This window comes from Zonotrichia leucophrys, chromosome 5, assembly GCF_028769735.1.
Source record: "Zonotrichia leucophrys gambelii isolate GWCS_2022_RI chromosome 5, RI_Zleu_2.0, whole genome shotgun sequence".
Taxonomy (NCBI): Eukaryota; Metazoa; Chordata; class Aves; order Passeriformes; family Passerellidae; genus Zonotrichia; species Zonotrichia leucophrys.
This window is the reverse complement of record NC_088175.1, coordinates 541,700-613,510: the sequence shown is the minus strand read 5'-3', so window position 1 is coordinate 613,510 and position 71,811 is coordinate 541,700. Positions and strand designations below refer to the sequence as shown.

The 71,811-nt window shown below is 43.4% G+C and overlaps 2 protein-coding genes across 2 annotated transcripts; one reads left to right on the top strand and one right to left on the bottom strand.

Annotated features, from left to right (window-relative positions):
• Positions 1–23,038: 23,038 nt before the first annotated feature.
• SIX6 (SIX homeobox 6) lies at positions 23,039–25,641 on the bottom strand. The gene is made up of 2 exons (XM_064714213.1): positions 24,841–25,641; positions 23,039–23,751 (listed from the first exon to the last, which is right to left on the bottom strand). Exons 1-2 carry the CDS (start codon positions 25,410–25,412, stop codon positions 23,583–23,585), a joined length of 741 nt encoding a protein of 246 aa, XP_064570283.1. The 5' UTR covers positions 25,413–25,641; the 3' UTR covers positions 23,039–23,582.
• Positions 25,642–27,146: 1,505 nt separating this feature from the next.
• Positions 27,147–59,191, top strand: C5H14orf39 (chromosome 5 C14orf39 homolog). Its single transcript, XM_064713595.1, has 16 exons — positions 27,147–27,174; positions 39,692–39,818; positions 43,451–43,540; positions 46,926–47,113; positions 47,596–47,638; positions 48,119–48,239; positions 49,175–49,269; positions 51,689–51,819; positions 52,289–52,368; positions 54,438–54,526; positions 54,620–54,684; positions 55,783–55,850; positions 56,155–56,294; positions 56,813–56,948; positions 58,101–58,158; positions 58,803–59,191. Exons 1-16 carry the CDS (start codon positions 27,147–27,149, stop codon positions 59,003–59,005), a joined length of 1,662 nt encoding a protein of 553 aa, XP_064569665.1. The 3' UTR covers positions 59,006–59,191.
• The last annotated feature ends 12,620 nt before the right edge of the window (positions 59,192–71,811 follow it).

Here is a 71,811-nt window from a genome sequence, read left to right as displayed (position 1 = left end):
TTTTGTCTTGGCATTGGTTATGACTCCCTTCCCGGGATTTCACACTTGTTGGTATTCAAACAGAAGTTTTATGGTGCAGGACACAATTCAGCAGATACTTCCTCATTCTCTCAATAACTCCCTTTTTTTTCAGCCATGCAAATGGCAGAGCAGCATCCCTGGGAGCCCCTTCCAAAGCAGTGGTGGAAAACAAGCACTGCTTGTATTTTGCTGCTGCCCTCCTATGTGAGTTTTACTCCTTCAAAGTACCCCAGGTGGAAATACAAGTCTGCAAGAGCACCTTGAAGGTGCCAATATCCTGAAATATGACCTGGATATTAATCCCACTGACTGTATTTGATGTGGGTACCTGATTTAGGGTCATTTCATTTGCATCTTTTACTGTTTCAGAAGTTATTGTGATTTCTAAACTGTAAGCCAGTTTAGAACCAACATAAGGTGAAGATAAATTTAAATACAGAATAACACACCAAGATACATAATCTTTCTATTTATTTTCAGATTTTAAAGTAATTTTAAAAGAAAATTTTAAAGTTTTCATTGTCCACACTTCCCAAATTGAAACAACATAAAGATGCTTGGATTGGATATCAGAAGATGCTGATAGGGGCTGAAATCAGGGTACATAGGCTTAAAGGAAGATATTCAGAAATATTCAAGGCACAAATTGTGCAAATTTTGTATTCTGTGGGATGTCTGATGCTGTGTGACATTGGGGAAGGGCTCTGCCTGTCTTTCAGGGAAGAGTCCCTCAGGCACTGATTTATCTGCCAGATTAGACAAAAGCTTTTCCTGTTGGAGACAGTGAAGCAGGAGCCTGGTGAACCAAGAACAGAGGAAAATTCTTGACTTTGCTGTTTTCCAGATCCAACATGAGGAAGGAGTTCCCTCTGGCATCCTCCAATAAATCCATAAATCCAATAAATCCCCTGCAGCCTGCTGGCAAGGATGTTGTGCTCGGAGGGATGCATTTGGAGTCCTTACAGCAGCAGCGGATGGGGCACGCACAGATCCTCTTTTCTGGGTGTTTTCTATGAGCACAAAACACCTGTAAGTCAATTTAATAAAGACCTTGATTCTGTCCAGGTATTAAAATACCAAGGGCACACCTGGTGATACAAGAATTACCTGGTTACCTCTTGTAGAGGATTTGTCCAGTGCAGGCTTGGCCAGCAGTGCAGTCATGGAGGATTTTCTGTTCCAGACACCATGGGCAGGAACTTTCACCTTTCTGGCTGCTGAGCTGGCATGAATTTGCCCTGCAGTTTTGGGTTTACACACCTAAAGCCTTTCCAAGGCTCACTCCAGTTCTCTGCATCCCTTTAGGGCAGCTGCTTCTCCTGCTGCTCCTCCTGCCATAGGAGGATGGAGCACAAGCCAGGGCAGGCACTCCCATGCCCACAGCTGATCTGCCTTCCCCTGGCTGTGTCACTGGATGTGACACAGGGCTCAGGATGCCCCTGTCACCTCCTGTCACTGCTGTGGTGACAGCATAGGTGACATTGCCTGCCAGAAGAGCCTGGGCTGCCCTGACAGGGGAGGATCCTCATCCCTCCAGGCTTTTCTGGGCATACCTGAGTGGGGCCATGATATTTTATGGAAAATTTTTTCTTTAAGATTTCTTTTCTCCTGAGAAGCTGAGAGGCCTCAGGAACAAAATGTAAACAACGATTATCTGCTGCTGTGGAATGCATCAAGTAGATCTGTGACTGGTCTCATGTGGTTGTTTGTAATTAATGGCCAATCACAGTCAGCTGGCTCGGACTCTCTGACACACAAGCCTTTGTTATCATTCTTTCTTTTGCTATTCTTAGCTAGCCTTCTGAGGAAATCCTTTATTCTACTCTTTTAGTATAGTTTTAAAATAATATGTATAATAAAATAATAAATCAGCCTTCTGAAGCATGGAGTCAGATCCTCATCTCTTCCCTCATCCTCAGACCCCTGTGAGCACTGTCACACCTGAGCCCCAGTGAGATCAGCTGCCCCCAGCCTCACCCCAAAATATTCCCCAGGAACTTGCACCCCGATGGAATCTTCCCTTCTTTTTTGCCAGGGTTGGGATTCAATACTCAAGATGGAATTTCTTGTTGGGACTCAGATGTTTATCAGTTCTTATCTCTGTTACAGCCTCACAACCCCTGAGTTCTGCAGCACTTCACTCTAACAAACTAAAAATAGAGCCCTATCTATCTCTCTACAAGGCCTTTTAAGGATAAACTGTCCAATTAAGAAATGACACCTCAATTACTTTTACTTTTAACCCAATAACCAACCACCCCTGCCCGCAGTGTAGAATTTTCTATCCAATTACACAAACCCACCCAAACCCATGGAGAAGAAGGTGAGGAAGAAGGTGGGGAAGAAGGACCAGCCTCTGCCCTAAAACCTCCATCTTGCTTTATATATATATTACTATATTCTAAGGTTTTAGAATATAGTAATATATATAAAGCAAGATGGAGGTTTTAGGGTGGAGGCTATATATACATATATTGATATATATAGTAATATATAAAAATATATAAATATATATTATAGTAATATATAAAAATATATATAAATATTTATCATACTAATATATATAAAGAAGTGTGTTATGTGATATTACACACTTCTATCCAAACTCCACACCCACAATCCCAGTTCTATCATTCCATTTTGGAATCCTTCTCCATGGCCTCAGGTCAATGCAGTGTTCCCTTGGGGGTCAGTGCCTGTCAGCACAGAAATCTGAAATTCCCAGCAGCCAGGGTTCCATCACTCTATCCCCAACGCCGTCCCTCGGTGACACGGGCAGGGGTGCCAGCAGGACAGCGAGCTTTCCACAAGGTGGCATCAAAAGACCTGAGCTTCCTCTGGCACGGCTCAGATCCCACAGGGGTTGGGGTTTCCTTGGGATGGCTCGGAATGCAGAGCCCTCTATGGGGAGAGGGAAAAGAGCAGGATGTGGGATTTGTCCTTTAGTGTCAGACACACTCTGACACACTGACACACAGTGACACACACTGACACTGATAAACACCTGACACAGTGACACACAGCGACACACTCTGACACACACACTGACACACACTGACACACACCTGACACACACCTGACACACTGACACACACACTGACACACACTGACACACACACTGACACACTGACACACAGACACACAGTGACACACACACTGACACACACTGACACACACACACACCTGACACACTGACACACAGTGACACACAGTGACACACACTGACACACACACCTGACACACACACTGACACACAGTGACACACACCTGACACACACTGACACACCTGACACACACCTGACACACTGACACACAGTGAAACACAGTGACACACACACTCTGACACACACCTGACACACTGACACACACACTGACACACACACTGACACACTGACACACAGACACACAGTGACACACACACTGACACACACTGACACACACACACACCTGACACACTGACACACAGTGACACACAGTGACACACACTGACACACACACCTGACACACACACTGACACACAGTGACACACACCTGACACACACTGATACACACCTGACACACACTGACACACAGACACACACCTGACACACACACTGACACACACTGACACACACCTGACACACTGACACACAGTGACACACAGTGACACACACTGACACACACTCTGACACACCTGACACACACCTGACACACTGACACACAGTGACACACAGTGACACACACTGACACACACTGACACACACACTGACACACACTGACACACACTGACACACACCTGACACACACACTGACACACACTGACACACAGTGAAACACAGTGACACACACACTCTGACACACTGACACACACTGACACACAGTGACACACACTGACACACACACCTGACACACACACACTGACACACACTGACACACACTGACACACACTCTGACACACCTGACACACACCTGACACACTGACACACACTGACACACTTTGACACACACCTGACACACACACTGACACACACTGACACACAGTGACACACATTGACACACTGACACACAGTGAAACACAGTGACACACACACTCTGACACACACCTGACACACTGACACACTGACACACACTGACACACAGTGACACACACTGATACACACCTGACACACACTGACACACAGACACACTTTGACACACACTGACACACACCTGACACACACTGACACACAGTGACACACATTGACACACTGACACACAGTGAAACACAGTGACACACACACTCTGACACACACCTGACACACTGACACACAGTGACACACACTGACACACAGTGAAACACAGTGACACACACACTCACACACACTGACACACACCTGACACACACTGATACACACCTGACACACACTGACACACAGACACACACCTGACACACACACACTGACACACACTGACACACACTGACACACACTCTGACACACTGACACACACTGACACACAGTGACACACACGCTGACACACACACCTGACACACACTGACACACACCTGACACACACACTGACACACACACTGACACACACACACTGACACACACACCTGACACACACTGACACACACACTGACACACACTGACACACACACTGACACACGCACTGACACACACTGACACACCTGACACACACCTGTCACACACCACTGCCCTCCTGGGGCTGCCAGGGAGTGTTTGTCCATCAAACCTCATCAGGGAAGGGCTGGCACGGACAGCAAACACTTGGGGGATCACTGAGGAAATCAGTTTGCTCCCCTCTGTGCAAAACATCTGCAGTAAGAGGGGTGGAGAGGGAAAAGGAGCAGAGAGCAATGGGGAATGGCAACATGGTACCAAAAACCCTAAGAAAAAGCAAACTCCTGGCTTGACCCAGGGCTGGTGTATCCAGATGGGTCAGGTTTGTTTTGTGCGGGGCAGCAAAGACAGAGAGAAGCCCCAGGGAGGGGAGAACAGCAAACACAGCCTGAGAGTGAACCCAGAGATCCTTCTTTCCACAGCCCCATGGTTTTACTGACCAGGCTGGAAGGTGATTTTTGCCAGCCCTCATCCCACAGATACCATCCCTGGGGTGTGCCTGAGCTCCTCTGAGCTTTCTGGAGGTGCCACCCGGTTCTTCACCTCTCTGGGGCGGCCCTGGGGAGCCCTGGCTGGGCTCAGCACTGAGAGGAGCCCCAGCAGGGTGGGTGGGACCCTGAGTCAGGGAATTTGAGCAAGCGCAAAACATAACTCTGTGGTTTGCTGTGCTGGGAGTGTTTGGGCAAGAGGCAGGCTCCAGTGGGACTATTAAACCATTACAGCCCATGGAGAGACCACAAGCCAAACCAAAAAATGCCAAGTGGGCGACCTTGTCCTTGGGGCAGAAGCAGGAAAGGGGAATCAGGGGAAAGCTGTGTCCTACATGATCTATCAGACACGGGGCCAGATGGAATTACTGCAGGCTCCCAGGAGCTGCAGTGCAGCAACACTGCAGGCTGCAATATTTAACAGTGTGTTTAATAACAATGTGTATTCCACTCCTGCCATGATCAGTGTGTCCTCCTGTGGGAACCCAGGAGAAGCTGCCCTGTGGATCTGTGTGCAGGGGTGTTGGTTTGCTTTTTGAAATATTTTTATATTTTATATTAAAATGTTATATTTTATATTTAAATGATTTTTATATTTTATATTAAAATATTTTAATATTTTATATTAAATATGTTATATTTTCATATTAAAATGTTCTATTTAATATATTTTAAATATTTGGCTCTTTGAAGTATTTTTATATTTTATATTACAATTATATATTTTATATTTTAAATATTTTTACACTTGCAAAAAAAAAAAGGAATCTGGCAATGCAAATTAAGCAGTGAATAAAGGCAGAGCTGTGTCCCACAGTGATCTGTCAGACATGGGGTCAGGCCAGCAGCAGGGCCCATGTGGAATTACTGCAGGCTCCCAGGAGCTGCAGTGCAGCAACATTGAGGCTGCAATATTTAACGATGTGTTTAATAACAATGTGTTTTCCACTCCTGCCATAATCAGTGTGTCTTCCTGTGGGAACCCAGGAGAAGCTGCCCTGTGGATCTGTGTGCTGGGGTGGTGGTGCAGGCTGTGTCTGTTTGCCTTTGAAATATTTTGATATTTTATATTAAGATGTTATATTTTATATTAAATATGTTCTATTTTATATTAATTATTTATCTATTTTATATTAAAATAATTCTATTTTATATTACAATGTTATATTTTAAATATTTTGCTCTTTGAAATATTTTAATATTTTATATTAAAATGATATATTTTATATTCAAAATATTTTTACACTTGCAAAAAAGAGTCTGATAATGCAAATTAAGCAGTGAATAAAGGCACAGTGGAACAGTTGGTGCCTGGAGGCTCCCGGCTCTCACACGGTGGAGCTGTTGCTCCAGGAGCTGTGGGTGATGCTGTGTGAAAGCTGACCCAGAACAGAGGCTGGACTGAGTTAAAGAATAAAGTAGGGATTTATTAAAAGGCCTCAATGGATCCACCTTGGGCAGCACAGGAGCTCAGCCAGGGCTGCACCCAAGATGAACCAAAATGGTCACAAAACGGACAACTGGTCACAAGGTTAATAACTTCTGCACCATTTGCATATTTGAGTTAATTGTCCAATTACAGCTTTAGGTTATGAAGCCCCATCCTTGTTTTTCTCTCTTCAGTCCATGTTGTTTATACTCCTGGGCCTGAGATTTGGGTGACTGTCCTTGGTGCCCAGCTAGAGCAGGAATTGTTTTGTCTCCCTACTCTGTGCAGAGAGCTCACCACTCCCTAATATGAAGCTCAGAAATACACACCAAAGCAGCACAGAATCTGAAAAACATAAAACCTAAAACCTGAGGCATCATTTCCTCCCTTTAGACGCTCAAAAGGCCTTTACCTTGTTGTCTCTATTCTAAATATCTACTTACAATAGGTAGCGCACTGAGCCCTGCCCTGACGCCTACCCCGACAGCCAAGAGCTCACTTTTCTCCTAAAAAGTCAGAATTTGTCTGTGGGACACAACAGCAGGCATGAGCACCCAAACCACCACCCAAATTTAGGTTTTTTCTTTAACAAGTGGCTGAGTTAACAGGAGAGTCTTTAGTGAGGCAGAGGGGGTTGAAGCGGGAGCTGGAGGTCAGATCTCACCCAGAACTTTGCCTCAGGTATACATGGGCCTGTTGGAAAGGCCACAAAGATGCTCAGAGGGCTGGAGCTGCTCTCCTGCAGGGACAGGGGAGAGAGCTGGGGATGTTCAGCCTGGAAAGGGAAGGGGAGACCTTATGGGAGCCTTCCAACACCTGGAGTGGGCTTATAATGAAGTGGGAAAATGACTTACACAAGCAGGTAAGAGGGAGTAGTTTTAAATTAAAAGAGAATTAGAACTAAGAGATATTTATATTACATATTAGGAAGAAATTCTTCCCTGTGGGGAGGTGAGGCCCTGGCACAGGGTGCCCAGAGGAGCTGTGGCTGCCCCATCCCTGGCAGTGCTCCAGGCCAGGCTGGATGGGGCTTGGAGCAACCTGGTCTGGTGAAAGGTGTCCCTGACAGGGAGCTTGGGATAAAATAGTCTTCAATATCCCTTTCAATCCAAATGACTACCATTCTATGATAATTCTACTACTAGCTAGTAAAAAAACAATTACTACCGAGAGAAAAATAAAATGAAAATATCCCAACATTTCCAGCTGCTCCTCCAGCCCTCCTGAAGGGCTCCCCTCCCCGAGCACAGCTCCTGCTGCCACCTCAGTGCCCAGGCCTTGAGCAGCCCAGGGTGGGCACAGGGAGAGTTTGTGAGGCTGATCTGAGCAGGGATGGTTGGGGCCAGCCTGGGGAGCCCTGCCTGGACACGGAGGCAGAGCGTGACACTGCACAGGGGCGCAGGCACAGCCCTGCTCATCCTCTGTCAGCACCCAGGACATCCCTCTGGCTGTGCTGAGCAGCCCAGACCCTGCCAGGGGGCTCAGAGACCCTGGCACAGAGCCCAGGATGCCCCTGTGGGTTTGATTATGACACATGGGGCAAGTTACCAACCTTAGATGAAGATCTGCAAGGCACAACATTTTAAGTAGAATAATAGTGAAGTTATCACAGGGTGAAAAAGTAGATTTTGGAGTTTTTGGTATGAGGGTTCAGGGGGGCAAGATGGAGGGATCTGGGCATGTCCAGCCTTTCTCCTTCTTCTTCTTGGCCTCCATCTTCTGCTGTGATGTTGGCACTTTTGGATTGGTTTAGAGTAGAAGCTCACTGTCTAACACAGGTGATAGGTATTGGAAAGTAATTGTAAACATTGTACACGTAGTTTTCAGTATAAAGACACAACACTGCCCTGGGGGCAGGCAGAGTGCCTGGAACTGTCCTGCTGAGAGGACCTCGGCAGGACAGGAGAAAATTTTTTATAGATAAGGAACAATAAACAACCTTGAGACCGAGAAATGAAGAGCTCTGACTCCTCCTTCAAGCACCAGGCTGGGAAAAGAGACTTTCTAACCTTTCTTGGGGTCACTCTGACCAGCGAGAGATCCCGACAATCCTCCATCCCACACACCTTCCATCCTCATCCTCACCTGCAGGCTCTCCTGCAGCAGGGCTGTTCTGGACCACCCTCAGCAGGTCTGAGCTCTCTCTCCTTTCCAGCCTCAGATTCGTGGCTGCAGGGAGCAGGTTGGGGATCAATGGTGCCTTTAAATAGCCTGACCCAAAGCCTCTCTAAGCAGCTGGCTCTGCCAAGCAGCAATAAAACTGCCTGGCTGTGAGCTTTTCTATCCAAACCTTTCATGTTAACATTGCCAGATAAACTCTTCCCTTCCTTTCCAAGCTGTGGAGGCTGACACTACCTGTCCCGTGAGGAAGACTCTGCTGCCATCATCAGCTTTCATGGGAAAGGGTCATTACAGCCCCACATCCTGCACACCATGGGCCAGCACAGCCTGGGAGCACCCTGAAGTATCCCAGGCTTTTTTTCAGAGGGAAAAATCCCATTTTCCCATTGGGAAGCCAATGGGGCAGAAGATTGTGCTTAAGTGCTTCCCTGGCTTGGGGCTTGTAGTTCCTAATAATCACAGTTCATCTCTGCCTCACACAAGTCAGCCTGCACACACATCTCATTTAAGCCTGATAAGATATGCTTTTGTTTACTGCAACCACCTCTGAGCCATCATTTTCTCACAAATGGCCTATGAATCATCAGTTACGTGCTATTAATGTTGTATGGCAACGCTCAGTGACAGAGGAGCAAAGGAAATCTACTGGTCTTCAAAGGAAAGCCTTGAATAACCCTGTGCAAATCCAAGTGTTTCCAGCCTGCTGCCAAGGCTATGAATATTGCAGATATTACATGTCTTTGTATGGTATTTGTTAAATAATTTAGGTGGAGGAAGAGATTTTAGCCTAAATGGCTGCTTGGAGCTGCAGCATTAGAGGCTTGCAAAATTATTGCTGGGGACCCATAAACACAGGTTTGCTTTTGGATCCAGTCTCTTAACATTTTGTATAGCTTAGGCAGCTGTTTCCCAAAGATCAAGTGCAGGTTGCAGCTCATCCCACCTGGAGCTGGGAAGAGACAAAGGAAGGAAGAGATAATGAATGGACAGCAGAGTCCTGTTGGGCCAAGAAAATCCAAATGTTCTTGGGCATCACCTTCAATGAATTTGCACATTGTGCAGAGGGTGGTTATTGACTGGGGTTTTTTGAAATATCCTCAGAATTTCCTGAGCTGGTACAGAGGAAAGTGAATTTTCAAAGAATCATGGAATTGTCAAGGTTGGAAAAGACCCTTAAGACCATCAAGTCCAGCTGATAACCCAGCACTGGCATGTTCATGACTAAATTATGTCCCAAAGTGCCACATCCATAGCGCCTTTGGAACACATCAGGGGTGGTGACTCCACCACTGCCTGTTGTCACAGACATCTTTTATGGAAAATCCTTTCCTTAGGATATTTCCTCCTGAGAAGCTGAGAGGCCTCAGGAACAAAATGTAAACATTGATTATCTGCTGCTGTGGAATGCAACAGGTGCATCTGTGATTGGCCCGTGTTGGTTGTTTCTAATTAATGGCCAATCACAGTCAGCTGGCTTGGACAGAGAACCGAGCCACAAATCTTTGTTATCATTCCTTCCTTTGCTATTCTTAGCTAGGCTTCTGAGGAAATAATTTCTTCTATTCTTTTAGTATAGTTTTAATGTAATATATATCATAAAATAATAAATCAGCCTTCTGAAACATGGAGTCAGATCCTCATCTCTTCCCTCAACCTGAGACCCCTGTGAACACCGTCACAGCCTGTTCCAATGCCTGACCACCCTTTCATGAAGAATTTTATTAATCTTAATAAAAGATTCATATAATTCTTAATAAAAGATTAAGATTAAATTAACATTAAATAATGTTGATTATTTAACATTAAATCTAAACCTACCCTGGTGCAGCTGGAGGCCATTCCCTCTTATCCTGTCACTGTTACCTGAGAGAAGAACCCAACTCCCACCTGGCTGCCCCTTCCTGTCAGGGAGCTGTGCAAAGTGAGAAGGTCCCCCCTGAGCCTCCTTTCCTCCAGGCTGAACAACCCCTGATTTATCCCCTGGATGGAACTCCTTGCCCTCCTGTCCCATGGCTCTTTGTGTCTTTCTGCTCAATGCTGCCCCTTGGTGTCTCCAGTGAAAGCCACCAGGAGCTGCTCAGCTCCACCAGAGCCCTGGAGAAGAGCTGCAGGATGGTGCCAAGCTGAGACCAAGCCTCTGTTTAACAGGTTTTCACAGAATACTTTGGGCTGGAAGTGACATTTAAAGGCCATCCAGCCATCCCTCTGCAGTGACCAGGGACACCTTCAACCACACCAGGCTGCTCAGAGATTTTTCCAACCTGGCCTTAAATATTTCCAGGAATGGGGCATTCACCAATTCTGGACAACCTGTGCTCATCACCCTCATCAAAAACTATTTCTTCCTCATATGTACTCCCCAATAGTTTAAAATCATTACCTTTGGTCTTATTGCCTTTTAAAAAGTCTGTTTCCACCAGCATTTGAGGTGTTAAACTCAACAGCAGCTGAATTCTCCTCCTCTGGTGGGTTGCACAGCCAGGCCTGGCCCATGGGAGCAGCTGCAGCCCTGGCTGGCTGGCAGGGCACCTTCACAGCTTCACATGGGGCTCTCAGGTGTGAGGGCTGCTGCCAGCACCCCGGGGATTTTCACACACGCTCAGGAGCAGGCAGGGAAAATGAAATCTCTCTGGCAACTCCGTATGGTTTTGTCTTTCCCATCAGCATCTCCTGGGAAATGGGCTCCATCCTCCCCCACCTGCAGGCTGTGGCACACAGCATTAAATTATTCACCAGAAAAAGAGCAAAAGCAACTTCCAGCAACCCCAAATGCTGGTGCAGGGCCAAACCCAGCTCCGGTTATTCTGTGATTCTGCTGGTGCTGTAGCCCCTCTAAGCAGGGGAAAAGCCCCCCGAGCACAGCAGCACCCCCAGCCCCCAAGCTTGGCTCCTTTTTCCTGCAGTCACCTTTGGGCCCTGTCAGTAATCTCGAAGCATCTGCTCCAAATCATCCAGGATTACAGGAATTAAAAAAAAAAAACCCAATTAGAGACCCAGGGTCCTGCAAGCACAAATCCGTTTATCCCTAATCCAGGCTGCTGCCCCTTCCCAAAAGGCAAAGGATGGTCCTTGGGGGCTGGTTTTTGTGTGCACCAGCACCTCCTCCACTCCTCAGCCTCAATTTACCCGTTTTTGCCCCAGCAGTAGCACCAGGGCCTGCTCATGTCAGTGGGGAAATGGAATTCTTGGCTTTGGGCTCTGAAATCAGATGTGAGGGCAGCGCCAGCCCCTTACCCTGGGCACACCCAGAGGGGCTCCCAGAGGACTGGGGATGGAAAGAAGGGGTGCAAACACATCTGAATGTGTCACAGAGCATCATTTCCATCCCTCTGTGCCACCAGGGCCACCCTCAAGGCTCTGCCATGCTCTGCACCCAGCATGGACTGGGACACCTGCAGTGCCATGCTCACCTTGCTGGAATTCAGTGTGGGAATGCTCTTCTGAGATAACTCACAGAAATTGGAGTCTTTCAGTAGAGTGAGGGTAGAGACTGAAAACCCACCAGAAAAGCATCTCATTTCCTTTGAAATCCTCTATTTCTTTCAGTGCTGTTGGGGTCTCCTCCAGCTGGTCCAACCTTTCACCTACAACCCTAAACATCTAAGATAAAAATGCATTATCCATGGAGTGTCCCAGTATGCTCATAAACTCTGTGAGTAACACATTTGAGTCAACACTGGGTCCCTCTCATGTGTGGCAGCCTTTACCTCAGTTTGTAAATTTTACACCCAGAAGGAAAACAGTCACTGTTAAATTGTTAACACAGTCAAATTGTTAATAATGGCAAAATCTCTGAATTAATATTCAAGAACTTGGGGTTCACAGGCTTCTAAGAGATAAATGACTTTTACAGCAGGAGACAAACAATGCTTTTTTTTGCTGGATTTTTTTTTCTTACATATGATGCAAGAAAAGGTGCTCCCAGCAGAGGTTCCAGACAGGTGATGCTGTGCCAATTAACACCACGTTTAGGTGTGCTGAGACTTGAGATGGTCTAGGTGGAAAAAGCTTTAAAGTTTTCACAATTCAAAGGGACGTTTGTGGGTGGGAAATCCTTTTCTGTCTCAAAAGTGCCTCCCTGTGGGGATCCTCGATGTTCTGCTCTTTTCTGGCAGCTCCTCCTCTGCCAGGCCACCTTCACCTCTGGGCTTGGTGTGACAAGGACAGCCGGGGGCTGTGGGAAAGGTGGGTCCATGTTGGTGCCAGGAGTTTCTGTGAGCCCCAGTGGGGATCAGATCAGCTCCAGAGAGATGTGGGGAGAGGGTCTGTCCAAGGATGATGGGAGAGGGCTGCAAAAGAGGAGGAGCAGAAAGGAGGGGACCACAGGGGTTGAAAAGATGCTGAAGCAAAGAGCACATGGGCAAGGGAGGGTCTGTGATGAGCAAAGAGACACTGCAGGGCAGAGGAGCCACCATGAGAGCAGCCAAGGGCTTCAGACTCACCCCAAATCCTGTTGGTTTTGGGGTCTGGCCCCTCCAAAGCCTCAGTGCTGCAGGGACCCCTGGGGTGGGTGGCACTCTGGGTCTGAGGGTGTTGACCCATGAGCATGGGCAATGCCAGGATGTCTGTGTGCTTTGTCCTAGTGGGACACCAGGGCCATGACCAACCCACCATGTCAGCAAAGCCCTCAGCTCACAGACTTCTGCATCTGCTGGCTTTTACTGAAAGCTTGGTTAATTAAAGTTACTGAAAGTCTGGTTAATTTGGTGTATCCCTGACTTGAAGGTTCTTCAGCTTCCTTGGAACCTGGAGCTTTCCTCTTGGGTTTCTGGGAGATGCTAGCTGGATGCGACCAGTGCTGACTTGCTGAGAACAGCACCCACTGAAGGACTCTCCTTGAGAATAAAAATTTGCAAGGTAAAAAATACAGGTAGCTCATTTTTCAAAGAGCAGTTTCTGAAACTTCTCTGAGGCAGAAATGAGAGACAGGAATTACACAACACCCAGAGCTATGTACTTCTTCCATCCCTCACCAAGATGAAAATGCTGGCTGTTGAAAATAACCCTGGTCTTCTGCAAGATGGCTAATTTTAATGTTACTGGGGCTGTGGATGCCCCATCCCTGGCAGTGCTCCAGGCCAGGTTGGACAAAGCTTGGAGCAGCCTGGGATAGTGGAAAGTGTCCCTGCCCATGGCAGCAGGTTGGAACTGGATGAGCTTAAAGTCCCTTCCAAACCAAACCATTCTATGATTCTATGATTTTATCCACCTTGTTACCCATCACAAGAGTTTCCCTCTTGCTCCAGGAGGGAACCATCTCCAGTCCATCTGTCCAAGGTCCAAGGCAGTGAGAGCTGCTCTCTGGATGTTTTTAATGCTTGGCAGCTCAGCCTCTTCTAGAGATATGATGCAGAATGCAAGGGTGGGAAAAGACTTTTCTTAGGTTCTGTTGTGCAGCTTGTTAAAAAGTTTTTAATATCCAGGTAATTAAAGCCCTGAGAGCTGTATTCTCAAGCTACTGTAGAAGGATTTGATCTAATGGCCATGGAAGTCAACAAGAACCTGTTTTCTGCTCTTAAGATGTGTTTGGTTCTGGCTTGAATTGATAGCAAGATGTAATGTAGATCTCAGCAATTAATACAGAAGGAGGTATTGCTTATTTAGCTATGCAACAAATAATTAATACCATTCTCCTAAAGAAATGAAAGCAATTTATTAATTATGTCTACTTTGCAATGTAATGAAGGAGACATTCTTCTCCATCACTCTTGGTGATTTCTGATGCTCTGCTTGTGCTGCCAGGCATTTCATATCTTCTCTGAGCCTTGCCCTCATGGCTTAAATAAATATTCTACAAGAGAAAACAACTCACAATGCCAGTGTGAGCATCTGGGCCAAGGCCCTGTGCTCTCACCTGTGTGTACTTGGAAGGTGGAACTCAGAAACCTCCCAATGGCTGGGTTGGTTCTGTAACACAGACAAACCTGAACAGACAAAATGCATCCCCACAACCCCCTGTGTGTAGTGACACACAGAGGTGACACGAGAACAGCCAGCTGTAATGCCTGGAAGGCTGTGAGGGCCTTGGCAAGGTGACTTATTCGTATCAGAGCACAGGAAATTGTTGAAAGCAATGAAGATAAAGCTATCAAATGAAAACTGTGCTGCAGCGCTGCTAAGGACAACCTTTCTTCTGTCACCCTGTCCCACACAGTGTGGGTGTGCTCCTGCAGCCCCTCAATGTTCCCTGGCACCACACACACCCCAGCAGGGCTGCAGGAGCCTGGGGACTCCTGGCCATGATGTGACTGTGCAGGAGCAGGGCAGCACACACTGACAGATCAGTCCTGCCCCTGCAGTGCAGGAGAGCAGCAAAAAGAAGGCATTTTTCTGAAATAGTTGGAGCAGTGGGGATTTACTGAACCCATGTTACACTGCCCATGCATCTTGCTCAGTGTGCTGTTGCTAGCAATTCAGATATTGTCCAAGCTGTCCTGCTCATCAGTGCATGAACTCTGAAAACACTTAGCCACTACCAGCTCTGTGCATTATTTCAGCTGGAAGAACCGTGGTAGGTAAAGCAGCGATGATGGATCTAAACGATAATAAAGTCTCCCTGTTAAAAATTTAAAGTGCTATACAACTATTTTTAGTGACCTCTCCAGCTGAGATAATGCAGAAAGCTAACTAGATGTGAACATCCATCTTAGGAGAATTGATTCCTGCAGTTTGCAGACCAAGGTGAGCTGTGGAAGGTTAATGTTCATGCTCCAATACAAGAGGTACCAGCTATGTGAAAAGCTGTAAACTGTACATGTAAAATAATAACCTATTCAAGGGCTAATGTGGATGCAGTGGTTTTTTCTTCCTCCAGCATGTTTATTTCCATAATGGACATTTAGTTTAGACAGAACACTAAGAGCTCCCTCCATCACAGCCTCCTCCCTCTGTGTGTGTGTGGATGTGTGTGATGAGTGTGGGCATGAGGGAGGGAGGAGAACCTGGTTTTGATTCAGGAAAGTGAACATGCAAGCATTCAACCTAAACTTAAATTCTTGGGTCAGCATTTTTAAATTCAGGCTTTTAAAATGAGGCAACTGCATTTTGTGACTTCCTAAAAAAAAAAAAAAAAGAGTTGAGCATTATGAGCACAAGCAGCTCTCTCTCTGCAAGGAGATGGAGAGCACTGGGTGCCACTGCAAAAACGCAGCACATACTGCAAAATGCAGCACATATCCCAGGGCTGCTACAGCAAATTCTTTGCTTCTCAGAGCTCATTTATCTCAGAAGGGCTCCACATCCAGCAATGCAGCCTGCTGCCCTGCCCCTCCAAACCCTCAGATGGCAATTAGCAGCATCAATAAGTAATAGAACAAATACTTTTGTCTCTAACAAAACAAGCTGCAGGCAGAGCAGCTCATTCGCTTTACTCTGAGGGTGTGCTAAAAACATTTAGTTTTTAATATTTCATCTGCTTAAAGCCCCTGTCCTACAAACACTTAATTTTGAGAAGAGACACTTGAAAGCCAATGTGTGATGAAGGAAAGGGGAAAGGCAAGACCTGATGCTTGTAAACAACCATATCCATCAAGTCTGGTGCACACCAAGGATGCCTCTGTGGGGAAGATTTTTAGCAGAGTTTGTGTGGCTCACCTCTTCAGCAAAGAGACAATGATTTTCCATCAGAACCAAAGCCTAGAGAAAATGGCAGAAAACAGCTAAAATACTGTAATAGGAACATTTATTAGATTAACTAATAATAAATTGTAATATTGCTGGAAAAAATAGCTTAGAAAAAGTTGTAAAATAATGAGATCCACTTAGCTTTGTGCTCTTAAGTAGCAACGTGGCTCTAGTGTTGCCTCAAGAACCATTCCTTGCAGAGGACATCCCACCACTGGAGCCCTGCAGTCCCTCTGACCCACGGGTGACCTGGCACACGAGTCTGCCAGGAAACACTCCAGCAGTTTAAGCTTAACAACCAAATTGGTTTGCATCACTCCTTCAGCACTTGGGGCTCTCAGGGGATCAAAAGGATCATGGCTGAGCAGGAACAATACTCACAGAAATCAGCGCTGCCCTCAGGAGCCTCCTCTCACTCTGCGGTCAATAGGCAGAGCCCAGCCTTGGCAGACAGTGAACTTGATTAGAGAGATGATCTTGGTTAAAACTGCCTGGATCTCCTTGCTGCTGAGGACAGGGCGGGAGGAGGCTGGGGCTGGATCTCCGGGCAACAGAGCCTGATGGACAGGGCTGGATTACCTCAGCAGCGTAACCAGAGCAGGATTAGGTGCCCTGGGGCACCCACCTGAGCCCTGCTCTCTCCCACTGACCACACGGCAGCCTGGGGATCAGCCCCCTCCAGGCAGGGCACTTTAGGGGACATCTGGCCCCAAGGTGACTCCAGGGCTGCCTGCTGACCTGCACTGGTGGAAGGCGTCGTAGAGAAAATGGTTGCAAGCCAAGGGAATTTTGAAGAACAACCCATAAAGTCTTCATGTTGACTTAGTAAATGATCTGGCCTGAAGAGCAGTTTCCAGTAAAATGTCCTGATAGAGGTGTTGATGAGAAGGTTTTTTCCCAGCCTGCAGACAGTGATTTGCTCCCTGAGGAATGGTTGTGTGTTTTTGTGTTTCTTGGAGATGCTTGAAAGACACTGGAGCTGTGTGTCCCTGTGTGTGCCTGTGTGTCCCTGTGTGTGCCTGGTTCACTGTACATTTTACAGGGAATTACCCTCCCATACAGAGCTCCAAAGAAGAGCTCTCCTTCCATCCTCAGCTGCCTTGGTATTACAACCATGTGTTCTGAAAGCATTTCAAGAATAACTTCTGAAGAAGCACATTGCATTTCAGTCAGTGACATTGGGAGGAATGGGATGGCTTTGTCCTGAATGGAACCACTAATGACCAGAAAAAGGCTGGTCTGAATAAAAATATATATAAAAAAAAAAGATAAATAAAAAAAAAAAGATGCAAAAAAAAACCCCTGAGTCCTGCTCTCCTGTTGTAGAACTCTCGTTGAAATCAACAGGTCTGGAAAAAGAGAAGGTAGTGCTGGGTTAAAACTTCCTGCTCATTCTAGAGAAGCCCCAAATAGTGTGCCATTGAGGTTACTATGGAGTTATTGAATAAAGGCTGAGAAGCTTGTTATGCTGATCAATACCTGTGTGTGCAGGCAGATCTCAGCAGTGGCTGTTTGTCTCAGAGGCTCCACTCTGAAATCTTTATCCAGCTTTTGTGGAGTTTTCAAAGGGGTTGAACTTCTCAGACCAGTGCAAATAATATGTGGGTGCTCAGGACAAACAGATGCTTCCATTCTGCTCCTACCTCTAGATTATTACAACCTCTCTTCTCACACCTTTGTTTTATATTAGACAGCTAAAAAAAAAAGGAGAAAAAAAAAGGAGGTATCAAGAGGAACAGCTTTAAATGGAAATAAAGAGATGTGTCTAAATCCTTTAGGCTGTTTGGGATGTCTCAAGTGATTTAGTCTGGCTGTATCTGTACATTAAAGCATATGAGGGCACTGAGGTTCATCACTTATCCTATTAAAACGTTAGAAGAGTCCCTGGCTGGGGTTTGCCTCAGACCAGGCAGGGCTCTCACACCATCCCTAGGGCAGAGCTCAACAGCCAGCAGGGCATGCAGAGTCCTTCCCATGGACACAGCCCCTTTTTGGGGCCAAAAATCACAGAGAGGTGACCCCACCAGCAGGCAGCAGTGTCAGGACAAGCCATTTGATAGCACAGACATGGCAGAGTGCCTTCCTGCTCCATGGCAAGTCTGCACTGTGACAATAAAGAGATAAAACACTGCCAGGTGTTTTCCAGTCAGGAGAGGGTGCTGGGTGAAGGTGTGAAAAGGAAAAAAGAGACCATCCCATAAGTCTGCTCTCCATATGGACACCCTCCTCATGAGGCTGTCCTGATTGCCTGAAAATGAGTTGCAAATCCAGATTTTGGGGACAGTGAGCTGCAAGTCCTGTCTGACACCATTTGTGTCACTGCCTGGTGGGGAGGGAGTGCTGGAGGTCCCACCAAGCCCCTCCTTGGGCATTGCTGGGAAGGAGAGGCTTTTCCCTCAGCAGCCAGTGGGGAGGGTGAGGATCCCATCCCACCCATGCTGGGTGTGAGGGTCACCCTCAGAAGTGGGTTTGGCTCAGCTCTGTCAGACAACCCCAAGATGAAAGACAAGTAAAACGCCTGGGTTTTGCTCCACACCGTGAGAGAAGAGCCTGTACAGGGAGAGCAATGGGTGACTGGCACAACTTTTAGGATTTTTGGGATAGAAATAATGGGAACAGTAGTGAGGGCTGATGCTGTGGGCTGACTCCAGTGGGATGGAATGACACTAGCTCTGCTAAGTGTAAAGAGAAAATTAACAGTGTGGAGGATTATGGGCAACAGTGCCTCTCTCCCACCTCTGGGAAGAGGCAGAGATGACAAATATGTGAACCCAGTTTGCTTTAACATGGTTGGAAGCTGAAAATTTCCTTTCAAACCATATTTCTTGCAGGGGAAAATGTGTGCCAGAGAGGCCTATGTCACAGATCAGAAGGCAGCAGGGTTAAAATGAGCTTTCTGGGGAATTTCTGCAAATTGGGGGAGTTTAAATTTGATGCAGCGAGTGATGAAGGAAAGGGAGCCTTTTCCTGGCCTTTGGCTGGGGGTCTTGCAGCCCGTCCTGACAGAAGGGAACATCCATCCACGGGCTTCTTCTGTCACCCTGGTGCCAGGAATAAACGCTGATAGAGTGCAAAGTGCTGCAAGCCCCGGAGGATCTGAGAGGAAATGCTTCTTCCCTGGATCCCCAGCTCGGTCTCACCCTCCGGGTGGGGGAACAGCAAGGTCAGCCCTGGGTTCAGGCTCCTTTGGGGTGCTGGGGCTGCAGGGCAGCCTTGGGAAAGGGACAAGAGAAAGGACTGGTCAAAGTTTGGCAGCTCCTGCACCCCAAATGCCCTTTCCCTTTGGCCTCTGATGCTTCCATCCTCCTCTCCGGCAAGCACACGTGGATCTTTAATGGAAATAAAAGAAAGAAATGACAGGAACAGGGAAGAGTCGGTGCCGGGCCCTGCTGGGAGGCGGGGCAGGCACGGCTGGGAGTGTTCCGCTCTCTCTCACGGTATTACCCCCGCAGCAGCCAGGGGTAACGGGATCTGCGAGAGTCTGATCCTCCCAAGCCTTTAATTGGATGCGGGAAACGTCCAAAATGCGGCTCACTCTCCTGCTTCCCACAGCTACGGCACACACATCTCTCTCCTCTTGTCACACAGGGGTGTTTCCCCCTGAACCAGCCCCTCCTGCATCTCCCAGCACCCAGGGCAGAGAGCCAAAGCTGGCCCCATGTACAGGAGCCCTCCCAAATGAGAGAAGTGCTGCTGGTGGTGTGATACTCAATAAATTTACAGACACCCATTTTTCTGTTGTGCAAAGAAAACCTCTTGGTTAGACAAGGGGCAAAAGGCAGAACAAATGGGGAGCAGTGCCTTTTGTGGGACTGGGCTGTGGGATGGGGATGGGGATGGGGATGGGGATGGGATGAAGGCTTTGCAAGGATTGTGCAGACTGGGATGTGAGGATGAGTGTGCAGGCAGCACCCACATGGGCCAGGCAGCAGCTGGGGCAGCACCCCTGGCCTGGAGGGGTTGGTGTGGTTTTTGCAAGGCTCTTGCATCCCCCAGCCCTCCCTCCATGACAGTTTCCACTGCAAACAGCAGCAGTCCTCCTCTGCAGTGCAGGACTGGGACAATGCTCCCTGGATAAGTGGGCCTTCTGTCCCCAGCTGCACCAGAGCCAGGCTCTCTCCCCAACCTGCAAGCCTTTTGCTTTTCCTTTTTTTTTTTTTTTTTTTTCTCTTACAAAATCAATTTACAGACAGCTCACTCATTTTTCCCCCTTGCAAACTTATTAGGTATTCAGTCCCGGCTAGCACTCGTAAGCATCCTTTGTCCCAGGGAGGGCTGGAGACCCCTTCATTAGCAGTGATTACCTCTGAGCAGTTTGACAGCCTCCCAGCCCGCTTACAAGACTTTCCCATTCAGCCCTGCCCGGGGCTGCCCCGCTTCTCAAAAGAAACGGAAACATTCAAACATTTCTCCCCCCTTCCCAGCTGAAGAGAGGAAAAGCTGTTTCTCTTTTCCGCCTTCCCCCATTCACTTCACTTTTGATACAATATTTTCCTTCTTTGTTAAGCCGGAGAGAGAGGGGTCAAGGCAGACTTTTTAGTGACCCTTTTCGGAGCGTTTTGTTTAATGTAAATACAAGATCCTTCACTCTTACCCGCTTGTAATTATTATTATTTTAAAAACAACCAGAGGCTTGGGAGGGCGATGGCTTGGGCTGATCTTTAGGGGGAAAAAAATTCCTGAAAAACCTGGGGAAGGACATTCAATAAGGGAAGAGAAAGAACAGTTGGGAAAAAAAATAACAAATGAGGGGACGGGGTGGTGAAACTGCGGGTTTTTATTTTGGGTCTTGTTGGTCGAACTGAAGGCGTGGATGCAGCTCCACGGCTCCGGCTGTGGAGAAGCGGAGCTGGGAGATGCTCGCTTCTCCCGTTCTCCCATAACAAGCAAGGCCGGGCAGCGGGGCTGCTCTTCCCACAGGGGCTCCGTGCTCTTTTTCCCACCCCGGCCACTCTTTCCGAAGGTTGGTTTGTGCTCTTGCCGTCAGCACCCGCGGGAGGGTCCCTCCGCTCACTCCCTGCACTCTCTCGGGAGATGCCGCATCCTTCACGATACCCAAACCCTCTGTCGAAAGAGACAATATCATCCCCGCTGCCCATTGAACAAATTTTTTAGTGGCAAAGAAATCCCGCGTTAGCCGACGCTGAGTGCATGTGCTCTCTGCTCTCTTTATATCTTTAATTCGCCACAACAAGCGCTGCTACTCTGCCCGCAGAAGCCGAGGGAGAAATTGAACACAATTCACCGATTTTCCGCGAAGGAAAAGAAATAAAGAAAGAATAAATAAAGGTGTATTTCAGCAGATTCCGTTTTGAGGGCGAACACTGCTTTTGCTCCCAAAACAACCTCATGGGTGGGAAGTGTTGCCCATCAACGAACCCCAAACCCAAGATAAAACCCCAACCTCGTTTGGCGCTTAAACAGCACAGCCGGGCTCTTCTTGCACGGCTTAAATCCAGTGGGGTTCAGGAGGCAACAAACCTCAGGGTTTGGGGTGCAAAGTGCTCTCCTGACCTCCCGTAGGTGGGTACCCCAAACTCAGGTAGAGATCCCTGCTCTGCCCCTGCTCCCCGCCCTGCGATCCGACCCTCAGCACTCCTAAAATGTAAATTATTTGCCTGTCCACCAGGGAAAGAGCTGCCTGTAAATTGAAAAGAGATGCCCGACTTGAAAAAACAGTTAAAAAATTCCTGCTACCCGCCCCATCCCTGGAATAATCTGTAAGGAAAACCAAGGCACATGCATTGGGGACGGAACGCAGCTTTAGGCATGGAGGGTGTAAACGCCTTGAATCCAGGTGTAAATTCAAACTTAGAGGGGCAGAAGTCACTGCCTGGACGGGAACATCCCTCCCGATAAAAGGCAGCAGGGCTGAATTAAACCATCACGGAGCTGAAATGCCCCTGCCCCTCGCAGGCAGCCGGAGCCGGGGCATCTCTGCTGCCAGCGCTGCCCGGCTTCCCCCGGTGCCAGGCTGCGGCTGCTAAATAAATCGAGCCAAGCAATCAGCTTACCGGGGAGGCATCTCTTTGAGGACAGGCAAGTAAACGCGATGAGACCGAGAAGACAAAAAAAGCACAGCTCAGGCGATTTAAAGATCAATGTCAAATTGTATAATATAAAATCCTTCTGCTGGGGAAAAAAGCTTAGCACGCTCCTTGGACCTGGCGTTTGGTCTCCTCCATCAAAACAAAGCGAGGGAGGCGGATGGTGGGGACAGCCACGGGCACATCGCAGAGGTCTCGATTTGGGGTAATTTAGCCCCCGTTATGGCCTTTCACTGGCACGGAGAACTGTTCATTCTCCATCTTCTCCTCGCCTTTGCCAGGTGAGGGAGGAAGCTCAGTTTCCCCGGCGGGCTGTGCCCCAACAATTCCTCTCCATAATATTTTTTTTTTTTCATTTTCTTCCCCTCGTTCCTCTCAGAAAATTCGCCTCCGATAATCCCCAGCGCTTCAGCCCTTGGAGGAGAAGAAGCCGAGGCGATGCCGCCTCCTTCCCTTCCTCGGGCACCCGCATCCCCCGCCGGCCCCGTTCCCGCTCCTCTCTCCTCATCCCGGCTCCTCCCAGCTCCCTGCCTGGCAAAAACATCATCCCTGGTCCCAAGGACCGGCCAGTTCTGTCCTGCCGAGCTGCTGCTGAAATACCCGTGGCCTCGGAGATCTGCTCTGCGTAAACCGGAGGGCTTGGAACCGACACCGTCATTTCAAAGCAGATGCGAGGGGTCGTTCACCAAATATTTTATTATGGTTTTAGGCTGCTTCATACAGTTTCGTCCTGCACATGCTCTACAAGTCACCTGTGCACATAGAGAACAAGCCAAAAATAATAATAATAATTAATAATAATAGAAAAAAAATCTACCATAGCAATCCCTTAAATAAGTAAATAAACATTATATATATATATATATAAAAAACCCTTTAAAGTAAAGCAAAACCCAACCAAAAGAACAGCGTCTTTTCAACATGAAACAACCCCGCGTGATAAGAGCGGGCGCTCAAACATTTTGCAACTTGGCATTCGGTTTCTTGATGATTTTTTTTTTTTTTTTTACGTTTTCTGGGCTTTCTTTAATTATTTCTTTTTAGGCATCAGTTCTGCAAATCCTTCGAAATAAAGGCGACAACGATTTTAACGACGCTTTTTAATGCAGTCTGCTGCGGGGCTGGGAGGGCGGCGCGGCCGGGGAGCGCCCCGTACCCCGCGTTGGGCACCGCCAGCCCCGCCGCTCCGGCCGCGTCCGAGGCACCGCTGGGCCGGGCCTCCCTCTCCGCCCGCTTTGCCACGGCCGTGGTGTCAGATGTCACATTCACTGTCGCTGGATGTGATGGAGATGGCGGAGGTGGCCGCTTTGCTGGAGAGGCTGGCTGCGGGGCTGGAGGCGGCCCCCAGCGCCTCCCCGCCGCTCTCCTCCTCCGCTGGCAGCGAGCGCACCGAGCCCTGCGTTAGGACCTGCTGCTGTAGCCTGCAAGGAAGCGGCACACACAGCATCACCGCCCGCCCTCCGCACCCCCCGGGTCCCCCCAGGGGCTCCCCGACCCTGCCCCGGCTCTCACCGCATATACCAGCGATGGGAGAGAGGAGGAGCTGGGTGGGCATCCGGTTCCTCAGCTCTGCCTGAAAAACAAGGTGCCCACCCCAGGGTCAGCCCCGCTCCTCGGCTGGCACACCCAGGGAAAGTTGTCCCTGTCCTCCGCAGCCTGTCCCCAAAACAGGCCTTGTCTTAGGGGTCAGTAATGCCCTACAGCAACTCCCGGGCGGTGTCTCCCGACCAGTAGGCCTTACATCTTCCCTTAGCCCGTAAAAAAGGGCTCCGGGTGACAGCGCCCACGTCCCCGATGTGCGACAGCCCGGCTGAGGTGTGACAAAGGGAGTTTTCCCCACCCCGGGGTCCTGGGCAGGAGATAAAGGGAGAACTCTGCTCCCTCCCCTGCTTGTCGGGCCGCCTGCTTGTGTCACTAGCGTTGGGATAACGCTGCTCATTTAGAGCCGTGATTTTGTTCTGTAACATACACTTTTAAAAAATTATATATTTTTTTTTCAGGTTGTATTTCTGTTATATATTTATATATATATAATAGAAACAAGAACAATATCCCAAGGAATGTTCCCGGATGGCTCCGGTGGAAGAGTAGGGCACGGTGGCTGCGGCAGGGCCCACAGAGAGCATGGCTGGCTCTTTTCAGGATGGACATTTCTCAAATCAGTATTTATATGTCCGGGCAAAACTTTGAAGGGGTTTGTCTCCGTTCAGCCCCTGAACATGGCCCTTCTGCTGCCAGCTCCAGCCGGTGGCTGCAGGCGTCCCTTCTCCTGCTTCCCCTGTCCCGCTCCCCACAGGGCAGACAACAGGGCGCCCAGGGCGGGGATCCTCCCCTATTAAATTGAAATAATTAAAAAGCCTTAATATTTTCCCGCTGCTCCGGCTTTATCTCGCTGAAAAATCTCCCCGGATCGTTTCCCCCATCCTCTGCCGGCAGTCTCGCACCGCCTCCCCGCAGGCTCCGGCCCCGGGGGAGCTGTGTCCCGACGGGACGGGCAGCACCTTCCTTACCTGTTCTTAGCGGCTGCTGCCCTGTCCCTTTGCCTGCGGTTTTTGAACCAGTTGCCCACTTGCGTGGGGGTAAGTCCCGTGGCCTGAGCCAGTTCCCGCTTTTTGCTGGGGTTGGGGTAAGGGTCCTGCAGGTACCACTCCCGCAGCAAATGCCTCGTCCGCTCCTTGAAGCAATGTGTCTTCTGCTCGCCGTCCCAGATGGTGCGCGGCAGCGGGAACTTCTTCCTCACCCGGTACTTGTCCACCGGCCCCAGGGGTCGGCCCCGCAGCTTCTCCGCCTCCTGGTAGTGCGCTTCCAGCCAGAGGGCTTGCAGTTTGGCGTGGGACTCCTTGGTGAACTTGTGGTTCTCCAGGATGTGGTAGAGCTCCCGGTAGTTCCCCGTGTGGAAGGCCACGATGGCCCGGGCTCTCAGCACCGACTCGTTCTTGTTGAGCGCCTCGCAGGCCGCGGGGGCCACGGGCAGGGACCAGAGGAAGCGCCCCAGGCGCTCGATGTCCCCGCTCTCCTCCAGGGTCTCGCATACCCCGGCCACCTGCTGCGGGCTGAAATTGAGGATGGGCAGCTGGAACATGGAGGCGGCGCCGGGCTCCGCTCCGCGCTCCGCGCACCCGCGGCGATGCCCGCCGCCACCGCGCACAGCCCCGCGGCGGGGAAGGGGCAGCGGCCCCGGGCCGCCCCTCGCTCCGCTGCTCCGGTGCCGGCCGAGCTGCCGCGGGAGGGACGGCGGAGGGCGGAGAGGCGATGGGGAGCGCTCGGCAGCTCCGGCGACTGGGGGCGGTGGGCAGGGGCGAGGCGGAGGAGGATGGAGCGAGGAGGGAGGGCGGGCGGGGGGGAGGGAGTGAAGGGGAAAAAAAAAAAAAAAAAGGAGGAAAAAAGAAGAAGAAAAAAATGAAACCAGAAAAGGCACAAGCGCAGCTCCCCGCCGCCGCCGCGCTGCTGCGGGAGCGGCTGATTCGCTGCGGGCTCGGCAGATTGGCTCCCGGGTTTCCATGGCGGGGCTGCCACTCACTGTCAGCCGCTGCCAATCACGGCGGAAGGGCCCGCACCGCCCCGCTCCCCGCCCCGCTGCCCGCCCCGCTCCCCGGGCACCGCGACCCCGCCGCCCGCCCCCGCCGACCCGGGCAGGGCAGAGAGCCCCGGGGAACGCAGCGTGAGGGGAGGGAACGCGGCTCCCTCCCAGGTTGGAGGGAGCGGTCCCAGCGATAGCACGGCCGGGATCCCCACATCTCCCCGGCAAAGCTGCGGGCTCCGGCCCGGTGATGCTCGCACAGAGCTCCTCGCAGCCGGGGGCGGAGAGGGGGACAAGGCAGAGCTGAGAAATCAGATAAAAAGATTGCCTGCGTAACAGTGACAGTGATGCTGGGAGTGTCACTGACAATGGTGCGGCGGGAGCAGCCGAGATTTAGGGAAAAACTCTCCCCTTTCCCCCTGTAGGTGACTTCCCATTTCGGTTTAGACGAGGAATTATCTGCAAAGAGTCCAGCGCCCTTTCCCGTTCAACCAAAGCGCTATTTTTAAATTTTTTTTTAAACATTTAAACCCTTATTGTTTTCGGCTGAATGGTCCTGAATAGACGCCGAGAATAGTCGCGAGGAGTGAGAAGTCATTTGTAGGTCAGGAAAGCGACTAAAAGCAGATTTCTGAAATCTTTTGAAATATCGATCACCTTGTAATAATCATTCCCCGTGGGTTTTTTTTCCCCCCTCGGTGCCCCGAGAGAGACAAGTACCCCGGGGCTGGGTGCGAGGTGAGCCCCGACCGCCCGTTCGGAGGAATGGGGCCGGCTCCAGACGTCTCGGGGTGGGATGAAATCTCTTTCTGAGCTACGAGGATACGATTTATTTTCCGTAGAGAACGGGCGGATGATCAAGAAGCCACTCTTTATTCTACAAATAGCTGCTCAGTGGTAATTTCTTCCCGGGAATTAGGGACCATGCTCGGAAAGGCAGCATATATTTTGAATTAAACTCAATATGTTCTCCCCTCTGCTCTTTGCAATGTATTTTTTTTTCTAGTATGCTTGTCAAAAAAATCCCTTCTTAATTTGATATCTTGTTATTGTCTCTTCCCGCCCCCCCTTAATATTTTTTTTCCTATTGTTTTTGTTTTCCTTTCTTCCCTTCTTTAAGAAAGCTCCTTTGCTAGTTGCCTGTAGACCGAAATTAAACAGATTTACATTTTCTCCAATCATTTCTCTGCAGAAATGGAGCTGGACTGAGGCTCGCCGTCTTTTCTTTAGTATCAAGTACAATTTGTCTTTTGCTTGTGAAGATTTGGTAAATCAGAAGGCAGATAGATAGCGCAGATGGTCGGAGGTGTCGGGTCAGATTATGGTACGCCTCAGTACAGTGCTAAGCTCATTCTGACGGAAAACCCTGATATTATTTTCACAGATCTACACAGTTCACTTGAAAAAAACCCTTCGAGCCATTTACATCATTTATGTGAGGCTCACAGCTAGCGGGATGGAAAAGCTTTCAATACTGCTCATTTTCATAAAACCCGACAGAGCTGGGGAGACATAAAAGCGCACACAAAACTCACGAGTTCAGAGACACTCCACAGAAACTTAAAATAATAAAAGGAGTGACTTTTCGGCTTCACCTTCATGCAGGTTTGATTTGCCGATCTGCTTAGGGGGGGAAAAAAAAGGGAGAGGGAAGAAAAATTATAGAAGAGGAGAATATAATCTATAAATATTGCCGAGAGTCCTCTTCCAGCCTTCCATCCCACCACTGTCCTCTCCCTTAGGGAAAAACAATAATTTGACCAAGTCAACGAAAGATCCCAAATAACCTTTTCGGGCAGGAATTTAAAAAGCCTCCAGACCTCCTCGGTGTGAGCATCGGGCTTCCCCAGCGAGCGGGTGAGAGGGCGGCGACCTCGGCAGCTCCGGGCGCGTCCCTGCGGGCAGGAGCGGCCCCGCCGAGCCCCGGCAGCGTCCCGGGACGGGGCTGCTGGAGCAAAACCTCTGCTGGGAGAGAGATGGAAGGGTAGAAAATCTGTGTTAATGGGTAGATAATTCAGAACGGACAGATGATGATGATGGTGATGATGGAGGTGATTGCTAATATTACTGAAAGGGTAATTTTTAAATTTTTTGCTATTTTTTTAAATCATGCACATGATCTGGCGAGGGAGTTGCTGGGCTGCAGCCTAATGACCATGAACAGAGCGAGACAGGCTCGGTAATGAAAGCCAGGACTGTAGGCTAAAGAAATGAATCCTCATTAAGTGCGGCTCGCAGGGGCGAGGGGCTGTCCCCCAGGTCCCCAGCCTTTGTTCCCCAGAAACCGGCCCGGATGGGGCGATCTGGCAGCGCTGCTGGGAGGGGAGAGGGACAGAAAGAAAAGCGACACCGAAATGGACCCAGGAACCTTGTGTTAACCATTGGAAGGGTCACGCAGGGCAGAAAACCAGCCCAGTCCCAGCAGCTTTGCACCCTCTCCAGCTGGGAGCTGTGGGTTCTGGTTTTGGGAAGTGGCACTGCTGTGACTGGATTGTCCCTGTTTGGGAAAGGATCTTGGAACTCTTTGCTTTGTGCCACCAGGGCCGAGAGAGATGAGCTTCAAGGGGGCCCCTCCATCCCTTTTTCCCAGTTCTCAGGGAATTTTATCCATGGTCGGCACCATGACAGGTTCCCCGTTTTCCTGCCGCTCCACAGGAGCTCTACAGTCGGACCGGGCCGGGCCGGGCCGGGCTTTGCCTCCGGAGCGATGGCAGCGACCCCAGGAGCGACCCCAGGAGCGACCCCATCCCCGTGGGATGCACTGCCGGACCTGAAAAGCCGAGATTCCTGCGGTGCCCGAGCTCCTGCCTCAGCCCCCGTGTCTTAATAGAGCCGCGGCCGAGCCTGGGATGCACTTGGCCGTGCCCTCTTCATTTCGGCCCTTTCCCCTTATTTCCTTCTTTCCTATATAATAAACACTACTTGTGACATTGATAGCCGGCAATTATAACTGTTTTTATTTAGATGACAGCTTTGACCCTTGGGATGAGTTAACCCTGCAGAGACAAACCCACTGGAGAACAAGAAATAAAATTGTACATAAAAAAAATATTTATCAAAAGTATGACAGACATCTGTAGCATCTCGGCGGCCTGCATGGACACAGGGGTTCTGGCCTCAGGATAGGACATATTCCCCTCTCCTCGGAACCCTAAAACAAAAATACGCTGAACAATATATTTATACACCTTTGCATCAGCATTTGTCAGCTATGCTGGATCCTAGAATCTCAGTCACTGGGGATTATTTATCTAGACGGAGTTTCCAAACGCAGCAGAGGTGCGAATACATTTTTAAAGCCCCTTATTGGCGTTAAGTAGTGTATTAAAAAATACCCTCGGGAAGGAGAAGCCTCTCTTTAAAGTCTCGGTAGGATTGTCAGAGATGCGGGAGTTCATTAGGGGATGCTGACGGGCAGAACCGGAGCGCAGGCAGTCCCTGGGGCGGATATTTGGGAATCCAGCCGGGATTTCCCGGCCTCGGATGGGTCTGGGCTGGTGCCGCGGAGCGCTGCGGGACGGGCGGGGCTGGAGAGGGCGGGAGGGTCCCTGTCCTCCCCTGGCTGGCTCGGAGCAGGCGGGGGATGCTCAGCCCGAGGACAGTGCCCGCTGCTGAGGATAGAAAAGGTTACTGAAATGTCAGCCCCCCTCGGGGAACGGGGATGGGGTTTTCGGGAGCGTTTCCCACCGAGCCATCCCGGAGCTTTGGTGGAGAAACTCAAGCTCGGGATGCTGGAGTGGGGGATGCTCGGTGGGGAAACGACCTGTGCTTCCACGTTCTTCATTGCCCTGCTATTTTTAAGGGCGCCTTCATTGTGGAAATAACAGCTTCCATTCCTTTCATTTCCTCCTAAAATGAATTTGTATTTAAATCTGTAATCTCCTTAATATTAGAGAAAGTGGGCAGGTTGGATACTCACTTAAGCTCCTGATACCTGTTGAAAGTACCAAAGAGTCCCTAAAATCCTGCTGGACAGAAAGAGATGTTCACACACTTTTACTCTCACACAATATATTCATTAAATCTGTGTTCTACACCATATATTCATTAAATCTTTGTTCTTTGCTGTATTATTCGAGTTACTTGTCAAAAAAGAAGTATCAGGCCATGGCTGGTATATCTGAAGTTAAAATAAAGATGCACTGAAACCACAAAATATCGAAATTATTTTGAGATTGGTAAGGAAAGGCATTCCTTGTACAGGCCTCTGGTCAAGGCCACGGCTGCAGACAGAAAGGATCTACTGCCCAAGATTAATTTTCTTTCGGGTGTATGAAAGGTTTTTTGGGTCTGTGAATCTGGTTTTAAAGTTTTGAATCTCTTGGGGTTTGTTTGGCTGGTGCCTTCACCTGCAGGTAAGTACACACACACTGCCAAATCTCCTTCTACATTGAGATGTTCCTGTACAATCTTCAATCTGCTTCCATCAGGATTTCATTGAAAATTTCAACAAGAGCAACAAAATCACAAAGAATTCAAATAAATAGGTTTTTTTGATTGATCGTGCTTTGGTCCCACATCCTCTCCTCTCCTCTCCTCTCCTCTCCTCTCCTCTCCTCTCCTCTTCTCCTCTCCTCCCCTCTCCTCTCCTCTCCTCTCCTCTCCTCTCCTCTCCTCTCCTCTCCTCTCCTCTCCTCTCCTCTCCTCTCCTCTCCTCTCCTCTCCTCTCCTCTCCTCTCCTCTCCTCTCCTCTCCTCTCCTCTCCTCTCCTCTCCTCTCCTCTCCTCTCCTCTCCTCTCCTCTCCTCTCCTCTCCTCTCCTCTCCTCTCCTCTCCTCTCCTCTCCTCTCCTCTCTCCTCTCCTCTCCTCTCCTCTCCTCTCCTCTCCTCTCCTCTCCTCTCCTCTCCTCTCCCTTTAAATATTACAACTCCTCCCAGGGTAGGGACGAGGGTTGTCACGAAAACACTTATTTTGCAGAAAGCAGGAATGAGGACAATTCGCGGGTTTGGGAAAGATGGAGACCCACGGTCAGATACCCTGGGGTGTCTAAATGTTTCTGGGAGAAATCCCGTGTCCCGGCTGGCACTGAGCTGGATTCCAGCCCCTCCTGGAGATGACTCGCTGTGGTTGAAGGCTGCTCAGGAATTGGGGTCGCTCTTTTCTTGGGAGGGAGCTCCTCTGCAGCTTTGGGAGTCAGGCACCTCCCTGGGCTTGGGCACAGGTTTGGGGCCACGGCTGCACAGGTTTGGGGCCAGGCTGCCTGAGCTCCAGCATTACAGCGTTGCTTCAAGGAGAAAATTTATCCCGGAGCAGCTTCAGGAGGACAGCAATCTTCCACCCCTTATCAGACAGCGACTTCCCTGTTTTCTCCTGGGGGTATTTGGCCGGGTGTCCCCAGAGACCTTCCCGAACTCGATCACTGCTGGGGGCACTGGATGCCCTGTGCGAGGAAGGTCCTGGGTTTCCATCAGCTGGAAGAGGAGCAATAAGGACTGGGAGGAGCAGCCAGAGCACAGGAGGGGGGCACGGAGCTCAATGAGAGGCAGCACCGGGGCCGTCCGCGATCAGGATGATGGATTTGGGGGTCTGCCAGCAGTGGGGAGAATGTTTGGGAGCCTTTTCTGAGCCCTGACTTGACTAGGTTCCTTTTCAGAGCAATACAACCCATTCATCATTGATTAGAGATGATAACTATGAAAGAGCCCTTCCTTCTTGCCATCGGTAATGAAAGTGGTTGTTTACTGCTTTGGGGTTAGCTGGGGACTTTTTAGAGGGATTCTGCTGGGAAACAAGAGAAAAAAGTCAGAACAAGCAGCACACAAAATTCCTCTTCCTGCAGCTTAAGAAGGGTTTTTTTGGTGGGAACAGAGTGCTAACCTCTGTTTGAGAGTCCTTATAATAAACAAATGGGTAAAGGAGCTCCCGGGCCCTGCCAAGCACCGGTGGGAACAGGCTGTAGGGAGAATTAACTGGGAAGTCGCTGCCGGCTTTAACCAAAGCCTGTTGAACTGACTGAGCACCTTCCGGGTGAACTGGGGTCTGTGTGAACCTCAGGCTCCCTTGGCACTGCTTAAATCACCGGGACACGGCGAGGTGTTAAGGAACATCTTATCAGTAGTTACCTGCTACTCTGCTCTGCTGAGCTCCCATTCATTCGAGAAGTTTAGAAGGGTCTTTAAGGAATTGCTTAAGGCAGGTTAAGGTTTGAAGCCATTTCTCCTTGGGGAAACATCGAATGTTTTGGGAAGACGGGATGGCAAATGAAGAGCTCCAGAGGCATCTAGGAATTAGAGTGTCCCTAGGGAACAGGGCAAGGAGGCGGCTCTCGCTCTCCAGGACAGGCTGGGGGATAGATGGGAGATGGTCCTGGGAAGGACAGAGCCTCATCACGGAGCAGAGGCCGCAGACATCTACCTTCCAAAAGAACACGCCTAGTTCCATATCCCTCTTTTTTTATTTCCCTTCCTCGTGGCTGACCAGAAGCCAGGTAGCTCGGCTATTTCTCTTTGAAGCTGCATTTCTTGTTTGAGCTGACTGTTCTGAAAGCAGCATCGCATGTGACTGACAACTGGGCTGCAGCTGGCAGAGAGAGTTTTCTGTGTGTCTCTCTTCAGTCCTGTTTCTATTTCTCTATCCTTTCTTATTTCTGAAGAAAGCTGATGGGTTTTTTCCCCCCTCCAGCACGTACCCTACCCCAAATTTATTTTCCTTTCCTTACTGATAATCTTAAATCCGTCCTCTGCCTCAGTAATCTCAACTGGGAGCAAAAACCAACCAAGTGTAGAGGGAGGCATCGTGTTCTAAATTCTTTCACACTCGGGTTTTTTTTTTTTTGCCTTTTAATGCTGCAGTTCCATAAACAAACACACAAGACAATTTTTTGAGCACAAGCTGTGTTGAAGCAAGGGGCGGCATTCCACAGCATCCTTAGTGTGAAGCACTGCTCCGGGATGAGAAGGGAGATGATTTAATGCCTTTTAAAACTATCTGAGGGCCGGGCCTGTGAGGGATTGAGGGAAGGAGGATTTAGGCTGATTTCCACCAGCTGGGTCAGTAACACGACTAGGACCTGGAGGGTTGGATAAAGCACATTACATTCTGCAGCTCCTTATTTTTGTGCCACATCCTGGAGCGTGTATGTGTGTAAATAACCCCCAGCAGGCTTCCAGACGATGTCCCGTTCCGCTGCCTCCTCTCCCCGCCCGGCCACCGCCCACCTGCGCGCTGCCCCCGGTAGATGGAGCATCCTCATCGCTTTTCGCCCGAAGCCCTCAGAAATGTTGCTCTTTCCCTCCCAAGTCCCGCTGTTCAGGCAAACGGGTGCTTTGGGGGGCACATGCGCCCCGCCGACGTGTCCCTGGGGGAGCGGAGCGCCGCGGCCGCACGCGATAAACCCGCCCGGTTGTTCCGCGGGGTGAACGGGCTCAGCCAATTCTCCTGACAGCCGAAGCTGCTTTGGGTTTGCCCGGCTACCCCGGCTCCCGCCGCCCCTGCCCGGAGCCCGGCGGGCAGGTGGCACCGGCCGCCCCCGGCACCTTCCGGCGGGGCTGGAGTGCCCCGGGCCGCGGGGGCTGCCCCGCGGGGCGCGGCCGGCGCTGAGGGGCCGCGTTCGGCGGTGAGGGGGGAGTTTGGCCGCTTCCTCCTTGGGTGAGTCTCTGGAGGCTCCTCGCCCTTTCCCTTCAGGCAGCGCCCGAGACGTTGCGGAGCCGCCGCGTTCTGGGCGCTTTCCCGGTGCTGATGGCCCCCCAAAGGCAGAGGGTCCCCTGAGCGCCCCGGCCGCGCTCTCCGCCCTGACGGACTCGGGCCCTGGTTCTCACGCCGCCATTTTGTGGCGCTCCTGTCCCACAGGATGGGGAGTTCCCCTATTTTTTTCTCTTTTAGGAAAAATAGTTTTATTTTTTAAACCCCAAGACTTTAGGGAATCATCTGCAGTAAAGGCCTTTTGTTTGGTATGTCCTGACTAAGTAAATTGTGACAATCCAATGGGTTCTTGGTTCAGGTCTCCTCAAGCGGTTCAGGTCTTCTCCAGGGTTTCCTAAAACAGTGTGGTAAAAGAAGGGCAAAGGAACATAAACAACACGAAGAGAGGCTCATTTTAATTTTATTTTATCAGCAGAGATAAAAAGTCACGGAATGTAAGCTCTTCTAAATTTCAAGAAGATTCAAACAACCAGCCCCTTTACAGTAATGAATAGCACAGGAGAAGCACAGGTTTGCTCCCAAAAGAGCCTCCCTACAATGAAAATTATTAATATAGAGTCAACTGGAATTAATACTGTTTCACAGTTTACAACTGGTAGAATCGAGATATGGATTTTAAGGAAGATATTTACCTCACAGGTTATGGGTATTTTCCACCTTTTAATGAAGAACCTGGCTGTTGCCAGATGAGTTTCTGAGAAGTGACATTTTTAATGTTAGTGCTATAATGGCTTGAGACCACATCAGGCAGTTTGTTTGTGGATTCTGCACCCAATACAATCTCTTAATATACCGAACTTTATTGCCGTGATTGAATTCCGTGTAATTCCATTAATGCCGTGCAAAAATGCAAAATGCACAACAACACTTTTCTCCTGGCAGCATTCTGAATAGCCCCATTAAAAAGAACAGATGAAGTCTGAAGCTGCTTTACCTGATCGCGTGTGTTACGTGTTTATCTTTAACAAAAATATCAGTCACATAGGAGAATTATCTCTGAATCAGCCAACATCCTGAGTTGGCTGATGGTTTGATGCTACTTTTCTGCAGTATGTCCAAGAATCAGCCTTTGCTGCAGTCATATCCTGGAAGATATCAGATGTCAAAAGTTTGTTACAGGCTGGTGTTACCTACTGTTTTTAAAGTCTGCAAACACCGTATATATTACCAGTGCCATTGAATTTCTCAGCGTTTTCTACTAGTGACACCTGTATCCTCATAATTCACAGCACAGAATAGCACTTGACATTTGCAGTTACACTCCTTCTTTTTAACAATACCAGAAAAATAAGTATTTTACATATTCATGCTTTCAGAAGCGCTATATTCTACAACTTTACCCTTTTAATAAATTTTATTGTAAAAATACAGTAAAAGAAAATAAACACTTTCGTTCTCTCTACAAAAACATTAGCACTCTTCTACAAAAATATTCAAAAGGTTAAATTATTTGTATTTTTTTGCGATAATACAGTAGTCTGTAGTCTCTATCTCAATAATATACAGCTATACAGTCTGCTCTATTGATGAACTTCGTGTTGCAGTTTATAAAACAACAAATAAAATTTCTTTACCCCAATATCTTACAGTTTTTATGGGAAGTTTCAGAAAACCAGCTAATAAACACTATTAAACTGTTTCTTGAGAACACCTTTTTAATATATGCTTCATTTTTTTTTTTTATTCAAAGGAATTACTTTGGAATTTTTTTTTCACATGGTGAGAAAGCAAAAATATCCTGCCTTGATCTGTGGCTTGAGGTAGTATTTCCTCGTATTTTTCTTATTATTTTCAGAAGATTTTTTTAAAATTTGCTACCTTAAGTGTTTTCAGGCACTAGGATTTCAATCTTTAAATACATTTGGTAAAACTATTATCTCTTCCTCGGAGTTTTTACCGCAGCCTGTGCTAATCCAGTCCCTTGGATTAGGTGTTCTGATCCCCCTTTAACGATGAGACAAATTCATTTCTGTCAAACACCCAGCGTTAAACGCTGCCTCGCCCCTCCCGCTCCCGCAGCCCCAGTGCTGCAGGATGGAGCCCTAATGCCACTTGAGTCCAATTCTGCGGTTGTTTTCTATTCCCCTTGCTCCTGGATTAGGGTCTCATCCTCAGCCCCGGTTTGCCGTGGCTCTGCTGCTCTCGCGGTGTGATGGGGAAGCCACGGTGGGACAGTCAAAGCCCAGCTTTGCTCGTGGTTAATGCACCTGAATAACGAGCTCTGCCCTCAGCGTCCTGAGGAACGGTGTTTGCAGCCCTTTTAGAGATCGCCATCACCCCCCAGCTCCAAAAACGGAATTTCTGCACGTAGCAGCACGGTACAAACAGAAGAAAGGATTTATAACAATCCGTTTTCTATTTAGTGAGAATTCTGTCCTTAATCACACCTAGCGTTCCCACACCTTTGATTTAAGTGGACTTGGTGGTTGGACAGGAGGAGTGTGCAGGATGCTGGAGGAGCTTTTCCATCAGCAGCACTGCAGTCCAAAGGTTCAGTAACCAGCTGGAGTACAGGCTGCGCATCTTGTACACAAACATCTCTCCTTGCTTTCTTCATTGCCTTCTGAGAACATTAAACCTCTCAAACACAACTGCTCCAGGAGCAACGTTTTACCTAAATTATAAATGTCCTGTTTCCCTAAGTGTGGATTAGACTCTTACAAATCCCTTACCACTATTAGTGAGAAATTTGGTTCCACTAGATAGTAATTCAAGTGCGGTTAAAACTACTTTTCTCCCTTTTATGTTACGATGTGTGGTATTGTCTTGCAATTTTTACTTGTTTATTGTGTCAAAAAGGCTTTTGACTGTGTAAATCCTTGAATTGCATTTTTCTTTTGAAGTTTAAGAAATGAGTGGCAAGGTTTCGATCAGCTTGGACGAAATTCTGGTCAAACTTGGTAGGTCATTATATCATACAATTTTTTATGCACTTATGCACTGCATACAGTCTGCTTTATTTTCTGCTTTAAACAGTTAAATTAACTTCAAGTAAATGTATAATATTAGACTTTTGTTCTTTGGCTACATAATGTTAGCTGGGAGGTTAATAATACTAAAATTTCTATTTAGATATTTTGCTAAAATAGTTGTTAATCAGAGTTTGTGCAATTAATGCTGCACGGCATGTTTGTTTCACAGCTCCACTTGTATATATGCATATAATGAAGGGTTAATTTTCTTCTTAAGCTTCCCAGATAGAAAAGAATCACAGTGCTAAGGAACATGCGGACCATCAGATAAACTGTGAGTAGTGATAAATGATCATTTTACTGGATGCTGAACACTGATTTTGTTCCGTTAATCCTGGGACATGCTCTGTGTCTCGGGGGCGGAAGCGGGATAAACAATGGAAGCTGTCCCGTGTCCTGCTCTCACCCTGCCTCGTCTTTAGCCATCAATACTGGCTCATTCTCCCCAGCACGCTTTGCTTTTGCTCAACACTTTCAGCCGAGGCTGCTCAGCTGCCTCATGGACGGGCAGCTCCATGCTGCGCCATTTCCTGCTCTGACTCTGCAGCTCCTCACAGTCCCTGGCAGCCTTTGATTCAGCTGTGCTTGCTCAATGCATCTGCCACTTGCCTCCCTTTCTTTCTTCATGGTTTTTGTTCTTTCCAGATTTGGACCTCTGCCTCACTGCATCTTCTCCCTTTCTGTTTTCTTGACATAATGAAAGTTCTCTCAGTTGCTGCTACGTACTCAAGCCTTGTTCTTCTTTTTTTGCAATCAAGCAGCTGGTTACTTTATTTGAAATTCAAAACAGTAAACCCAAAGAGAAAGTCTTGCTCTGCATCAAATTTGCTCTGTCCTAGAGCTTCCAGACAACACAATACTACAGACTTATGTCTGGACTGATTTTTTTAACCATGCTACTATGTGGAATCATTTAATGAAGTCTGAGGAATAGTTTCTCTACCACAATCAATCTGAGAACATCTGTGCTCACCTCTGGTACTTCATAGGCACATTTTCAAGCACATAACCTCCATTAAAAAAAAAAAAAAAAAAAAAAAAACAAAAAAAAAAAAAAAAAAAAAAAAAAAAAAAACAAAACCAAAAGAGAAAATTCTGGTCTAATTTGTGTTCTTTTTGATTACTACATTTCTAATAATCTTCACTGATATGTCCAAGTACTTATTCATTGAGAAGATTATCACAATTGAATTGAAGCACCTTAAAGATGAAAACATCTGTAACACTAAATCTGGCACACCTTGGATTCTGGTTTAACTCTCCAGTCACACAACTGAACCTCAGAGATAAGGCTTTCCTTAACATTTATGCAGGCTTAGGGTAAATGCTCTTAGGGAAAATCCAAGGGCTGTGTAACATGGCATAGCTGCTTTTGTGTTCAGAGATACCTAAATATGTGTAAACACACAGCCAACACTCAGGCTTTTAGCAGTTTGGGTTAAGTCTTCCAAAAACTTAGCAAAAAATAGTGACACTGATGTAATTTTGTCTCTATGTGAGTATTACTTGGCAGATGAACAGCTGTAGCATTCAGCCTTGGACTTTTGGTGTGAGATCCATCAGCCTATTTGGCTACAGTCCCTTTCTTACCAGTGGAGGGAAACAGGCACTTGTAGGATGTGATTTACCTTATCCTGAAGGAACAGTTTAAAGTGGGTTAGATAAAGTAAACTTTTAAAATGCCAGCTTCTCTCAGCTGGGTGTAGCTGCAGCCATGGGTGAGCTGTCCTGAAGAGGGTCCCTGCACTTTGGGGTGAGAGGGATCTCACCCACCAGGTCCTTGGGAAAGCACAGGGTGAGTTGAACAGCTCACACAAGTGCTTGTCTGTAAAAAATACTAAATGAGATGTGAAGTGTTTATTCTCTTAATAATGTTATGTTTTGATAAATCTCAAAAAGTCATCTACAGAGTTCTGCCATACTCAGCTGTTTATTTACAGAAGTGAAGCCATGTCAGGTGTCCAATATTTATGCTTCATGCTAAGTAAAGGCAAGTTACTGACTTAAGATATTGAAAATATTAAGGGACTGAAGATAACTCAAGGATAACCCAAGATATTAATTGACATTGAGAAATTTGGCTTTTCACTGACTGACATTTCTCTGTAAGAAGTGGTTTATTTTCTGCTATAAATGCAGGTGCTGTTGAAAATTAATATATAGCAAATAATGCAAAACCAGAGCCAAAATTCAGGAAAACTGAAGTTTCAGAGCAGTAATTTCAACAACTCCAGACCTATCTTGCTTCACTAAGATGCTCTTCCCAATGGAGTAGATGAGAGAAGGGCAGGATGTGTTTGACTTCTGTGCTGGGCCACCTGCTCTGGCATTTAGTGCTTCAGGAAAGCAGTGATAGCAAGGGATGGTTTAGCACTGATAAATCTGTAATCTTGCATAGAAAAAAAAGAACTAAAAAATGCAGAGGAAAAGCATTCACCAAGTTTGCCTATTGCATTGAAGGTGAGTGTGCATGACAGCTCTCACAGCTTTTACTTGTGAAGAAAATACTGATCATTTTCAACAACATGGATTCTCCTCTAGCCACTCATTCAGAAAGTGTTATCAGCTGCCTGCTGTCAGAAGAGGCAGAATTAAATTTGCCTTAAGAATCTTCACAAATATCATAGTCCTTGAGAACCTGTCATTATAATGCAGTTTTTAATTAATTAACCTGTGTCCTATACCAATTTATCATACATTACACATTCCTACATTGAGTAAAATTCCTTTTTATTGTGTTTTTTCTCTTTCTATTTTCCACTAATTGCTTATATGCCTTTTGTGATGTTTTTTATTTTTTTCTTTATTGTAGTCAGGTTTTCCACTCAGAATATTTGACATTCTGGGCTTCTGCAAAAGAATACAAATGTTTGAAAGAGAGTCCTGGTTCTGGCTGGAGAGTGAGGAGTGTTTCAGTGGGAGCACAGAACTGGGGAATATCACTACCAGTTATTTCAGTTCTGTACAGACTGGGATTCAGAAACAGCACAAACCATGGCAGTCTCACAATATTAGATGATAATTGAAGTTCTCACCACACAGCTGAAAATCCCTATGTTTTGACTGACTTTGTTGTTATCTTGCTTAACTGCAGGCTGTCCACTCACCTGGCATTATGGAGATTAAGTTTTTTGAAGGAATTTTTAATCAATATAAATGTATACTCATTTTTTAATGGATTTGTTGAAAATGCATGAGTATACTTTTAAATTTATTCTTTAATTCCAGCGTACACTGCAGAAATCACAGAAATAAAGAATGAAATTGCTTGGTTGGAGGAAAATATAAAGAAAAGCAATGAGGCAATTGCTGATTTGCAAAAGCACAACGAGAACAGCAAGAGGCACTGTGATGCGTGAGTATGGGAGAGCCTGAGCTCTGAGTTGGGGCTGGCACTAAGGAAGTCACTGAGGAAGGAAGGGAAAAATAAGTGTGGGTGTGTTCTGACAGTGGTGATGTTAAAGAAAACTTCAGTATTCTCCTGTTTATTTTAAACTGCAAATTTTAGGTATAAAAATTTCAGTATTAATCATCTGCTGAAGAAGAGTTATAGAAAAGCAGACTATATTTAATTTTGGGTTGTTTTTTTATTCAGATCCCCAGTTTTTAGAAGATCACAGGTACTATCTTTGCAGCATGCTAAATTATTCACGTACTAAGGTAACAGAAGAATAATTTTTCTACACTTGGATGCACCGGAGTTTTGTCAAATTAGACCAATATTAAGAATGCTGTTAAAAAAAAAACTTCCTAAAATTTAACATCTTTCTATTCTTTCTTCATAACATGTTTCAAGTTACTTTTTGTTCTATACATAATTTTACACAAGATGTGCCATAACTGCCTCCCCACACACATGTGTGCTTCTGTTGGCAGATTCCAGTATCAGTTTTGCTCCAGACTGCAAAATTTGCCTTCTGGGCACAGTGTTCTGGGCTGCCATTCACAGTTTTCCTTACATAAATGTTTGTATCGATAATTAATTCAAGTTTTAAATGCTGATTACTTTTGGATCTTAGTAATTAGAAGCTTTTCAAGACACAATTTAGCTACAAGGAATTTCATCTTCCTGACACATAATTTTTAAAAATCAAAACCTCAGGTGTTTTTCAAGGGTAGCTGGAAAGGCAAATCTGTATTTGACAATTCAGAGAATTTTTCCCAGCTGTTAAAATCCACCAGAGTTTCCCATTTCTCCACAATCTGACTAGTTCCTCAGAAGCTGGAGTGAGGATTTTTTTGGCAAATTCTGTTTTGTTTTCTTACAATTCTATATCGAAAGGCAAGTACTTCAATAAAAATATCTATGACATACATTTGAAATTTTTTTTTGCAATATGAATGGAGAGTGTGGGTGTTTCTGAGAATAAAGAAGGAAGTAAAGATGGCATTGGGGTCCTTTCTAGGTTTATTTTGAACTCTCAGAAAGAAAAAGCAAGAATGGAATCATTAGTGAATAAAGGTGGTATAGTGGCTGGCTCATTTGAATGAATTGCCATTCAATACTGATTTGTAGCTTTACCATTAAATGAGTTGGGAAAAGATCTGACCTTGGTAAATAAATTCTGTTTTTCCATCACATTAAGTTCTCGCCTCCAGTGTAGTATAAAACGAACACTTGCACAAGTTTATGAAACTATCCACACTGCTTCCCTTGATATCTTTTTGAGGCTGCAAATCTGTTTGCAAATGACAAACTGTTAAGTGATGCAAATGAAGGAGTAAGAAATTAAGGGTAGGACTAAGGATCTGATCTAAATTTTAATCATTGAATTCAATGGGTTTTGGCTCAAGTCCTACAAAGAATAATTAATGGCATTAGTGTAAAGAGCCTGAAAATGAGAAGTGACTCATTAATGAATACATGTATTCATAGAAGGACAATGCTTGCAGAAGAGTAGAGACTTTGTGTCTTAAATTATTGGAAATGTCATTTAACGACACACTGAAAACTGCAATAAACAAGCCCTGGCTATAAGATCAGACAATTAGAGCACTTACACAGTAGAATCACCCCAAACTTCTAAAATTTATTCTAGTTGACACTCCATCTATGCTGGACATGATTCTAATGTTGGTTTTGTAAATTCAGATACTGTTTTGGAGTCACAGTCACCCTCACAGCTGACTAATTGCCAGTGATAGAGCTCAACAGAGCTCTCAGAGAAGCAACATTTTGTCTGGGTTACAAGACATTCTGAGTATATTGAAGCAGATTTGAAGACTTTGAACAAAATACAAGCTTCTTATATTCAGCAAGTTTAGAGAAAATATGACCTATGGGATAGATGTATTGGGATAATACTGTGTTTTCTGAAAAAATCCATATTGGTCTATGTACAAAAGACCTGAAGGCAGAAAATGACCCAAATGAAACATATTTTTAGACAAGTGATGACATTTTGCTAATATTTAGTTTCTTGAAGGATTCAAACTAGAAATGTTGATCCCAGAGCAGTAAGAAACACTTCTTACTGAAATGCTGCTGATGGAACCTATTCCAATTTTATTGTTTCTCTTACAATTTTAAATTTGCATGCAAGGATGGTGGGATTTAATGAAAATAGAAGATAATTTTGAAAAAGCCACATGAACTCAAAATGTTTTTAGTTAGGAAAATAAACTGTTGTCTTGTCCCAAGACAAACTGCAGGATGATTTTATTGCTTTTAGAGTAGTGTGGTTAAAGATCTTTTCTATACCCTGGCTGATGAAAGGAAGGACAAATAAATGTGAAGGCTACCAAGGACATCCATGAGGCAGTGATGCATTTTGCAAACAAGTAAATGAGCTGCTTGAATCCTGCATGCCTGGCTGTGTTCACAAACCACTGTTCTTGTACCACATGTTTTTTCATCTCCACAGAATAGATGGGAATAAAAAAAAAGTAACTCACAGCATGGCTTGTGCTCTGATTAATAAAATCTCTATGAATTTTACATCTTATTTTTTTCCCTACAAAGTAAGTAATGGAGTTTTCTGAGTAAAAGAACATAGTAGTGTCTGGTGTGCAAGCACATTTTTATATAAGTATGTTGGTTTCTGCTTTTGAAAAAAATCTGACCCTTTTGAAATTCAGCTTTCTGTGAATTTGCAGGAGGAATGGTGAAGTAACATTTTGTAGTTCCACTTTTAATCACCAGTGGTGTCCAGCAATTTAGTTTGACTTTTAATCACCAGTGGTGTCCAGCAATTTGTGCCAGGAGTGCTGGATGGTTCATGCTTCTTATACCAATTTTTTTCCCCCCGACAAGATTCTTTCTTTTCTAAAACTTTTAAATATTCCTCTCCTAAAGATGACATCAGAGTTTCACTTGAATCAGAAAGTCTATCTGCCTGTTTTTCTGGTATTTCCATATCCAAGGCAGAGCTATCTCTAATGCCTGGATGTTGAGAAAGTCCTGCTCTTTCAATAATCCCAAGAATTCTGTGAAGCTGCTCTGCTCTCAGTACCACTACAGCCTCCTGCTGCAGGGAAATCACTTTGGTGCCCTCTGAGCAGGACTTTCTCGGCAAATGGACAAATTCTGAGTGCGTTGGAAATTCTGAGTGCATTTGGGTGTGAGATGGGTGCTGGTGATGCTGGTGAGAATGAAGTTGTGGGTGTCTCCAACAAGAAGATTCAACATATCTAAAGGATTTATTGATGGTGAATGTGTTGAGGACCAAAATGTGGATTTAGATGCATCATTACTTAGCATTAGCTCCAAAAATTTGTGAAGTTCATTCCTTAATTTCTTAAAAAGTGCTTTGTAATGTTTCTTAATTCTAAATGTATATATTTTTTTTATTTCTTCTTGAATTTGCAGGTTTAAAATATCAACAAAATAAACGTATACCTGCAAAAGACTTCATTTATATTTAACTTTCAAAAAATTAATAAATCATTTGCAAGCTAGCTAAAGTATCTAGGTGTTTTCTTTTCTGAACTTTTTTTACTAAGAAAGACCACTAATATACTTTTATTTTTTGTTTACTTTGTCCACAGCTGGAAGCCCACCTATGTAATTCTTAAAAAGCATGGAGAATATTTGAACAATGAAATGAAAGCTTTAGAGGAAGCCACAGAAACTGAGAGGTATCTATGATCACATAAGATGGGGTTTCCAGCAGTAGTACTGACTAAACTGATCAGCAAAACTAGTGCTGTCTGCAGGAAAAAATTGTTGCAAACTTTTCAGTTTATAGTCACTTAGAAGTGACTGAATAATTGAAAGAATTTTTGTTTACATTACTACGAGATCATATGCTATTTTTTAATTGCTAAAGAAATATGATAAAATATGAATTCTTGAAAATCAGTTGCTTCCCATTGTAATGCCTATTATAATTTTTCAGAGAACTGTATGATTGCCTACTGTATCAAGGAAAGCCCAATACATAAAAATAATTTATGTTTTCAAGTAACAGTTAGAAGCATTTAGATAATTTTATGCTTTTCCTTATTTTTGAATATGAATTGCATGGCATTATCAGAATATACAAATCAAGTTTTTGTATGCTGTTGTATATTCTTCAAAATAATCACAAGGCATGCAAAGTCAGTCTTAGTGAAATGAGTAAATGGCTCAGAAAAGCCTGGTCTAAAATAATTTTAAGATTAGTAGTGGGCAAGCTTCAGTCAGCATTAATTGCAAATTCAATTCTGTTCAATGAGTGGCATCTCAGTTGTTTAATCTTCATTAATGAGACTCAGCATTTAAAAGAAATTATGAATTGTGTGATGTAGCTGCCTACAGTCAATGCAATAAAGAGCAGACCCTGAAGATTCTCACAGAAATGAGAATATGCTGTGCCAAAAATGCTGTGCCAAGGAAACCCTGCAAAGTTCTACTGAACAAAGTAAAGCTGATCTCCAGTTTGGGGGGGCTGCTCACCTGCCCTGCTCTGCCTCTGAGGGGGTGGAGGCTGCCCTGGGTGCAGAAGTCATGGCAGACCCCTCCAGATACCTCAATACCAGTTAAAATTTGTAAATTTAAGTAATTTAAAACATTGGCTTTGTGTTTTTTGCAATAATTCTTTTTGCCTGTTGTCCAAGACAGCAGAAACAGCATGCTTGAGAGCCTTTAATTAACTCACTTAGTAGCTTATCTTTCTTCTTCCTGTTCAGAGCTCTAAATTTGGTGAAAAATAAGGCTAAATTGGCTTTCTATGAGTATATGATTAAGCCTTTTTGGCTTTCACTAATTTGAGCTGACAAGCCAAAGAAGCATTACTTTTAAATTGCTTCTTTAGATAACTAGTTTCAGTTCCAACATGAAAGTGTTTGATCTGTTTTCCCGAGCTTAATTGTGAGACATCATGAGTACAAATCACAAAATCAATTTCGTTCATGCATTTTTCAAAACTGTGCCCCAAATATAGTCTCTCTGCACCAAAGCATTTGATGATATGTTCAAGTCAGCAAGATGTGCATTCAGTAAATTCTAAATATTTAAATTAGGAAGAAAAAGAAGTGTTTTTAGAACTTTATGAGCTGAATGTTCTTTTTAATCTGACTTTTGGGGGCACTGAGGACATGCTGCTTTAGATGGAAGGATGTGTTTTAAAGACGGGCAGATCAGTTCATGTTTAATTAGGCAATTATAATGGAGGTTTATAAAATGTTCCACCTTTTTTTGTTGTTATTGGTTTCAAGAACATATAAGAATGCATTTATGAACTGGAAGTTAATCCTGAAAATAAGTGATATGAAAAGGAAAAAGTAATAAATTGCTATCCACATAATGTTCAGGGGTTGTGAGTGCTGCCCTTTTCCTGTTGTAATTAGATTAAAACCTTTTCTGATTAATGTCAACAGTGGTGAATTCTAGATAGTCTGTGTTATCTGCAAGAACTGCAGGATGTAAATTACTCAGAGAAAATATTAAAAATAGTGGTGATTACTCAAGACTTCTAAACTACATATGGCCACAAATATTGTCTGTGAAAAATAGATTTTGGGCAAAGAATATAAAGTTTTAGGGTTATATTCACAGGCTTAAAATGTACCTGCTAAAACAAATTCTTTTACTTATTTATATTATTTTAATCTATTTGTAATGCATTCTAAGTTTATTAGCAAATTTATTTTTGATCAGTGATTGTTGTAACATCTATTTAATTAAATAGAACTGAATATTTTTCATCTTTCATACCTGAAAAATTTTGTACAGTATACAGAAATATTAAGTAAATAAAAAAAAAACCCTTAAATTCCTGAGACCACCTATGTAGAAAAGCACGTAGATTAGTGTCATTTTCTATGTGAAGTTTGGGAAATATCAATTTCTAGGTTTGATTCACAGTGTTGACCTACAGCTTCTCTCCCCTACATTTTAACAGTCAGTTCAACAGGAACTCTTGCCTGGAGTGTAGTTTGATTTGAAAATTAGAATCTGACTGTGTTTTGCCTTGTGAATTTGTTTTCCTTCTGTAAGAGCAGAAGATTCTGGTATTGAATGTAGACATGAGTTTTTCTCTCTGCCATTGCCTGGCAGCCAGGACTCTCAAATGCAGCCTTTCAGTCATGCTGCAATGAAATGATAAATAGCAGTTGGAGATAAAATGTGTTCCTTAAAGGGAAGTGCTGTCAGCTGTGCAAGTGGTGAGAGCTGTTCCTTAATGTAGGGACAGGTTAAGAAATGGGACTTTGGCTTTCATTGCTTTTAAGCACCCCAGTTCTTCCCATAAAGGATTTTCTTGCTAATCTTTAGGTTTACTAATAACTTAATATTTTAAAATTTGCCTCTGCATTGTTCACATAAGCTTTTCCTGCATTAATTGATGTAACCTACTTCAGTAATTCATAGCTATGTGCTCGCATGATGTCAGTGAAGTTACATTTAGTGTAACATTAATTTACAGGGCAGCCCCACAAGAAGCTGAGCATTCTGGCTCTTTGCCACTTAAACATTTAAGTGTTTGCTTAACCCTAAGTACGAATAGTGCTGTTGTTTCAGTGTGACTGGTGTGTGTGTTTAAGGCTTCCCCAAGATTACTCAGCATCTCCTTGGAGGCAGCTCTCAGTCCAGTGGTGCGCCAGGCTGCTCTAAATATGGGAAGTTTGGGCAAATTCTCTCCCACTGAAACTTTGATCCAGCTCCACCAAAAGTGATAGAATTGTGCCAACATGCACCAGCACAGACTTTGGCCTGCAGTGAGTTTCATTATAATTACACAGCCAAAAACACATTTGTCATCTGCCAGGCTGCCTTTGAATATGGTATGGTCCACATTCCCCTCAGAACAGGGAGATTTGCCTGCTTTTTACATCATATTCTTTGTTACATACAGCATAGTCTTCCTTGAATATAACTGAAAAAAAAAAAAAATCAACCCAAATATTGCCATATAAATATAATCTGACTTTTCTTCCTATGACAGCGGCAAATTAACTGAGCTGATGCTAGAATTTAATTTTTTTTTTCCTTATAAACAATGGTTTCCTGTGAAAAAAAATTAAATTACATGTATTTTTATAGGAAAATATATGAGGATTCCATAACCCAGTGTAGGATGAATTTGGAGGAACAACACAAAAAATATACAGAAACTGCTCTGGCCCAGAAGTATTACCAAATAAAGGAAGAAGTTGAAGAAATTCAAAAGGGAGTTTTGAAATGCCTTGAAAAATACAAATGGAAAGAAGATGCTTGCTTGGATATTCTGGGTACTGCTATTGTCAATGCTTTTGCAATAAAGACTTTTGGCAGTGCACTGCACATTAAAGGTGTCATACAGAAAATCTCCAATTTTCCAAAGTTTCCTTTAAGCTAATAAAATATATTCTCTTTGTCACACCATTAAAAAAAAAATCTGTAGCAAATAAGAATTTAGATTATACACACTGGTATTCCTTCCTCTAACCCATAAATGTAATGGGGAGAGATTTGTCATTGAACTTCTTGGGGTGAAAAAGTTTTAAGATTTCTTTAGATTGAGCCTCTCGAAATTATAAATTTAATTTTCATCACATTTTAGTGCTGTTTTTCATGCCACTACTGTTATACTGCAATTTTTGTTATCTATACTATATTTTGTTATCTATATATAAGCCAGGATAAGGGCTAATGATCTATTAATTTATCTTGTATTTGTTTAAGAAAATTGATTTGTTAGTTAATGATCTGAAGGTAAATTTTATTTTTGCAGAGGCTGTTCCTTTTGCATCCATAAATAATTGGGCTGTACACATGTATCCTTGATTTCTAGTGTTTGCTCAGTTGTCAGGAAAGAAGTTTTATATTTACCTTCAAAACTTTCTATTAGAAAAGATAGGAATTATTTATATATTTATATATCTACATGTCTACATATTTACATATTTACATATTTTTATATTTATGTTTAGAGTGGCAGCATTAACATTTCTCTCTGAGAAAACTGGAGGTCAAAGTCAGCTATTCAGTTTGAATTTATGGGAGCATTTTGGGTAAAGAATACAAAATTTCATTTAATAACATATCCATCAAAATGCTTCATTTAGGAGAAGCTTAATAGATGTTAGAGTTGAAGATTTGCCAAGAAAATGCAGATTTATCAGGGCTTCCTGCACCTCTAGCATTTGTGTTATGGCATAGAGAGGTCAGGGATCTGGTGGCATCCCTTGCTTGAGGAAATATATTGTAAAATATATTCCATATATTGTTGTAAAATATATTCCATGACTTGGAAGCGCCTCTATGAGGACAAAAACACAGGAAACCCTGCAGCTTGCTGAAGCTGCTGCACAGGAAACCATCAAACTGGAAAAAGAAGCTGAAGAATTACAAATGAAATTTGACTGTTTAACAAAGGTAACTGTATCCTAATTTTATTTTATATAAATATGTGTTATATATGTGGTCATACATAGCACAGTTACATTTTCTGAAACACCAAAAAAGTAGTGTATTTTCAATCTCACAGACAGGAGGATGATCCCAGCCTTATAATTATATTTCTATAGCATCACATCAGGTTTTTTTTGAGAACTAAGTATGCTTTACAATAAGAATAATGGAAATTCCTTCTCTTCTTATCATTTTCACCAAAATACATGTGTGGGTATGTAACACCCAGAAGCAAAACTGGCTGATTGACCAGGAGAAATGGTGATTCCAAAGGGAGAATCTTCAAAATAATCAAAGGGATTTTATCAGTACAGAATTTGGACCCACTCTTCTCTAAAAGGTCTTCTAAGCCTGAGTAGCCCAATCTTGTAAAGGTTTAATAACTTTTTATGGGAATTGCATCTGGGTGCTTTTCCCCATCTGTCTGGAGCAGATCAAGGACTCCATTCACTGCCTAGCTCTGATAGCAGCACGTTTTGCACAGGTGCTTTTCCTGTTTATATTCTGTCATCCTGTTTGACACTCCTGGTTCAAGACTGAAGTTCCCAGTGTGGTTTGTGCTGTGTAAACAGACAGGGAGAAGGGAGAATTTGTTGAATTTGTTGAATTTGTTGAATGTAAAGAGCTCCAGGTTCTGACATTTACACCCATGCTCCAAAACATCTCTGTTTTTTCCATCTCCATTTATTCCAGTTGTTACAGTTGACCCAATAAAAAAAATTTCCTCTTTTTAACCTTGTTCCCCCCATTTCTTCAGAACCTCTTGGCTACAGAAACCACTACCATTTAGTAGTAGTTCATGAGCACTGATTCATGAAGTTTAGAAAACTTTTGCAGCATGTAACTAAAATAGTTCAAGTTTTGTCAATTTTTATGCCATTTGTTCTTTATCTTTTAAGAGCTTCAAAGAGACTAAAGAAGATCAAAATAATTCCGAAAAGATTGAAGGAAAAAATCAGAAAAGTCTTGAGAAGCCAAAACTGTTTAAAGAAAGGTACACTTCAAAATATTTTTTTCCCTTGCTTTTATCCAGGATACTGTGTCAGAATTTTCACAAAGACTGCTACAAAACACAGATTGCTGTTCAGTAAGGACTGGAAAGCTTCTCTAATCCTGGTCATGTGATTTAATTATGGAATTTTAAAAGTTTTATATTTCTGAGGGTTAAGATAGTGACAACTTTTGATTATTGGAAGCTCAATGTATCTGGACACATTTTCTATACTATTTTGTAGAAGCATTTTCTCCTCAGCTACTGCTGAGAGATCTGAGAAGTTTTGAATGCAGCTACAGTGACTGTGCAGTCAGAGATAAAAGAACATGAACTCTACTAAATATATGTATTTGGAAAAGGAGTCAGGGTTCCACATGTCATGTCAGTTGTCTTCACCTCTGAACTACTTAAGAAATTTAACTCTTAATTTAGCTCTTAAAAACAAGCATGAGTGAAAGTTTCATAGACAGGATTAATGGCTTAGTAAATTAGTCAGTGATCATTTACAGCTGGGACTCACTTTAATTTGAGCTCAATTACAGTGACTGAAAATCACCATGAGGACTATCTTGCACTTATCTGGAGTCCTTGGGAATGTTAACACATCTTCTGTTGATCTGGCATTTTTAGACCAAAATCTATTTTAAAGCAAAAATATGTCTGAAAGACTGTCTAAGTGATTTTATATTATGGTGTGCTTGAAAAAGAATCCTTTTAGGGCTTTAAATAGGCATTTAGTGGAACATATCTATTAAAAAGTGTAGTTTTAGTATGATTTTTTTCACAGGGAAAGTCTTTTAAGTCTTTAGTATCTTCTTACAGACCTATGAATCATTGGGATGAACATTTCTTTGTGGTGTAGCCTTTGCACCCATTTTACCTTTTCATGTAAGAATTTTGTAATTGGCAAGAACAGAAACATGGGGAAGCAAGAAATCCCCCTAGTTTCAAGGCAAGGTAAAAAACAAGATGGAAAGCACTCTGAATTTTCAAAGAAACCCATGTGTGTTGAGTCTGCAGAACATAAAACACCAGTTAAAAACCTGTTGTAAGAGGCAGAGATTCATGCTCTGGGTGTGGAGGGGTGAGAATCTCTCAGTGAGCTGTGTTGGCTCTGTTTTGATTTCTCCTTGCTTTTGACTCCCTGTGTCTGAATTTACAGATGCACCAGCCACACACATCTCATTTTCTGTAGCATTCATTCTTGACACAGGTTTATCTAGAGCTAATGTAACTGAAAGATTTACTTTGGGTTTCAGTTTTTTAGGTGGTAGATGTTTTGTACAGTTTGTTCAGTCTCAATCCAGCACAGCACCAGGTATAAATGTGATTGCAAGAGAAAATAGTCCTTTTCATCAGAGATACTTGGCTGATGTAACACTCAGAAGTAAAACTGGGTGATTGACCAGGAGAAATGCTGATTCCAAAGGGAGAATCTTCAAAATAATCAAAGGGATTTTATCAGTACAGAATTTGGACCCACTCTTCTACAAAAGGTCTTCTAAGCCTGAGTAGAGCCTGAGGTGCTTTCAGGGTTTTATGACAGCACAGTTCACACATCTCACATGTATATATATATATATATATGAGTTTAATATGTTAGGTCCTTATATTTAGCCAGATCTTCTCAGTGGTATTTTTTAATTAGTGTTGCTAATTTTACTCCACACTATCTTCTTAATAGAAGTGTATTCTACATTTGATCTTATTTTTGTTTGTGGAGAATTCCAAGAAGAAGATAAAGACTGACTCAGTTCTTCATTTGTTCTGAACAGCATTGTTCAGTCAACTACAAACCAGATGTTGGAGCTAGAAGCACAGAGGGACTAAGCAGGAATGCCAGAGAGAAAATAAAATAGAACTCATTATTCTAAAAAATAGCAAATGTTCCTGTGCCAAACAGCCACTTTACTCTTCATTGTTCTGCTAACCTTTGTCTTTCTGCACTGTAAAGGGCTATTTACCCTACACAGATAATTACCCCACAAGTGAAAACACTTGCTGCAGTTTTCTCTTTTGTGTATGTGTAGTGTGAGTATTTCAGACAATCTCAGAGAGAGAAAAAGTGGTTTTAAATGTGAAAATGTGATTTCAGAACTGTAATAATGAGGCACTTTGATTAAAGTGTAAAACTCCACAATATTTATTCTTTTCTTTGATACTGACAAAATTTAAGCCAACTATGTTCTTATGATTGGCTTATTACTCCTTTATGGCCTCTTTTTCAGAGATATTCTCTCTCTCTCTTATATTATTTAAAGAAAACCTCATTTTTGTCAACTACTGGTGCTGAAAGTGGTAGAACTTCCTTTACAATATCCAATGCCCTTGAGAACTCCACTTATTTGAAGCAGCTATATTTTATGATTTCTTTTCTTTTGCAATGAGTAATTTTTCTTTTTAATTTAAATTTGTTTAGGGTGTTTGAAGAGCGTGAATGCCCATCTTTGCCAAAGGGGAAACACCGGCTGTTTAAAACATTGCATGTCCCTCAGAAATTTGTCCAGTCTCTACAGAGTTTTAGATTCTCAAAGCAAAGACCAGAAACAGGTGTAGTGTGTTTAATGACTTCAGTGAGCATTTTGGGTTATTTTTGTGCAAAAGAATAGGTAAATGATGATAACAAATCTAGTGAGCTGCTCAACTACTTATATTTGAAGCCAGGCTTTCAGTGAAAGTTGGGTGCTTACCTTTTTTTATGTTCTGTGAATCTTGTGTGTCTGATTTTTCCCTTATCTGTGCAATGAGTAAAGTAACATGACAGATACACCCAATGTGTGGTGTCAGAAACATCTGAAAAGAATTTAATCTCAAATCTAAAATACCTTTAACACTGTTTGCATTAGTACAGTAAATATTAAACAGCTGTTATTTGTTTCATACTTTCATACTTTGTGATAAAGTTTCTTTTTGCTCTCTATTAAAAGGAAAATTTATAAGGTTTGTTCCCAAGTTTGACAATGCCATACTTTGGATACTTAATCTTACTGACAATATTGTGTAATATTTGTAAATTTAGGGAAAGAAGAAAAAGAGAAATCAGTGGAACTTTCAGTGGCCACCAGCAGTTCCTCTAACCTTGCAAAAAATTTATCACAGGTGTGTTGCTCTCCCACTGGTAAAAATATGAAGTTATATAATCTGTTTTATGTGATTGTTTAAATTTAAAACACTTCAAATATACCTCATGGGATTATATCTTACATTAAACCTGTTAGCACTACGAATTGCTAATCATGGTAATCTGCAATTGCTTGGTAATCACAGCAAAAATCTTTCTTTTCATTCTGAAAATATCTGTGTTTTTAAAAAGTGCATTCTAATGCCAAATCGAGCTGCACCATCTTACCAACTCATTTTGTATAAGTTTTTAGCATTGAAAATCACCTCTGTAGATTCTGTATGTGGCAAATATTTGGAACTCTAAAGGAGGATCAAACCCTTCTGTTATTGATGAATCATGAGCCATCTACCCCGTAATGAAGGGTTTCATAAAGGACTGAGTGTACAGGACAGCCCACAGCTAACAACCCCATTCTGAGGTTTGACCAGAAACAGAAATCTGGGCTGAGAGGAATAAAACCATGAACAACACTCCTTGGTGCAGTGCAGGAGCCCACAACTCCATTTTCTGTCTCTCACACATAAGAATATAGTTCTATGACCTTTTTGAAAAGGTGGAGTGAATTGCAGGTTTATTATTCAAGTACAATAAAATAATCCAGAAGAAAGCTGGAGGTACAACTTGCAAAGTTGTGAAAACCACCAACAGTCTCATGGAGTGCAAAGCCATTCATAGGAGCAGTAGATTGTTAAAATATTAAATGCAGAAATCAGAGGAAGTAAGTCCATAAGCGGCAGAAGAGTTTGTAACCATGTTTGCTGTGCAGGAGCTTGGGGAAGTTTTTATCTCTAAACCATCTTTCTAAGGGACATCTCACTGGATGTATTTAAAATCAAGATTTAATGAACAACAAAAAATCAGTTAAAAAAAGTGAGCATAACCAGTTGTGATTTTCTTAAGAATTTCAAGGGAACTGAAGAATGAGGTGAGCAATCACTAAATGGTTTAGAATGAAGTCTGTGTGGAAAATAAAGCCTTCATATCACAAAACAAGATGAAGGACAGTGACAGGACAGAGTGGGGCAAGACCAGAAGAAATTTCAAGGAATTCTGATTTGTGGCTGGCTTAGGGAGTTGGAGATGATGAGGATGATGGCAGGGCTGTTGCCAGGGTAATCTAGAGATGAGGCTGGGAGTCTGGGACCTAGAATTGCACTTAGACAATTGTGGGAAGCAGTAAGTCAAGGTTAAGAGAACTTTAAGAAAGGGTGATGGCAACAAGGAAAAGAAGATGTAATTTGAGGAAAAATAAAAAGATTGGAAGAAAGAAGGTTGCTATGCTTCAGCAAAGGTGTGCTGTACACTACAGGAGTTCAATGGCAGGCAGATTCTGCAGAACCAGCTCTTTTGTCCCCTACTCTGAATAGAAATCAGTTGATACATTTTGTTAATTAAAAAGAAAGAAGAACTGTAAATTAATGTGTTATTTGATGCTGAGGCATAGATTTGTGCCTTAAGGCACAAATACATGCTACAGAGAAGAGTGATGGCTTCTGCTCTGATGAAATTCTGTGAGGTTGGGAGTATTTCCATATTTTCTGCAGTTTTTCAATCCCCACATGAGACCTGTGCTGACTGAGACTGATGTGGATGCTCAGTTGGCCTCCAAAGGCAGAGCCAGGCCTGGCCCCAGCCCTTTCTGCTCAAAAGAAGGGATTTCCACTGTCTAAGGAGAAATCAGAGTGATTTCTGAGAAATCAGAGTGATTTCTGGCCCCAGCCCTTTCTGTGTTCTCAAGAACAAGCAACCAGGCTGGGCAGCAGCAGCCAACCTGCAGGAAGTTTGTAAATGGCACAGCACTATTGGTGTTACAGTAAAAAGTTAATTTATCACATCAGTGCTGTGACTAAGTATTAAAAATTTACAGAACACAGGGCATCATGTTGTCAAACTGCAGGTAAAATAAAGAAAAAGTTTTTACATTGTCTGATCCTTAATTTCTGGTTAAAAGAAGGGATTTCCACAGCTTAAGGAGAAATCAGAGTGATATTGCTGAAATGCAAATTTCACTTGCTGCCTCATGTGAGTTTTTTCTGTTTTTTAGACAATGGTTATTGAGACTGCAGAGACTAATTGCCCAGAAATTGCCCAAGTTCCATCAACAGTAAGCATAAAAAACGAAGGGAAATTCAGGTAAATTTTCTTTAAAAAAATAGCTTTCATTCCTGAGGCTGGGGTTTATGGAAATAATTCACATTTAGGCAAATATTAAACTTTGTCTTTTAGACTGTCAGATCTTCCAAAGCAGTTGACTTCCTATCAACAGTTTGAGAGTGGAAATGCAAGAATGGGTAAAGTATTACTGTAATTTTTTTTATAAGGTTGGATCATATAGTTATAAACTAGGAAATTCTAGGCACCAAATTTTAACTCTGGCATTGAGAGTGCCACCATTTGCATTTCTTTTCCACCTTGATTGTTTAGCTCAAAATTTGAGTGTAGCAGACAGGCAGAGTCCTAATTTAAATAGAGACTTAACTGCTCAGTAATTTGGGATTTAGTCTGCACTGACCATTGTGAGGGAAAGGATTTGTCCAATATCTCTTGTAAATTCACAACTGAATCTCAAATTACTTGGGTAAAATGAAATCCAGTCTTAACGTCTAGCTAGAAGGCATGAAAAAATGCAAAGAAGTGAAATATAGTAAACTCAGTAATTTAGGTATCTTGAAGAATCAGATCAAGATTATTAAAGATGAAAATTAACTGGAGAAAAACATGCAGAATGCTTGCAGAAAAAAGCCAGGGTAGTTACAAATACACCTGTAGTTTTCAAAATCACAAGGAACTGAACTTCAGTTTAAATATTTCTTTTTCTAATTGAACTTCTAATTCAGATGCATGTAAAAGATTATAGCCCAGATTTTTTTACAAAGAGAATATAGGACCTTAACCCACAGTGCCTGAGACATAGCACAGTCTGAAATTTAGAGCAGAAACTCTGACAGCAGCAAGTCTGATAATGTTTCTTCTCATTTCTCCTCCTGACTCTTGCCCAGTTCTTTAAACTACACTTCATCACTGTCACAGGGATGTGCTTTTTATATTGTTCCCACCTGTTTCTATTGACTATTACCCTCTCAGAGGGTAATAGCTGGAGTAGATAAACACAGCACTCTCAGGAACAATGGGCAGGTTTGAAGAACACACCAAACCACAAGCAGCAGCCTGAGTAATGCTTTGACAGCAACGAGTGGCAGAACAAGAGGTAATTGTTATGGACAGAGCCACAAAATGGGTTGTTGAGAAAACCACAGTCAGAACACTTCCTTCCCAACAGCAATGCCAAGCTAGTGAACTTTTCTCAAGGATTCTTTACCACAATGTCATTTTTATGTGTCTGGTTAAAATGCTGTTATAATACAGGCAGTGCTGTCTTTTTTGTGCAGCAAGCCAGGAGGCCAAACATGTTGATGAAGAAGCAGATGAGCACATGGACTGTTTGTATGTACCTCAAGTAAGAAAAACCTTTCTTGTGTCATGAGTAAGAAGTTTATTTAGAATAGTCTAAGTATTTTGACACACTTGATTCAGTTGGCACGAAACTGGTAAAGTGTCAATTGGTGCATAACATTTTCACTAATGTGAGCTGGTGAAATGTTTTGAAAAAAGTCTGCATTTAAAATTCATTTCTTGCACAGAACTATAAATAAAGAGCCTCAGTGCTGGCTCCACTGAGAACATATTTACAGTTAAAAGGACTAATGATAATTTGGGAAATGTTGTATGTTATAAACATCATTATTTATTTCTTTTTAAAGGATGTGCACACAGGTTTTAAGCCAAATGAAGATAATCCTGCCACAGAAGAAGAAAGTGCAGAACCTTTCTTAAGAGCACCTAAAACACCTGACTTAAAGGGGAAAAACCCACACTTCTCAAAAACACCTCTATTTGACTCGTACGATTTCAACTTTTATTTTAATTGTGTGCAAAAATTTGTACTCAAAGTTATTGTATAAGCATTTCTGCTCCTTTTTGAAAAATAGTAATGAAATAATGTTCTAGAAAGCTCTTCTGAAAATATTTAGAATTTTTTCCTGAGTTATGCTTGATATTTATTAAGTTTTCTTCCTACAGTATCATTTCCAGTTGAAGCTGTTTTGAAAGATCAGTACTTTGCTTAGAAATATATTATACACATTGTCTTTTCCTGCAGTAATATTTGTCACTCTGATTTCAGTCTTTAACAGGCTTTTTGGTTGTTTTGTTAAGAGGGCAGGGAGTTGGTAAGAACACCACCTCCCTTTACTTTAAAGAATTGTGTTATCTGTTCTGTGATGCCAAAAGCAATTATTGATGAAAGCTTTGGGGATGTAAAATAGTGAAAAAAGAGGAAAAGAAAATAATAGAAGGGAAAAAGCCATCTACACCACTTAAAAAGCTATTAATATAGTTTCTACATTTCTGTATTTACAGCATTCAAAATTTAGGTTGTGAAGAAGGAACATCAAAATCTCCTGCTTTCTTTTCTCACATGAACTTCACCCAGAAGTCACCTGGCTTTAATTTATTTTATTCTTCTCTGTTTGGAGCACCAAATTCATCTGATGAGGTAAAAAAATGATCAATTGTGAACATTACATTTGCACAAAGCAAATATTGTGAACAAAACAGCGTTGACACTGAATGAGATTTTTCAGACTGGTTATCTTTGCAGCAAACATTTTTTTAATGTCTAGGTTCTGAATCTCTCTCATATAGATCATGTACAAACATACAGTGACTCAATTCACCAAAAGGCTTTTGGTTCAGTGTTACAGTGCAAAATTCAAGTCCTCTAGCAGAATTCACAGCACACATGCTTCTCCTGTGTGGTTTTGTCTTGATGAAGTGAAGAACAGTGAGAAGGGAAGAAAGTAGAGTCTATTAGGGTTACTGAACAGCAAATATGGATTAGCCATACTCAAATGGAGGAGCTAGGCAGGCAACTAAAAGGAGCAGGGAATGGAATCCAGGTCTTCCATTTTCTTTGCAGTGTGGTAGAGTAATTTTTCCTCTCCTGGGCTATTAGGTAGATGACTGGGGATCCAGGATAGATGCATAGGACAGGGCTTAGCACGACCTGTGTGTAGGAGAGAACACACTGGTGTGTGGTTTGTGCATTGTTTAGGAATGAGGTGTGTTTAAAATCACCCAGTGCTGTCAGAGCCCACAATATGTTGTGCCTGCTCAGCATGAGAAACCAAGAATTTACCAGGCTGTAGCAGATCTGGGGTTCTTTAAAGTTAGATGGGAGTTTTGAAGAATTTCAGCATCTATTTTAAATCTAAGAACTCATTTTAAGAGTGAAGAGTGGTTATCCTGCTACTCTTGCTGGCAATATGAGGCTCTATTCAGTAGGAAGTATTTGTGTTGTTGCTTGCAGGTTTTATAAAATGTCACAATTTGAATAGTTTTGAATAGTTTTGGTTTAAAAATCAGCATTAAGTCAGGTCAGCTTTTGGACTGTTATCAGTCTGGTTTTGTCCTAGAAGAATGGAGGAAGAGTGTTTGCAGCTGCATGTAAATATCATTAATCCCATTTGATCAAAGAACTCACCTTGCAACTTTAGGGACTGATAAATACCTTTAAATCCAGATTTTGTAAAACTGCTAACATTCACTGAGACAGTGTTTTTTTTCACAAAAAAGCAAGTACATATCAGCATTAAAGTTTACTTTTGCCTTTCTCATTTGTTGAATAAAAAATCTATTTACATTTCAGACAGAGGAAAATTATCCTGTGGGAAACCTGAACTCTCTGTCCTCACATGAAGATATTGGTAAGTCTGAAACTCAGATGTACTTGTGTATATCAGCTCTTTTCTGCTTGTGCTCCCATGACTGACAGGCTCATGATCCAGCTTAACAGAGCTCCTTTGGTTGTCTGGAAGGATGCTCAGCTGTGATAATGTAGCTCAGTGGTTTATTGTGCTCATTTGTGTTTTAACTAAACCTTTTTGTTTAGTTAAAGCCCAACCCTTGTGTGTTGGGCTCTGAACATCTGATGGATCATGGAAAAGAAGAGGTATGAGAAAGAAAGAAATAAGGATAGTGTTAGGTGTGTTTGAAGCAAAATGAGAGGATTTGCAAGGGAGAGGACAAAGTCCAAGTATTTCAATGAGTCATCACATTTTTCTCTAAATAAACACTTTTGCAGATTCTGTTTACAAACACCTCTGTTGCAAAATGTATCACGCAGAAGAGTTCTGTTGTTGTAAACCCTTCAAGTGCTCCACACTTTATCCCATGTCAATTCTAATAACAACTCCCTGGAAATATCATCTCTGGTGGAGCAATACACTCAAATCTGTAGGGTGATTCTCAGTGGGATATTTGGCACAAAATGTTAATAAAGAAGCATGTGCTGAATGCAGTATTCACTCAGATTTAATCTAATAACAAATATTATCTGTATTCCATATAGGAAGTGTCTTTGGGAAACCAGAAAATGAGGTTGCATTTGCCTTTCCCTCCCCCTCGGAATCAACTTCTCATGCATTTGGAGATGGAAAAGATGATGTTAGTTTTTCATTTGCATTTGGACAGGATCAGAGATCACCACAGTCTCCTTCTATGAAAGGTTTTCATTCTTCCACACAAAATACAAAGCCATTTACATTCTTTTGAATACCTTTGACTTCCTTTAAATTATTTTCCAACTTAGCCTTGAAAAATGTTTCCAGTTTCTTGAGTTAAAATACAGAGCATTTCTTCTCCTTCCATTTCTTGTAAGAATACATAATTGCAATTGCTGCAAAGTGAGTTCATCAACCACACATTCTGAGATTTTCTTACTTATCTTTGAAATGTGTTTGTTCATAAACTGTTATTATATGCTCTTGCTAAATTGGCACTCACAAACACAAATATCATTTTAGGGTAGTGTGTTAAGTCAATATCTGTGAGAACATTGAGCTTCTGATATAAACTTGTGTTTTCTTGTATGATTACTTGTGTTATTAAGAATGACTGTTGTAGCAGTTAAAGCTGAATTTGAATTAAAGACAATGTTCTTGAGTATTCTGTGTATAACAGCTGATTCATAAAATATTTGAAATAAACATTTTTATTAATGTTATGTTAAAGTTTTGTAGGTATTTCTTAATATCTGAAGTGGAACAATGATGCAATTGTAATATTTAACATTTCATTCCCTTTCCTCTCTCCTTTTCCTTTTCCTTTTCCTTTTCCTTTTCCTTTTCCTTTTCCTTTTCCTTTTCCTTTTCCTTTTCCTTTTCCTTTTCCTTTTCCTTTTCCTTTTCCTTTTCCTTTTCCCTCTTACAAAATTTCAAGGGGAGCAGAGTCCCTTCCCCTCTGCTGCCCTGCAAACCCCTTAATGACCAAAAGCTTATCTATGCCACTGTTTCTTTTCTGCCAATTTTCTAAATGCCTCAGGACTAATTTTAGGCCTAGAGATTTGTGAAAATTCGATATTTTTTTTAAACTGGAAGTGAATCAAGAAGTTTTAGTGAAATCTTGCTGAGGTCCAGCTACTAAGAAGTGAGACAGTTTTTCTAATCTCCTGCATACCTGTCAATCTGAAAAACCTAAGACAGGCAAATTTGAGTCTCTGCCTTTTATTTTACACTGCTGATAAATATTCTGAAGTCATTTAGAAACCTAAAAGTTTAATTTTATTTGCTCAGTTATTCCATGACCAAAGACTTTTCCTGATGAATTCTGTTATCCATGCCTAAGATGTTACAGGGTAGAAGTCAAGGCTGCAGTTGAAGTGGGAGAAACCACAGTCCTAGGTCTGACACAAATTGGATAGGCTGATTAATAGCAAAGCAGAGAAAGCTGCTTCAGAAGAGGCAACCTCTCAGCATTTGGGATACTTTTCTGAGGCCTAAGACCATGAGCTGCTTATACACACTGGGATTTTTTCATTGGTGCCTGCCAAATTCCACCTAGAAATGGTCCCTGGTTATGCCTATAAATCAATAGCAGTTGTGTTGATGGGTTGCTGACACTGGCACACCTCTCAAATTTTGGTTTGCCCTTTACACACTCGGCCATTACATTTTACACCCATTTCTAGCCTGAAAGCTGAGTGGAGAGAGATCCCCTTGTCAGTGCAGCAGGGCCTGCTGGAGAGCAAACCCCAGGCACTGCAGGTATCCCACACGGGAGCAGCTGAGCTGCAGCCCAGGAAGCTGCAGAAGCAGCAGCAGCTGGGAGCTGTAATCCCTTCAGAGCTGTGCAGCTGTCAGCAAAGTGACAATATGGTGACACTGTGCCTGGTGCTGGGAGTCCTTGCAGGTGAGGGTGCCTTTTTGTTCCCTCCTTGGATAGCATGGAGTAAAACAGAGTTCGGGCTCACAGCCAAGCCCAAAGGTACTAACAACAAAAACCCCTCTTGAATAAGCAGGGCAGGATTTGGACTTTGAATCTCATAAGAGTATCCTAATCAGAAGGTAAATGTTTATTTAGAGCCCTGGTATCTTTGCTGTTCCACTGTGGAGAGCCTGGTTCAGACATGGCTTAAAGAAAGAGGCCATGAAGGTACTTAGCTGAGGGAAAGATAGAAGCCTGCTGTAAAGCAGCCTTTCCCGGGCTTGATTCTGTAAATAATTAGGTTCTCAGCCACCTTTTATATAAACAACAAGATTCTCAGACCGTTTTCTCAAAAACAGGCAGATATCCTGTCCTTGGCTGCTCTGGGAACAGATGGCCGTTCTGGGAACAGATATAAAGGTTTTGAGAACTTTTCATATCATGGTGAGAACACTGATCTTGGTTTCAATAAACAAACTTCAGGTATTGTAAACAAAAGGAGGAGCTGAAGTTTTCTCTACAGCCTATTGGGAGCTCAGATTTTGCAATATGCATGAAGTGAATTAACACTGTTATAAAAGGTGCCTGGTTGATCAATAAATCGGAGTCAGATGCTGATCAAGGAAGATGGGTCGCTCCCTTCACTTCAACATTCCACTTAGGTTTCAATGATGTTTTTGACAAAAAACCACTTCACTTAAAATACTGCTTGTAAAAGCTAATGTGCCACACTCCATTAGGTTAATAAATATTATATTAAATATTTTGTGTCACCAACCTTGTAGGAAATACAATGATACCTGAATAAATAAATTTTTGAATTTCTCAAGTAAAAAACTTTAAAGAAGTTTACTAATGAAATTTACACTCTGCTGCATTGGTGAGGAAGACATGGATGGCTTTGTTTTCTCTCTCCCACAGAAACAACAGCTATATGGAAATGTTATTTTTCTGATCAGAAATAACATAGAGAGCATTTCTACACATCTGCCTTGTTCTGTAAAGTGGTCTTACTGTAAAAAATTATTTTAATTTCTAAAGTAGCATAACATCTGGAGCACCATCTACTATTTTACTGATATGTAAATGTAAAGCATGTTTATAAACAGGGATATTTGGCTGATAAATAAGCAACTGCTGTGTAAGTTTGACACTAAGAAAATTAACTTAGAAACTATGAGGTAAAGACTATTGTAATGACTTCCAGGGGTTGTGGAATGTAAGATTTATTTGCATGTACTGCTGTTTTATGCCTTCAGACACCACTTTTAATAGGAAATAAGGCATTCAGCGAGCTGTTTTCACTCAAAAATCAAGTTTCATGTTCAGAGCAATTTATGAATTTTCTGTAACTTCAGTCCAAGAATATCAATCTAAAGTGCATATACCCAGCATAACGCTCTGTAGGACAAATTTTGTTGTTCGTTTATGTATAATACTTAAGGTGAAAAAAACCACAAGAGTTATTTATATTTAATATCAGAAAAACTGGATGAATAGGGCAACTGAGAGTGTTAAAATTGTCTCTTAACCACACTGAATTGTCAATGGCAATGTGTGAATGAGGAAAACAAAAAGTTTATGTCATGATAATGTAGGGTCATCTAATTGCTCACTGATTAGCAAAAGCAACCAGAATTCTGAGTTGGAAAAACTGTAGTGGTACAAATGGTACAAACCTGGAATTACAACCCAGAGAGTAGATCAGAGAATGTTGTATAGAATAGTGGCTTTATTTCTAACTACCTCTTAAACTACAGCACTGAACCCCATAGAAATCCTCTCCATCATTTCATCCCCAGTCTGGGCTCTATGCAAAGAAAAAAATAGTTTGGAATTTTTCATTTCAAGACCATGAACATAATTAAAACTTTGTCTTGGCAGTAACAGGACATCTCTGCATGTTTGTGGGTAAATGCAGGCTTTGGGGGCAGGGGCAGGTGAATCACTGCATCCTAAGAAAACAATCTTACACTACAGCATTAATTCGTTTAAGTATTTCAAGGAAATAAGCTTTAAGTGCTACATATTGTAACAGATTGGAATGTGTAGACTTACAGTATTAGATGGTCATAATCCCCCCAGTGCAAGGCTGATTGCAGGGGTAGCAAGAGTTGGCTAATCCTTTTGGGCCAATGGCATAAAACAAGGATTAGTTTTTCATTTACTGCAACTGAGTGGGTCATTAGGATCCAAAGACACTAATGAGCCTGAACAGGCAATTGGATTCTGGTTTCAAAGTTATGGGCTAGTTTGAAAGGAGATTGATTGTGTCTTTTCATGATTTAAAACATGATGTTTCGGTGACCTTTTGCCTGAGAAAAATGAATGAAGGATGTAACGGTGGAACACAAACCTGGAATGCTGACTTTTTTCCTCCTGAGACTTGAGTTGTTGCCAGATTCATTGCCTTAGAGGCTGAATGGCTCATTTAGAAATATCTCTGTTGCCTTGCTTTTATGTTCTGCTCTTGATGTCTCCAGAGTTGACACAAGTCACATGCAATCAAGTCTGTATTCCTGGTGGACAGGCACTGTCCTAATGTTCTCTGACTCACACCCAGGTTGTTTGCAGCTCAGCAGTTCTGCTTCCAGACACTTCACTTTGTGTTCTGATGCTAACATCTTGCTGAGAAATTGCCTCTTGGCACGTTGTTTCTTGGATCCCGTACCTTGCTTGATTTGATGTGAAGATGATGCTCTTTTTAGCACTTGCAACACGTTACCTTTGGAAAGGTAAATCTTTGCCCCCACCTTGCTACATCCCAGAATTTTTTCTTTTCAGGAATCACTTGAATTCAGTAGTAATAGGTAGCTTCTATTTGGTTTCATTCAAATTAAGCAAGGGTATGAAAGAAGTATCAAAAGATGCTGATGCCATGCTAATAGAATGTTTAGACATACACAAAAGGAAAATACTTTGACTGTTATGACTCCATAGGAGAAAATAGTGTCTAAAATTTTAATAACAGGGACTTAATTTTCTGTATTATACCACAGTCCACAAAGCATCCATAAAATTATTTCATACAGCACAGGACTTGATCCATAAACCTTTGAGGCTTGGCTTGGGGAAGGGAAAGAAGAAGAAGAACAAGTACAAAAAGTTCTTGCTAGTGGGGAACCAGCTGCTCTGACTGGTGGGAAGCTTGGAAGCTGACAGTCCAGACTGAAACTCAGTTTTGAGCCTGCAGTTCTCATCTGCTCCCTTCTGCCAGAGCAGGACTGCCTTGAGCTAAGTGTGGTCTCTTGCTGCTCTCTTCTTTTTCTTGAGGCACATGTGTGGCAAGTTTTAACTGTTTCCACAAAATTCCTCATGCTGTGGTCAGTGATGTTGCTCACTGCCACAGTGGCAAAGGGCTCCTGACCAGAAGTTATGAGTAAAAAGTGGTTAAAAATGTTTCTTAACAATTACAAAACCCCTGGAAGTGCTGTTTCCATTGCATTTCAGGGAGGATCCAAGCCTCTGAAGCACTCTAGCCATTACCCAAGCTGTACAACACAATTTCAAATTGTGCTACGCGGACTTCAAAAATCCCTGGGCACAATGCATTCCTCAAGGTGACTTTTCCTTGGGAATGAGCACCACCACTCGTGTATCTCACTGTACATACACTGAAGGAGTTATCACAGGCACTGCTTGTTTATTTTCTCCCTCACAGTTAGAAAAGACTCTGCAGGTTGTTACCAGTGTGATCTTTAGTGAGGAGGTGTTAAACCAAGGCCTGAGCACCTCTGCTCAGTGCAGACCCAGTGTTCCACTGCGGCTGTTTTGCTGAAGGACAGTGATGCAGAGCCATGGTTCTTTGACTTTTTGAAAGTTTTCTTCTTGACCTAACACTTGTGATTCATCATCAGAAACTAAAGAGCAGGAGGGTTCTGATAAAATAAAAGGATACAAATCACAGATTACATGGAAATCACCACTGGGTGCTTTTGAACCCAGGTTGGCCATCCAGAAGCTGGTTCTGTGAAGTAGGTCATGACTTCATGTAAACCTCCACTTCATCTTAGATTGTGCTCTTCCCAGCTTTCCAAAAAATAGATCCTTAATAAATTTCTAGCACAGAAGAAACATTCTAATCGCTTAAACAGGGGAATCAATGTTTGGGTAGATTTTTTTGATTCTGTCACTTGTAGACAGAGTGATGTCAAAATTACCAATTGTAGTGACAAGTTTTTGAAGAATTGTAAAAAGAGCCAATACTTGGATGGACAGAAGAGATGAATTCTCCATCTCTTTCTTTTAAATAGTGCTGAGATATTCTTTTTGCTTATCAGTATGACATTTGGAATATTTATATATTATATATGGTCCTTAGATGAGTTTTGCCACATTATCACAGTCACTGAGGATCTATAATCCTCATTACCATAACAAGAGTTTGGGGTTAGATTGTTCTAAAGCAGAAAAAATTCTGTGTTGCCAGAATTTCCTTGGAATTACCTTGGGAGTCTCTGTGATGCAGAGCAGAAGCAGAGGGTCAGAGTGTTGAAGCACAAATCTTTTTTTGGTGTGTGAGTGCCTTGTTTCCAGCAGTGTAGAGCTGGCAGCCGCATAAGCTGCCCTGAATGTTTATCACAGCTAGCTCACATATTGCAGTGTCAATATTTTATCAGAGAACACTTTACTACACAAAAAGAAAGGGGAAAAAAAAAGAAGGATGCTCCAGTGGATGCTGTATACGTTTCAGATTCCTCTGTTGAGTTTTATCTGAGCTGACATTACTGGAATAAAGTAGATTGTCAAAGGCTGGGCAGAGTGCTTTTATCGTTTGCAAGTATTGGCATAGAGTAAAATAATGATTCAGATTTCTGTTTTCTGTCTTTTGTGGATTACTCTGTCAGTTACAGTGATGCTTTTGACAAGGGAGTGCTGCTGGGTTAGGGATTTCTTCCAGAGCTTCAGAAACAGTGAAGTTATCTGTTATCATCATCAGATCAAGGCTGACAGTTGATGGTCAGTGATTACATATTGTCTTTGTAAATTACAAAATGAAGTTAGGAGCAGCAAATGCATGTCTCCACTTTTACAAGGCTAATTCCATGGGATTATTTGCCATTTATTTATATCCAGACTTGTTAAAATTTTTGGTAGTAGTTAAGTTGTGCAGAACAACTTCAGATAAGATGTTGTTTGGGTTTGATGGGTGGTTTTTAGTTTGTTTTGTTTTTTATTGTTTTGGTTTTCAGGCAGGGAAGATAAAAGTTCTACACTGAGCATATCTATTAAAATATTGTAGTGTTATGGAAATATTTAGATCTCTACAAGTTCCTGAGTGGAAGCTGTTATTAAAACAGGTGTGGGCTTCTATTACTTGTTCTTGGGCTTCTACTACTTGTTTTTGGGCTTCTTTTACTTGTTTTTTGCCACATGTCACAGTACAGTGACTCTGTTGAGTTTGTGAGGGTCTCCAGGACAAGGTGAGAGATGAGAATCTGACTCCATGTTCTCAGAAGGCTGATATGATATGATATGATATGATATGATATGATATGATATGATATGATATGATATGATATGAAGAATGCTATACTAAAACTATACTAAAGAAAGAGAAGGATACTGACAGAAGGCTTTACAAGAATGAATAATAAAAACTCGTGACTGACTCAGAGAGTCTGACATAGCTGATGGTGATTGGTCGTTAAGTAAAAACAATTCACATGAAACCAATCAAACATTGATAAGCTGGTAAACAATGTCCAGACCACATTCCAAAGCAGCAAACACAGGAGAAGCAATCAGATAATTGTTATTTGCATTTTCCTCTGAGGCTTCTCAACTTGCCAGGAGAAGAAATCCTGGCAAAGGGATTTTTCAGAAAACATGACAGTGACATGACTCTGTCACCAATGCAGGTTTATAACCTAATGATCCACACAGGTAACATTTAACCGTACATGAAATATCCGCAGCTGAAGCCCTTCTCCTTATATAGACAGTTCTGTTACTGAGGGTTGTAATATGAATACAATTTAATCAATGTACCAGCATAGTGCAAGGGCACATAGTGATGGGACAAGGAGGAGGGGCCCTAAGCTGAAGGAGGGTAGATTTTAATTAGATATTAGGAAGAAATTCTTTACTCTGTGCCTAGTGAGGTACTGGAACAGTTTGCCTGAAGCAGCTGTGGAGCATCATCCCTGGAGTTGTTCAAGGCCAGGTGGGATGGGACTTACCTGGGATAGTGGAAGGTGTTCCTGCCCATGGCAGGGGGTTGGAATTAGATGGTCTTCAAGATTCCTTCCAAGCCAATTCATTCCATTCCATTTTTCTATAAATCTATATTGAAAAAAAAATAGGAAGAAAGAACAGAAAATTTTAATTATTGCTGTCTAAAATAGCTAATAATAGCTAATAATAAAATAGCTAAAATTCACTCACATGACAAAATGATCAATAAGTATCAAGGTACACAAGTAACTGTCTTGTGCTTATTTGGAATGCAGACCTGTGGAGCTGTAAAGTATAAGCAGTGTGGCTAAGATCTGGGCAAGAGAAAACATTACTCACTGCTGGATCATATTGATAAATGTGGCTGAGATTTCAGGAGTCATGTAATAAACAAACTAAAAAAACTAAGTAAAACTTAGTTTTATGCAATCAGCTGCTCCTAAATAAAATAATCAGCTGACTTTTTGAATCACTGCGGGTGAGAACTGGGTAAATTTTGTGTGCATACTCCTAGTTGGAAAAACATCACTGCTGTTATGATTGACAGATTGTTTTGTGATCAGTCCTTTCCATTCCCCATCAGTGGAAGTAGGGATGTGTCTGAATTACTGTGCAGTTATAGCTGGGGAAGCCATACAGCAATTATCATTTAATTTAGAGTGCCCACAGGGCACAGCTTCGTTTAGGGCCTCATTGTTACACACAATGAAATGTTTAAGTTTAAACTTAAACATTTTACAGTTTAAAAAGACTGGCAGACAATGAAGGACTGGATGATAAAATGCTGAGTGCTTCCCAAAAGTTTTAAGCAACTTGACTGGGAATCAAATGTGACCAGTGCCTTGCAATACCAGTCAGTCTGAGCTATGTAAAACCCATTAAAAATAAAGTATCTATTAAAATAGTAAAGAATAAACACTTCCCACTAACTTCATGGCCTTTGCAGAAGGGAGAAAGTCTTAAACCAAATTCTAAGCCTTTGGCAATGTGCTAGTTGGAAATAAAATGGAATTCCTCTCACTGGCCAGGTTTTGTTAGGATATTTCAGGAAGGCACTGTGCACCAAATTCCACCCAGGCCATTTCCACCAGATCAATGTTCCTGACGAGCTGTGCTCTGAGCAGAGTTGTCACCAGGAACTTAAGCTGGGAGAAATTTATAAAATCTGGAAAACAGCAGCTTTCAAAGTGTTGAATGTCCTTTCAAGCGCTTGTCAGTCTAGGAAGATGATGAAAGAACAAATCTGATGAGAGAAAGAGAGGCAAATGGCAAGGAGGAAAAAGTTGTAGGGGAAAAAAGAGACAGACTGACAATTAGTGCCTGAGACGTAACACATTTCTTCCTGCTTGCTCCAAGATTGTGGAAAGATTTTAGGCAGGATTGATCAATTTCTGCATGTTTCAGTGCTTTCAGAGGTGGATTCAAGCAGAGGAAGGTGGATCTGTGGCTCAGGTGCACATCCCCAGCCCTTGGCACATTTCCTTTTATCAGAGGCTGCAGCAAGAGCTCCTGTGCAGGGCAGGGTCAGTCACAGCATGAAGGACTCCAGACAACCTGGGAAACCAGCCTTGCTTTTCCTACCATAAATACTGGCTCTGTTGGGGCCATTTTTATTGTAATCACTCCAGTCAGCCCTGCAGCCTCTGGCAGCTGCTGAGGGAGGTGGAAAGGAGGGCGCCCATATGGCCAGAGCATCGGACCAAAGGTGCCTCAGCGCTGGGGAAGATCCCTGCAAATGTCACTGGTGGGTCACTTCAGGCCTGATTCTAGTTCAGCAAAGTCAATAGGGATTTTGGCATTTATTAGTAGGAGCAGAAACAAAACCTTAATCCCTGGTAATTCTGTTTGTATTACATTATATGCAGTGTCACAGATGTGCACAGGATACTGTGAAAAACACGGGGTCATGTGCTGCTGTCACTTGCTCTGCCAAAACAATGGGACTGAAGCCAGAGTGAACCTGCAGGAAGGCAGACTTGGACCACTCTTTTAGGCCACCAATTTCATTTTTTTTCCCATTCTCTGGGAGAAAAAATACATTTTGGGGAAGTAGGTGTGTGTCACTAAACTTATTAATGCCACTTCCAGCCTCACTGCTGGTGTGCTCTGAAGATGCTGGGAGTATCACTTGGATCCAAACACTTGGATGCAACCCTAGTTCCTGCATGTGTTGTAAGATCTGGAGCAGAATGACAGACACGAAGTGAAGGCAGGGGCACTGAGACAGAGCCTCAAGCAGGGGAGGACAAGCAGGAAAACACAAAATAAGCAAGGAAGCGGGATATGAGAAAGAGAACAGGATCATGAAGCGTGAAGAAGGAACACTGGGTGGGAAAATAGATCCCCAAATGAGTCCTGTTAATTCCAGCTGAGTCACTGTTCTTTGACCCAAATTCTTGATCTCCTCCGTGTCTCCTCCCTGCTGGGTGCTGGCTCCAGCAGCGCTGGGCACCACTCTGAGGCCGTGCCCAAATCCTGCCAGGCAGGGACCTCTGCCTTCCTCCTGCTTTTGCAGCTTGTTGTGAGGACCTCAATGGCTGATTACATCAGCTTAGATGGGCAGTGAGCTGAGGAGATGCTGCAGTAAAGGCTCAGCAAGCAAAACCATTGCTGAGATAGTCAGGAGCGAGGAAATGTGGAAAGCCTGGTGCAGAAGTGCCCGAGTGCCTGTGTGCTCCCGCTTATGTAACTCCTGTGCTGTGCAAAGTGCCAGCCCTGGCACTCAGCACTGCCACTGGCCTGGCCTGACAAGGCATAAAGTATCTTCTCATTTGTGCTTGCTGACAACGTGCCCTGTTGTTCTGCAGGGCTGGCCTGGGCAGGCCCGAGCGGGTTTGTGAAGTGGGCTGCACTTAATCCAGGCACTGCTCCAGCCCTGCAGGCTCCACGGGAATGAGGGGCTGCAGCTGAGTGCTGACAGGCTGCAGAACAGCACCTGTGCCTGGCCTGGTCTTGGATACACTCCTGGGAATGCAAGGACACCAAATGGAGGATGCCCCTGTCAGTGTGGAGGGATTCTTGTAAAGGATGGAGCAAAATCCCTGAACTCAGAGGTCACCTCTTTCCCCATCTCTTTGTGACAGCCAAAAGTACCTACTGAACTCCAACAAGTGATTTTGTTGAGACAGCTATCCATAAGTGGCAATATCTATAATGTGATAAATTTGTTTTGTATGAAGAGTTTGTTTAATAAGAAGTCAAGTGTTAACTGAGTCTGGTTGCACTCCAGAGCCAGGGAAAGCAAGGCAAGGACAAAGCACAAGTTGCTTTTCAGCTTTGTTCCCCTTGCTGGTGCTTACAGCCCGGTACAAGCACCACTCACAAGCTCCTGTGGCTGGCAGATCTGTGTGTTTGTGTCCTTATGAGTTTATGAAAACTTTGTTTTCATAAACTGAATATGTGCAAGCAGAGGTGTGTGCACATGGAAGCAGCACAGTCCCTGCTCCACTTCAGCTGTCAGCTCCTGCTTCCCAGGGCACATGTGGGTGTAGAAAGGTGTGGAATCAATGCAGAGTCCAAACAAACTGATGGATTTAAGCCTCTAACAGAACCCCGGAATGGCTTGGGTTGGAAGGGACCTTAAAGAAGATCTAAGACAATTCCAACAGCCCTGCCATGGGCAGGGACACCTTTCACTAGAGCAGGTTGTTGGAAGCCCCATCAAACTGAGCCTGGAACATTTCAAGGGATGGGGCATTGACATCCCGGTGTGCCATTAAATAAACTTATAATTAAAAACCATGTCACCATTTCTGGGGCCAATCTTACTTTATTTAGGTCAATGGCAAATCTCTAAATTTATTTGTTTTATGTAACCTGTGGAGAACTGGGCTGTCTCTGGACAGTCTCCCAGTATCTCTTGTTTTCAAAGAGTGTAAAAATAAACATGTTAATAATGGCTTTGTCACCATCATTATTTTTATGTGCTACAAGGTCCCACACATTTTTTGAAAACTTCCAGGGATGGTGATTCCACAGCTTCTCTGGGCAGGCTGCTCCAATATTTTTATTAGACTGAACAAGTGGGAGAAAAAGCTAAGGTGGTTAATTTGATGTAATTTCAGTTCTGATGGTGCATATTTTGGTTGTTTGAGCTGCATATTGAACAGGGTACAATAAATCTCTTCCTGGAAGCAAGCTGAGTGCCTCTTACATAAAGGCTTATCCTCTGAGCATGGAGTCATGATTCTGATAAAGATGAATTATGATCTTAATAATGCACAAACACGATTCACCCCAGGATTCCACTGAAAACAGACCCATACACCACTGAAATGCCACAATCATAGAACATTTATGAGGAATAAATACTGTGAAGCTGTGCTGAGCTTTTAGCTCCAGGAGTTTCAGGTGAAAACCTCCTGCAAGCAATTCTAAGTTTTGGCGGAGAAAAATATTTTGGGTTTTATTTATTTTTTGTTGTTTATTTTTATTCAGCAGGAGCACAGTCCTTTCCAGGGAGGACATGGACTTTCTAAAGCTGTTGTCAGGAAGAGCCAACACTGCTCACTTGGAAGTTTAAGGTGTGTACTCATGCTGGGGCTCTTCCCTTTCTGAGCACCTGGAGCTGCTGTGGGTGCTGTGGGCATGGGTTTGGTCACATCAGCTTCTTGTTATAATCCAGACTCTCAGAAAGGGGCCCTCCTCTCCCCAGCAAATAAACTCTGAAAATAGAACACACTAAAGGTGATAATCACTGTCAGACCATACCCCTGGGTCTTTATTTCCTTTATTTGATCAGGGAAGGTATTTTGCTAACACTGGGGTTGTATTTGGGCCACTCACCTTCCCATGCTCTAATGGAAAGACTGAATCACCCAGCATCCAAACCTCTGCTGGGGAGGCAGAAAAAATCCCAATTCCCAGAATTTTCAGCAATCAAGATGCAACATTTATTGACTATTTTCTCTTACATCTCAACAATCATCCCTTGTGCCAGAACATCTCTGAACTGGTCTTTTCTTGGCCCCACAGATGCT

Excerpts from the sequence above, each read along its gene's own strand:
- SIX6 (XM_064714213.1), bottom strand. The coding sequence starts at position 25,412 with ATGTTCCAGCTGCCCATCCTCAATTTCAGCCCGCAGCAGGTGGCCGGG. Across the intron at positions 23,752-24,840 it reads GCAGCAGCCGCTAAGAACAG|GCTACAGCAGCAGGTCCTAA; the intron begins GTAAGGAAGGTG and ends GCTTCCTTGCAG.
- C5H14orf39 (XM_064713595.1), top strand. The coding sequence starts at position 27,147 with ATGGTCGGAGGTGTCGGGTCAGATTATG. Across the intron at positions 39,819-43,450 it reads AGCAAGAGGCACTGTGATGC|CTGGAAGCCCACCTATGTAA; the intron begins GTGAGTATGGGA and ends CTTTGTCCACAG. Across the intron at positions 47,639-48,118 it reads AATAATTGGGCTGTACACAT|CGCCTCTATGAGGACAAAAA; the intron begins GTATCCTTGATT and ends ATGACTTGGAAG.